We start from the raw sequence: 72,089 nt of genomic DNA on the forward strand, positions 1-72,089 counted from the left end.
CATTCGAGTTAGTCGATTGGCCTTCCTACATGCAGAAAACATCTCTCTTTAGGGTGAGTCTATTGACCCTCTTTCATGTGGAGAATATTCCCGTTAGAGTGAGTCGATTGGCCCTCCTACATTCAGAAAGTATTATCTTTACAGTGAGACGATTGGCCCTCCTACATGTGGAAAACATTCTCATTCGAGTGAGTCGATGGGCCCTCCTACATGCAGAAAACATCTCTCTTTAGAGTGAGTTTATTGGCCCTCCTACATGCGGAGAACATGCTCTTTAGGGTGAGTCTATTGGCCCTCTTTCATGTGGAGAATATTCCCGTTAGAGTGAGTCGATTGGCCCTCCTACATTCAGAAAATATTCTCTTTACAGTGAGTCGATTGGTCCTCCTACATGTGGAAAGCATTCTCTTTGGAGTGAGTCGATTGGCCCTCCTACCTGTGGGAAACATTCTCTTTAGAGTGAGTCAATTGGCCTTCCTACATGTAGAAAACATTTCTCTTTAGAGTGTGTCAATTGGCCCTCCTAAATCTGGAAATCTTTCTCTTTAGAGTGAGTCGATTCGCACGCCTACATGCGGAGAACATTCTCTTTAGCTTGGGTCGATTGGCCCTCCTACATGCGCAGAACATGCTCTTTAGGTTGAGTCGCTTGGCCGTCTTACATGCAGAGAACATGCCCTTTAGGGTGAGTCGAATGGCCCTCCTACATGTGGAGAACATGCTCCTTAGGGTGAGTCATTTGGCCTTCCTTCATGTAGAAAACATTTCTCTTTAGAGTGTATCAATTGGCCCTCCTACATGTGGAAAACATACTATCAGAGTGAGCCGATTGGCCCTCCTACATGTGGAAAACATTCTCATTCGAATGAGTCGATGGGCCCTCCTACATGCGGAAAAAATCTCTCTTTAGAGTGAGTTGATTGGCCCTCCTACATGCGGAGAACATGCTCTTTAGGGTGATTCGATTGGCTGTCTTACATGCATAGAACATGCTCTGTAGGGTGAGTCGATTGGCCCACATACATGTGGAAAACAATCTCTTTCAATTGAGTCGATTGGCCCTCCTACATGTAGAAAACTTTCTCTTTAGAGTGAGTCAATTGGCCTTCCTACATGTAGAAAACATTTCTCTTTAGAGTGTGTCAATTGGCCCTCCTAAATCTGGAAAACATTCTCTTTAGAGTGAGTCGATTGGCACTCCTACATGCGGAAAACATTCTCTTTAGGGTGAGTCAATTGGCCCTCCAACATGTGGAAAACATTCTATCAGAGTGAGTCGATTGGCCCTCCTACATGTGGAAAGCATTCTCTTTGGAGTGAGTCGTTTGGCCCTACTACTTGTGGAAAACATTCTCTTTAGAGTGAGTGAATTGGCCCTCCTACATGTGGAAAACTTTCTCTTTAGAGTGAGTCAATTGGCCCTCCTACATGAGGAAAGCATTCTTTAGGGTGTGTGGATTGGCCCCCTTAAATGTGGAAAACACTCTCATTAGAGTGATTCGATGGGCCCTCCTACACGCAGAAAATATCTCTCTTTAGAGTCAGTCGATTGGCCCTCCTAAATGCGGAGAACATGCTCTTTAGGGTGAGTCGATTGGCCGTCTTACATGCAGAGAACATGCTCTGTAGCGTGAGTCGATTAGCCCACCTACATGCGGAAAACAATCTCTTTGAATTGAGTCGATTGGCCATCCTACACGTGGAAAACATTTCTCTTCATAGTGAGTCAATTGTTCCTCCTACATGTGGAAAACATTCTCATTAGAGTGAGTCAATTTGCCTTCCTACATTTAGAAAAAATTTCTCTTCAAAGTGTGTCCATTGGGCCTCCTACATGTGGATAACCTTCTCTTTAGAGTGAGTCAATTGGCCCTGCTACATGTGGAAAACATTCTATCAGAGTGAGTCGATTGGCCCTCCTACATGTGGAAAACATTCTCATTCGAGTTAGTCGATTGGCCTTCCTACATGCAGAAAACATCTCTCTTTAGGGTGAGTCTATTGACCCTCTTTCATGTGGAGAATATTCCCGTTAGAGTGAGTCGATTGGCCCTCCTACATTCAGAAAGTATTATCTTTACAGTGAGACGATTGGCCCTCCTACATGTGGAAAACATTCTCATTCGAGTGAGTCGATGGGCCCTCCTACATGCAGAAAACATCTCTCTTTAGAGTGAGTTTATTGGCCCTCCTACATGCGGAGAACATGCTCTTTAGGGTGAGTCTATTGGCCCTCTTTCATGTGGAGAATATTCCCGTTAGAGTGAGTCGATTGGCCCTCCTACATTCAGAAAATATTCTCTTTACAGTGAGTCGATTGGTCCTCCTACATGTGGAAAGCATTCTCTTTGGAGTGAGTCGATTGGCCCTCCTACCTGTGGGAAACATTCTCTTTAGAGTGAGTCAATTGGCCTTCCTACATGTAGAAAACATTTCTCTTTAGAGTGTGTCAATTGGCCCTCCTAAATCTGGAAATCTTTCTCTTTAGAGTGAGTCGATTCGCACGCCTACATGCGGAGAACATTCTCTTTAGCTTGGGTTGATTGGCCCTCCTACATGCGCAGAACATGCTCTTTAGGTTGAGTCGCTTGGCCGTCTTACATGCAGAGAACATGCCCTTTAGGGTGAGTCGAATGGCCCTCCTACATGTGGAGAACATGCTCCTTAGGGTGAGTCATTTGGCCTTCCTTCATGTAGAAAACATTTCTCTTTAGAGTGTATCAATTGGCCCTCCTACATGTGGAAAACATACTATCAGAGTGAGCCGATTGGCCCTCCTACATGTGGAAAACATTCTCATTCGAATGAGTCGATGGGCCCTCCTACATGCGGAAAAAATCTCTCTTTAGAGTGAGTTGATTGGCCCTCCCACATGCGGAGAACATGCTCTTTAGGGTGATTCGATTGGCCGTCTTACATGCATAGAACATGCTCTTTAGGATGAGTCGATTGGCCCTCCTACATGTGGAAAACAATCTCTTTCAATTCAGTCGATTGGTCCTCCTACATGTGGAAAGCATTCTCTTTGGAGTGAGTCGTTTGGCCCTACTACTTGTGGAAAACATTCTCTTTAGAGTGAGTGAATTGGCCCTCCTACATGTGGAAAACTTTCTCTTTAGAGTGAGTCAATTGGCCCTCCTACATGAGGAAAGCATTCTTTAGGGTGAGTGGATTGGCCCCCTTAAATGTGGAAAACATTCTCATTAGAGTGATTCGATGGGCCCTCCTACACGCAGAAAATATCTCTCTTTAGAGTCAGTCGATTGGCCCTCCTAAATGCGGAGAACATGCTCTTTAGGGTGAGTCGATTGGCCGTCTTACATGCAGAGAACATGCTCTGTAGCGTGAGTCGATTGGCCCACGTACATGCGGAAAACAATCTCTTTGAATTGAGTCGATTGGCCATCCTACACGTGGAAAACATTTCTCTTCATAGTGAGTCAATTGTTCCTCCTACATGTGGAAAACATTCTCATTAGAGTGAGTCAATTTGCCTTCCTACATTTAGAAAAAATTTCTCTTCAAAGTGTGTCCATTGGACCTCCTACATGTGGATAACCTTCTCTTTAGAGTGAGTCAATTGGCCCTCCTACATGTGGAAAACATTCTCATTCGAGTTAGTCGATTGGCCTTCCTACATGCAGAAAACTTCTCTCTTTAGGGTGAGTCTATTGACCCTCTTTCATGTGGAGAATATTCCCGTTAGAATGAGTCGATTGGCACTCCTACATTCAGAAAGTATTCTCTTTACACTGAGACGATTGGCCCTCCTACATGTGGAAAACATTCTCATTCGAGTGAGTCGATGGGCCCTCCTACATGCAGAAAACATCTCTCTTTAGAGTGAGTTGTTTGGCCCTCCTACATGCGGAGAACATGCTCTTTAGGGTGAGTCTATTGGCCCTCTTTCATGTGGAGAATATTCCCGTTAGAGTGAGTCGATTGGCCCTCCTACATTCAGAAAATATTCTCTTTACAGTGAGTCGATTGGTCCTCCTACATGTGGAAAGCATTCTCTTTGGAGTGAGTCGATTGGCCTTCCTACATGTAGAAAACTTTCTCTTTAGAGTGAGTCAATTGGCCTTCCTACATGTAGAAAACATTTCTCTTTAGAGTGTGTCAATTGGCCCTCCTAAATCTGGAAAACATTCTCTTTAGAGTGAGTCGATTGGCACTCCTACATGCGGAAAACATTCTCTTTAGGGTGAGTCAATTGGCCCTCCAACATGTGGAAAACATTCTATCAGAGTGAGTCGATTGGCCCTCCTACATGTGGAAAGCATTCTCTTTGGAGTGAGTCGTTTGGCCCTACTACTTGTGGAAAACATTCTCTTTAGAGTGAGTGAATTGGCCCTCCTACATGTGGAAAACTTTCTCATTAGAGTGAGTCAATTTGCCTTCCTACATTTAGAAAAAATTTCTCTTCAAAGTGTGTCCATTGGGCCTCCTACATGTGGATAACCTTCTCTTTAGAGTGAGTCAATTGGCCCTCCTACATGTGGAAAACATTCTATCAGAGTGAGTCGATTGGCCCTCCTACATGTGGAAAACATTCACATTCGAGTTAGTCGATTGGCCTTCCTACATGCAGAAAACATCTCTCTTTAGGGTGAGTCTATTGACCCTCTTTCATGTGGAGAATATTCCCGTTAGAGTGAGTCGATTGGCCCTCCTACATTCAGAAAGTATTATCTTTACAGTGAGACGATTGGCCCTCCTACATGTGGAAAACATTCTCATTCGAGTGAGTCGATGGGCCCTCCTACATGCAGAAAACATCTCTCTTTAGAGTGAGTTTATTGGCCCTCCTACATGCGGAGAACATGCTCTTTAGGGTGAGTCTATTGGCCCTCTTTCATGTGGAGAATATTCCCGTTAGAGTGAGTCGATTGGCCCTCCTACATTCAGAAAATATTCTCTTTACAGTGAGTCGATTGGTCCTCCTACATGTGGAAAGCATTCTCTTTGGAGTGAGTCGATTGGCCCTCCTACCTGTGGGAAACATTCTCTTTAGAGTGAGTCAATTGGCCTTCCTACATGTAGAAAACATTTCTCTTTAGAGTGTGTCAATTGGCCCTCCTAAATCTGGAAATCTTTCTCTTTAGAGTGAGTCGATTCGCACGCCTACATGCGGAGAACATTCTCTTTAGCTTGGGTCGATTGGCCCTCCTACATGCGCAGAACATGCTCTTTAGGTTGAGTCGCTTGGCCGTCTTACATGCAGAGAACATGCCCTTTAGGGTGAGTCGAATGGCCCTCCTACATGTGGAGAACATGCTCCTTAGGGTGAGTCATTTGGCCTTCCTTCATGTAGAAAACATTTCTCTTTAGAGTGTATCAATTGGCCCTCCTACATGTGGAAAACATACTATCAGAGTGAGCCGATTGGCCCTCCTACATGTGGAAAACATTCTCATTCGAATGAGTCGATGGGCCCTCCTACATGCGGAAAAAATCTCTCTTTAGAGTGAGTTGATTGGCCCTCCTACATGCGGAGAACATGCTCTTTAGGGTGATTCGATTGGCTGTCTTACATGCATAGAACATGCTCTGTAGGGTGAGTCGATTGGCCCACATACATGTGGAAAACAATCTCTTTCAATTGAGTCGATTGGCCCTCCTACATGTAGAAAACTTTCTCTTTAGAGTGAGTCAATTGGCCTTCCTACATGTAGAAAACATTTCTCTTTAGAGTGTGTCAATTGGCCCTCCTAAATCTGGAAAACATTCTCTTTAGAGTGAGTCGATTGGCACTCCTACATGCGGAAAACATTCTCTTTAGGGTGAGTCAATTGGCCCTCCAACATGTGGAAAACATTCTATCAGAGTGAGTCGATTGGCCCTCCTACATGTGGAAAGCATTCTCTTTGGAGTGAGTCGTTTGGCCCTACTACTTGTGGAAAACATTCTCTTTAGAGTGAGTGAATTGGCCCTCCTACATGTGGAAAACTTTCTCTTTAGAGTGAGTCAATTGGCCCTCCTACATGAGGAAAGCATTCTTTAGGGTGTGTGGATTGGCCCCCTTAAATGTGGAAAACACTCTCATTAGAGTGATTCGATGGGCCCTCCTACACGCAGAAAATATCTCTCTTTAGAGTCAGTCGATTGGCCCTCCTAAATGCGGAGAACATGCTCTTTAGGGTGAGTCGATTGGCCGTCTTACATGCAGAGAACATGCTCTGTAGCGTGAGTCGATTAGCCCACCTACATGCGGAAAACAATCTCTTTGAATTGAGTCGATTGGCCATCCTACACGTGGAAAACATTTCTCTTCATAGTGAGTCAATTGTTCCTCCTACATGTGGAAAACATTCTCATTAGAGTGAGTCAATTTGCCTTCCTACATTTAGAAAAAATTTCTCTTCAAAGTGTGTCCATTGGGCCTCCTACATGTGGATAACCTTCTCTTTAGAGTGAGTCAATTGGCCCTGCTACATGTGGAAAACATTCTATCAGAGTGAGTCGATTGGCCCTCCTACATGTGGAAAACATTCTCATTCGAGTTAGTCGATTGGCCTTCCTACATGCAGAAAACATCTCTCTTTAGGGTGAGTCTATTGACCCTCTATCATGTGGAGAATATTCCCGTTAGAGTGAGTCGATTGGCCCTCCTACATTCAGAAAGTATTATCTTTACAGTGAGACGATTGGCCCTCCTACATGTGGAAAACATTCTCATTCGAGTGAGTCGATGGGCCCTCCTACATGCAGAAAACATCTCTCTTTAGAGTGAGTTTATTGGCCCTCCTACATGCGGAGAACATGCTCTTTAGGGTGAGTCTATTGGCCCTCTTTCATGTGGAGAATATTCCCGTTAGAGTGAGTCGATTGGCCCTCCTACATTCAGAAAATATTCTCTTTACAGTGAGTCGATTGGTCCTCCTACATGTGGAAAGCATTCTCTTTGGAGTGAGTCGATTGGCCCTCCTACCTGTGGGAAACATTCTCTTTAGAGTGAGTCAATTGGCCTTCCTACATGTAGAAAACATTTCTCTTTAGAGTGTGTCAATTGGCCCTCCTAAATCTGGAAATCTTTCTCTTTAGAGTGAGTCGATTCGCACGCCTACATGCGGAGAACATTCTCTTTAGCTTGGGTTGATTGGCCCTCCTACATGCGCAGAACATGCTCTTTAGGTTGAGTCGCTTGGCCGTCTTACATGCAGAGAACATGCCCTTTAGGGTGAGTCGAATGGCCCTCCTACATGTGGAGAACATGCTCCTTAGGGTGAGTCATTTGGCCTTCCTTCATGTAGAAAACATTTCTCTTTAGAGTGTATCAATTGGCCCTCCTACATGTGGAAAACATACTATCAGAGTGAGCCGATTGGCCCTCCTGCATGTGGAAAACATTCTCATTCGAATGAGTCGATGGGCCCTCCTACATGCGGAAAAAATCTCTCTTTAGAGTGAGTTGATTGGCCCTCCTACATGCGGAGAACATGCTCTTTAGGGTGATTCGATTGGCCGTCTTACATGCATAGAACATGCTCTTTAGGATGAGTCGATTGGCCCTCCTACATGTGGAAAACAATCTCTTTCAATTCAGTCGATTGGTCCATGTGGAAAGCATTCTCTTTGGAGTGAGTCGTTTGGCCCTACTACTTGTGGAAAACATTCTCTTTAGAGTGAGTGAATTGGCCCTCCTACATGTGGAAAACTTTCTCTTTAGAGTGAGTCAATTGGCCCTCCTACATGAGGAAAGCATTCTTTAGGGTGAGTGGATTGGCCCCCTTAAATGTGGAAAACATTCTCATTAGAGTGATTCGATGGGCCCTCCTACACGCAGAAAATATCTCTCTTTAGAGTCAGTCGATTGGCCCTCCTAAATGCGGAGAACATGCTCTGTAGCGTGAGTCGATTAGCCCACCTACATGCGGAAAACAATCTCTTTGAATTGAGTCGATTGGCCATCCTACACGTGGAAAACATTTCTCTTCATAGTGAGTCAATTGTTCCTCCTACATGTGGAAAACATTCTCATTAGAGTGAGTCAATTTGCCTTCCTACATTTAGAAAAAATTTCTCTTCAAAGTGTGTCCATTGGGCCTCCTACATGTGGATAACCTTCTCTTTAGAGTGAGTCAATTGGCCCTGCTACATGTGGAAAACATTCTATCAGAGTGAGTCGATTGGCCTTCCTACATGCAGAAAACATCTCTCTTTAGGGTGAGTCTATTGACCCTCTTTCATGTGGAGAATATTCCCGTTAGAGTGAGTCGATTGGCCCTCCTACATTCAGAAAGTATTATCTTTACAGTGAGACGATTGGCCCTCCTACATGTGGAAAACATTCTCATTCGAGTGAGTCGATGGGCCCTCCTACATGCAGAAAACATCTCTCTTTAGAGTGAGTTTATTGGCCCTCCTACATGCGGAGAACATGCTCTTTAGGGTGAGTCTATTGGCCCTCTTTCATGTGGAGAATATTCCCGTTAGAGTGAGTCGATTGGCCCTCCTACATTCAGAAAATATTCTCTTTACAGTGAGTCGATTGGTCCTCCTACATGTGGAAAGCATTCTCTTTGGAGTGAGTCGATTGGCCCTCCTACCTGTGGGAAACATTCTCTTTAGAGTGAGTCAATTGGCCTTCCTACATGTAGAAAACATTTCTCTTTAGAGTGTGTCAATTGGCCCTCCTAAATCTGGAAATCTTTCTCTTTAGAGTGAGTCGATTCGCACGCCTACATGCGGAGAACATTCTCTTTAGCTTGGGTTGATTGGCCCTCCTACATGCGCAGAACATGCTCTTTAGGTTGAGTCGCTTGGCCGTCTTACATGCAGAGAACATGCCCTTTAGGGTGAGTCGAATGGCCCTCCTACATGTGGAGAACATGCTCCTTAGGGTGAGTCATTTGGCCTTCCTTCATGTAGAAAACATTTCTCTTTAGAGTGTATCAATTGGCCCTCCTACATGTGGAAAACATACTATCAGAGTGAGCCGATTGGCCCTCCTGCATGTGGAAAACATTCTCATTCGAATGAGTCGATGGGCCCTCCTACATGCGGAAAAAATCTCTCTTTAGAGTGAGTTGATTGGCCCTCCTACATGCGGAGAACATGCTCTTTAGGGTGATTCGATTGGCCGTCTTACATGCATAGAACATGCTCTTTAGGATGAGTCGATTGGCCCTCCTACATGTGGAAAACAATCTCTTTCAATTCAGTCGATTGGTCCTCCTACATGTGGAAAGCATTCTCTTTGGAGTGAGTCGTTTGGCCCTACTACTTGTGGAAAACATTCTCTTTAGAGTGAGTGAATTGGCCCTCCTACATGTGGAAAACTTTCTCTTTAGAGTGAGTCAATTGGCCCTCCTACATGAGGAAAGCATTCTTTAGGGTGAGTGGATTGGCCCCCTTAAATGTGGAAAACATTCTCATTAGAGTGATTCGATGGGCCCTCCTACACGCAGAAAATATCTCTCTTTAGAGTCAGTCGATTGGCCCTCCTAAATGCGGAGAACATGCTCTTTAGGGTGAGTCGATTGGCCGTCTTACATGCAGAGAACATGCTCTGTAGCGTGAGTTGATTGGCCCACCTACATGCGGAAAACAATCTCTTTGAATTGAGTCGATTGGCCATCCTACACGTGGAAAACATTTCTCTTCATAGTGAGTCAATTGTTCCTCCTACATGTGGAAAACATTCTCATTAGAGTGAGTCAATTTGCCTTCCTACATTTAGAAAAAATTTCTCTTCAAAGTGTGTCCATTGGGCCTCCTACATGTGGATAACCTTCTCTTTAGAGTGAGTCAATTGGCCCTCCTACATGTGGAAAACATTCTCATTCGAGTTAGTCGATTGGCCTTCCTACATGCAGAAAACTTCTCTCTTTAGGGTGAGTCTATTGACCCTCTTTCATGTGGAGAATATTCCCGTTAGAGTGAGTCGATTGGCACTCCTACATTCAGAAAGTATTCTCTTTACACTGAGACGATTGGCCCTCCTACATGTGGAAAACATTCTCATTCGAGTGAGTCGATGGGCCCTCCTACATGCAGAAAACATCTCTCTTTAGAGTGAGTTGTTTGGCCCTCCTACATGCGGAGAACATGCTCTTTAGGGTGAGTCTATTGGCCCTCTTTCATGTGGAGAATATTCCCGTTAGAGTGAGTCGATTGGCCCTCCTACATTCAGAAAATATTCTCTTTACAGTGAGTCGATTGGTCCTCCTACATGTGGAAAGCATTCTCTTTGGAGTGAGTCGATTGGCCTTCCTACATGTGGAGAACATGCTCCTTAGGGTGAGTCAATTGGCCTTCCTTCATGTAGAAAACATTTCTCTTTAGAGTGTATCAATTGGCCCTCCTACATGTGGAAATCATACTATCAGAGTGAGTCGATTGGCCCTCCTACATGTGGAAAACATTCTCATTCGAATGAGTCGATGGGCCCTCCTACATGCAGAAAAAATCTCTCTTTAGAGTGAGTTGATTGGCCCTCCTACATGCGGAGAACATGCTCTCTAGGGTGATTCGATTTGCCGTCTTACATGTGGAAAACAATCTCTTTCAATTGAGTCGATTGGCCCTCCTACATGTAGAAAACATTCTCTTTAGAGTGAGTCAATTGGCCCTCCTACATGTAGAAAACATTCTCTTTAGAGTGAGTCAATTGGCCTTCCTACATGTAGAAAACATTTCTCTTTAGAGTGTGTCAATTGGCCCTCCTACATGCGCAGAACATGCTCTCTAGGGTGATTCGATTGGCCGTCTTACATGCATAGAACTTGCTCTTTAGGGTGAGTCGATTGGCCAACCTACATGTGGAAAACAATCTCTTTCAATTGAGTCGATTGGCCGTCCTACATGTGGAAAACATCTCTCTTTAGAGTGAGTCGATTGGCCCTCCTAAATGCGGAGACCATGCTCTTTAGGGTGAGTCGATTGGCCGTCTTACATGCATAGAACATGCTCTGTAGGGTGAGCCGATTGGCCCACATACATGTGGAAAACAATCTCTTTCAATTGAGTCGATTGGCCCTCCTACATGTAGAAAACTTTCTCTTTAGAGTGAGTCAATTGGCCCTCCTACATGTAGAAAACATTCTCTTTAGAGTGAGTTGATTTGCCCATCTACATTCAGAGAACATTCTCTTTAGAGTGAGTTGATTGGCCCTCCTACATGCGGAGAACATGCTCTCTACGGTGATTCGTTTGGCCGTCTTACATGCATAGAACATGCTCTTTAGGGTGAGTCGATTGGCCAACCTACATGTGGAAAACAATCTCTTTCAATTGAGTCGATTGGCCGTCCTACATGTGGAAAACATCTCTCTTTAGAGTGAGTCGATTGGCCCTCCTAAATGCGGAGACCATGCTCTTTAGGGTGAGTCGATTGGCCGTCTTACATGCATAGAACATGCTCTGTAGGGTGAGTCGATTGGCCCACATACATGTGGAAAACAATCTCTTTCAATTGAGTCGATTGGCCCTCCTACATGTAGAAAACTTTCTCTTTAGAGTGAGTCAATTGGCCTTCCTACATGTAGAAAACATTTCTCTTTAGAGTGTGTCAATTGGCCCTCCTAAATCTGGAAAACATTCTCTTTAGAGTGAGTCGATTGGCACTCCTACATGCGGAAAACATTCTCTTTAGGGTGAGTCAATTGGCCCTCCAACATGTGGAAAACATTCTCTTTCAATTGAGTCGATTGGCCGTCCTACATGTGGAAAACATCTCTCTTTAGAGTGAGTCGATTGGCCCTCCTAAATGCGGAGACCATGCTCTTTAGGGTGAGTCGATTGGCCGTCTTACATGCATAGAACATGCTCTGTAGGGTGAGTCGATTGGCCCACATACATGTGGAAAACAATCTCTTTCAATTGAGTCGATTGGCCCTCCTACATGTAGAAAACTTTCTCTTTAGAGTGAGTCAATTGGCCCTCCAACATGTAGAAAACATTCTCTTTAGAGTGAGTTGATTTGCCCATCAACATTCAGAGAACATTCTCTTTAGAGTGAGTTGATTGGCCCTCCTACATGCGGAGAACATGCTCTCTAGGGTGATTCGATTGGCCGTCTTACATGCATAGAACATACTCTTTAGGGTGAGTCGATTGGCCAACCTACATGTGGAAAACAATCTCTTTCAATTGAGTCGATTGGCCCTCCTACATGTAGAAAACTTTCTCTTTAGAGTGAGTCAATTGGCCTTCCTACATGTAGAAAACATTTCTCTTTAGAGTGTGTCAATTGGCCCTCCTAAATCTGGAAAACATTCTCTTTAGAGTGAGTCGATTTGCACTCCTACATGCGGAAAACATTCTCTTTAGGGTGAGTCAATTGGCCCTCCAACATGTGGAAAACATTCTATCAGAGTGAGTCGATTGGCCCTCCTACATGTGGAAAGCATTCTCTTTGGAGTGAGTCGTTTGGCCCTACTACTTGTGGAAAACATTCTCTTTAGAGTGAGTGAATTGGCCCTCCTACATGTGGAAAACTTTCTCTTTAGAGTGAGTCAATTGGCCCTCCTACATGAGGAAAGCATTCTTTAGGGTGAGTGGATTGGCCCCCTTAAATGTGGAAAACACTCTCATTAGAGTGATTCGATGGGCCCTCCTACACGCAGAAAATATCTCTCTTTAGAGTCAGTCGATTGGCCCTCCTAAATGCGGAGAACATGCTCTTTAGGGTGAGTCGATTGGCCGTCTTACATGCAGAGAACATGCTCTGTAGCGTGAGTCGATTAGCCCACCTACATGCGGAAAACAATCTCTTTGAATTGAGTCGATTGGCCATCCTACACGTGGAAAACATTTCTCTTCATAGTGAGTCAATTGTTCCTCCTACATGTGGAAAACATTCTCATTAGAGTGAGTCAATTTGCCTTCCTACATTTAGAAAAAATTTCTCTTCAAAGTGTGTCCATTGGGCCTCCTACATGTGGATAACCTTCTCTTTAGAGTGAGTCAATTGGCCTTCCTACATGTGGAAAACATTCTATCAGAGTGAGTCGATTGGCCCTCCTACATGTGGAAAACATTCTCATTCGAGTTAGTCGATTGACCTTCCTACATGCAGAAAACATCTCTCTTTAGGGTGAGTCTATTGACTCTCTTTCATGTGGAGAATATTCCCGTTAGAGTGAGTCGATTGGCCCACCTACATTCAGAAAGTATTATCTTTACAGTGAGACGCTTGGCCCTCCTACATGTGGAAAACATTCTCATTCGAGTGAGTCGATGGGCCCTCCTACATGCAGAAAACATCTCTCTTTAGAGTGAGTTTATTGGCCCTCCTACATGCGGAGAACATGCTCTTTAGGGTGAGTCTATTGGCCCTCTTTCATGTGGAGAATATTCCCGTTAGAGTGAGTCGATTGGCCCTCCTACATTCAGAAAATATTCTCTTTACAGTGAGTCGATTGGTCCTCCTACATGTGGAAAGCATTCTCTTTGGAGTGAGTCGATTGGCCCTCCTACCTGTGGGAAACATTCTCTTTAGAGTGAGTCAATTGGCCTTCCTACATGTAGAAAACATTTCTCTTTAGAGTGTGTCAATTGGCCCTCCTAAATCTGGAAATCTTTCTCTTTAGAGTGAGTCGATTCGCACGCCTACATGCGGAGAACATTCTCTTTAGCTTGGGTCGATTGGCCCTCCTACATGTGCAGAACATGCTCTTTAGGTTGAGTCGCTTGGCCGTCTTACATGCAGAGAACATGCCCTTTAGGGTGAGTCGAATGGCCCTCCTACATGTGGAGAACATACTCCTTAGGGTGAGTCATTTGGCCTTCCTTCATGTAGAAAACATTTCTCTTTAGAGTGTATCAATTGGCCCTCCTACATGTGGAAAACATACTATCAGAGTGAGCCGATTGGCCCTCCTACATGTGGAAAACATTCTCATTCGAATGAGTCGATGGGCCCTCCTACATGCGGAAAAAATCTCTCTTTAGAGTGAGTTGATTGGCCCTCCTACATGTGGAAAACATTCTCATTCGAATGAGTCGATGGGCCCTCCTACATGCGGAAAAAATCTCTCTTTAGAGTGAGTTGATTGGCCCTCCTACATGCGGAGAACATGCTCTTTAGAGTGAGTCAATTGGCCTTCCTACATGTAGAAAACATTTCTCTTTAGAGTGTGTCAATTTGCCCTCCTACATGCGCAGAACATACTCTCTAGGGTGATTCGATTGGCCGTCTTACATGCATAGAACTTGCTCTTTAGGGTGAGTCGATTGGCCAACCTACATGTGGAAAACAATCTCTTTCAATTGAGTCGATTGGCCGTCCTACATGTGGAAAACATCTCTCTTTAGAGTGAGTCGATTGGCCCTCCTAAATGCGGAGACCATGCTCTTTAGGGTGAGTCGATTGGCCGTCTTACATGCATAGAACATGCTCTGTAGGGTGAGTCGATTGGCCCACATACATGTGGAAAACAATCTCTTTCAATTGAGTCGATTGGCCCTCCTACATGTAGAAAACTTTCTCTTTAGAGTGAGTCAATTGGCCCTCCTACATGTAGAAAACATTCTCTTTAGAGTGAGTTGATTTGCCCATCTACATTCAGAGAACATTCTCTTTAGAGTGAGTTGATTGGCCCTCCTACATGCGGAGAACATGCTCTCTAGGGTGATTCGTTTGGCCGTCTTACATGCATAGAACATGCTCTTTAGGGTGAGTCGATTGGCCAACCTACATGTGGAAAACAATCTCTTTCAATTGAGTCGATTGGCCGTCCTACATGTGGAAAACATCTCTCTTTAGAGTGAGTCGATTGGCCCTCCTAAATGCGGAGACCATGCTCTTTAGGGTGAGTCGATTGGCCGTCTTACATGCATAGAACATGCTCTGTAGGGTGAGTCGATTGGCCCACATACATGTGGAAAACAATCTCTTTCAATTGAGTCGATTGGCCCTCCTACATGTAGAAAACTTTCTCTTTAGAGTGAGTCAATTGGCCTTCCTACATGTAGAAAACATTTCTCTTTAGAGTGTGTCAATTGGCCCTCCTAAATCTGGAAAACATTCTCTTTAGAGTGAGTCGATTGGCACTCCTACATGCGGAAAACATTCTCTTTAGGGTGAGTCAATTGGCCCTCCAACATGTGGAAAACATTCTCTTTCAATTGAGTCGATTGGCCGTCCTACATGTGGAAAACATCTCTCTTTAGAGTGAGTCGATTGGCCCTCCTAAATGCGGAGACCATGCTCTTTAGGGTGAGTCGATTGGCCGTCTTACATGCATAGAACATGCTCTGTAGGGTGAGTCGATTGGCCCACATACATGTGGAAAACAATCTCTTTCAATTGAGTCGATTGGCCCTCCTACATGTAGAAAACTTTCTCTTTAGAGTGAGTCAATTGGCCCTCCTACATGTAGAAAACATTCTCTTTAGAGTGAGTTGATTTGCCCATCAACATTCAGAGAACATTCTCTTTAGAGTGAGTTGATTGGCCCTCCTACATTCGGAGAACATGCTCTCTAGGGTGATTCGATTGGCCGTCTTACATGCATAGAACATGCTCTTTAGGGTGAGTCGATTGGCCAACCTACATGTGGAAAACAATCTCTTTCAATTGAGTCGATTGGCCGTCCTACATGTGGAAAACATCTCTCTTTAGAGTGAGTCGATTGGCCCTCCTAAATGCGGAGACTATGCTCTTTAGGGTGAGTCGATTGGCCGTCTTACATGCATAGAACATGCTCTGTAGGGTGAGTCGATTGGCCCACATACATGTGGAAAACAATCTCAATTGAGTCGATTGGCCCTCCTACATGTAGAAAACTTTCTCTTTAGAGTGAGTCAATTGGCCTTCCTACATGTAGAAAACATTTCTCTTTAGAGTGTGTCAATTGGCCCTCCTAAATCTGGAAAACATTCTCTTTAGAGTGAGTCGATTTGCATTCCTACATGCGGAAAACATTCTCTTTAGGGTGAGTCAATTGGCCCTCCTACATGAGGAAAGCATTCTTTAGGGTGAGTGGATTGGCCCCCTTAAATGTGGAAAACACTCTCATTAGAGTGATTCGATGGGCCCTCCTACACGCAGAAAATATCTCTCTTTAGAGTCAGTCGATTGGCCCTCCTAAATGCGGAGAACATGCTCTTTAGGGTGAGTCTATTGACCCTCTTTCATGTGGAGAATATTCCCGTTAGAGTGAGTCGATTGGCCCTCCTACATTCAGAAAGTATTATCTTTACAGTGAGACGATTGGCCCTCCTACATGTGGAAAACATTCTCATTCGAGTGAGTCGATGGGCCCTCCTACATGCAGAAAACATCTCTCTTTAGAGTGAGGTTATTGGCCCTCCTACATGCGGAGAACATGCTCTTTAGGGTGAGTCTATTGGCCCTCTTTCATGTGGAGAATATTCCCGTTAGAGTGAGTCGATTGGCCCTCCTACATTCAGAAAATATTCTCTTTACAGTGAGTCGATTGGTCCTCCTACATGTGGAAAGCATTCTCTTTGGAGTGAGTCGATTGGCCCTCCTACCTGTGGGAAACATTCTCTTTAGAGTGAGTCAATTGGCCTTCCTACATGTAGAAAACATTTCTCTTTAGAGTGTGTCAATTGGCCCTCCTAAATCTGGAAATCTTTCTCTTTAGAGTGAGTCGATTCGCACGCCTACATGCGGAGAACATTCTCTTTAGCTTGGGTCGATTGGCCCTCCTACATGCGCAGAACATGCTCTTTCGGTTGAGTCGCTTGGCCTTCTTACATGCAGAGAACATGCCCTTTAGGGTGAGTCGAATGGCCCTCCTACATGTGGAGAACATACTATCAGAGTGAGCCGATTGGCCCTCCTACATGTGGAAAACATTCTCATACGAATGAGTCGATGGGCCCTCCTACATGCGGAAAAAATCTCTCTTTAGAGTGAGTTGATTGGCCCTCCTACATGCGGAGAACATGCTCTTTAGGGTGATTCGATTGGCCGTCTTACATGCATAGAACATGCTCTTTAGGATGAGTCGATTGGCCCTCCTACATGTGGAAAACAATCTCTTTCAATTCAGTCGATTGGTCCTCCTACATGTGGAAAGCATTCTCTTTGGAGTGAGTCGTTTGGCCCTACTACTTGTGGAAAACATTCTCTTTAGAGTGAGTCAATTGGCCCTCCTACATGTAGAAAACATTCTCTTTAGAGTGAGTTGATTTGCCCATCTACATTCAGAGAACATTCTCTTTAGAGTGAGTTGATTGGCCCTCCTACATGCGGAGAACATGCTCTCTAGGGTGATTCGATTGGCCGTCTTACATGCATAGAACATGCTCTTTAGGGTGAGTCGATTGGCCAACCTACATGTGGAAAACAATCTCTTTCAATTGAGTCGATTGGCCGTCCTACATGTGGAAAACATCTCTCTTTAGAGTGAGTCGATTGGCCCTCCTAAATGCGGAGACTATGCTCTTTAGGGTGAGTCGATTGGCCGTCTTACATGCATAGAACATGCTCTGTAGGGTGAGTCGATTGGCCCACATACATGTGGAAAACAATCTCTTTCAATTGAGTCGATTGGCCCTCCTACATGTAGAAAACTTTCTCTTTAGAGTGAGTCAATTGGCCCTCCTACATGTAGAAAACATTCTCTTTAGAGTGAGTTGATTTGCCCATCTACATTCAGAGAACATTCTCTTTAGAGTGAGTTGATTGGCCCTCCTACATGCGGAGAACATGCTCTCTAGGGTGATTCGTTTGGCCGTCTTACATGCATAGAACATGCTCTTTAGGGTGAGTCGATTGGCCAACCTACATGTGGAAAACAATCTCTTTCAATTGAGTCGATTGGCCGTCCTACATGTGGAAAACATCTCTCTTTAGAGTGAGTCGATTGGCCCTCCTAAATGCGGAGACCATGCTCTTTAGGGTGAGTGGATTGGCCGTCTTACATGCATAGAACATGCTCTGTAGGGTGAGTCGATTGGCCCACATACATGTGGAAAACAATCTCTTTCAATTGAGTCGATTGGCCCTCCTACATGTAGAAAACTTTCTCTTTAGAGTGAGTCAATTGGCCTTCCTACATGTAGAAAACATTTCTCTTTAGAGTGTGTCAATTGGCCCTCCTAAATCTGGAAAACATTCTCTTTAGAGTGAGTCGATTGGCACTCCTACATGCGGAAAACATTCTCTTTAGGGTGAGTCAATTGGCCCTCCAACATGTGGAAAACAGTCTCTTTCAATTGAGTCGATTGGCCGTCCTACATGTGGAAAACATCTCTCTTTAGAGTGAGTCGATTGGCCCTCCTAAATGCGGAGACCATGCTCTTTAGGGTGAGTCGATTGGCCGTCTTACATGCATAGAACATGCTCTGTAGGGTGAGTCGATTGGCCCACATACATGTGGAAAACAATCTCTTTCAATTGAGTCGATTGGCCCTCCTACATGTAGAAAACTTTCTCTTTAGAGTGAGTCAATTGGCCCTCCAACATGTAGAAAACATTCTCTTTAGAGTGAGTTGATTTGCCCATCAACATTCAGAGAACATTCTCTTTAGAGTGAGTTGATTGGCCCTCCTACATGCGGAGAACATGCTCTCTAGGGTGATTCGATTGGCCGTCTTACATGCATAGAACATGCTCTTTAGGGTGAGTCGATTGGCCAACCTACATGTGGAAAACAATCTCTTTCAATTGAGTCGATTGGCCCTCCTACATGTAGAAAACTTTCTCTTTAGAGTGAGTCAATTGGCCTTCCTACATGTAGAAAACATTTCTCTTTAGAGTGTGTCAATTGGCCCTCCTAAATCTGGAAAACATTCTCTTTAGAGTGAGTCGATTTGCACTCCTACATGCGGAAAACATTCTCTTTAGGGTGAGTCAATTGGCCCTCCAACATGTGGAAAACATTCTATCAGAGTGAGTCGATTGGCCCTCCTACATGTGGAAAGCATTCTCTTTGGAGTGAGTCGTTTGGCCCTACTACTTGTGGAAAACATTCTCTTTAGAGTGAGTGAATTGGCCCTCCTACATGTGGAAAACTTTCTCTTTAGAGTGAGTCAATTGGCCTTCCTACATGAGGAAAGCATTCTTTAGGGTGAGTGGATTGGCCCCCTTAAATGTGGAAAACACTCTCATTAGAGTGATTCGATGGGCCCTCCTACACGCAGAAAATATCTCTCTTTAGAGTCAGTCGATTGGCCCTCCTAAATGCGGAGAACATGCTCTTTAGGGTGAGTCGATTGGCCGTCTTACATGCAGAGAACATGCTCTGTAGCGTGAGTCGATTAGCCCACCTACATGCGGAAAACAATCTCTTTGAATTGAGTCGATTGGCCATCCTACACGTGGAAAACATTTCTCTTCATAGTGAGTCAATTGTTCCTCCTACATGTGGAAAACATTCTCATTAGAGTGAGTCAATTTGCCTTCCTACATTTAGAAAAAATTTCTCTTCAAAGTGTGTCCATTGGGCCTCCTACATGTGGATAACCTTCTCTTTAGAGTGAGTCAATTGGCCTTCCTACATGTGGAAAACATTCTATCAGAGTGAGTCGATTGGCCCTCCTACATGTGGAAAACATTCTCATTCGAGTTAGTCGATTGACCTTCCTACATGCAGAAAACATCTCTCTTTAGGGTGAGTCTATTGACCCTCTTTCATGTGGAGAATATTCCCGTTAGAGTGAGTCGATTGGCCCACCTACATTCAGAAAGTATTATCTTTACAGTGAGACGCTTGGCCCTCCTACATGTGGAAAACATTCTCATTCGAGTGAGTCGATGGGCCCTCCTACATGCAGAAAACATCTCTCTTTAGAGTGAGTTTATTGGCCCTCCTACATGCGGAGAACATGCTCTTTAGGGTGAGTCTATTGGCCCTCTTTCATGCGGAGAATATTCCCGTTAGAGTGAGTCGATTGGCCCTCCTACATTCAGAAAATATTCTCTTTACAGTGAGTCGATTGGTCCTCCTACATGTGGAAAGCATTCTCTTTGGAGTGAGTCAATTGGCCCTCCTACCTGTGGGAAACATTCTCTTTAGAGTGAGTCAATTGGCCTTCCTACATGTAGAAAACATTTCTCTTTAGAGTGTGTCAATTGGCCCTCCTAAATCTGGAAATCTTTCTCTTTAGAGTGAGTCGATTCGCACGCCTACATGCGGAGAACATTCTCTTTAGCTTGGGTCGATTGGCCCTCCTACATGTGCAGAACATGCTCTTTAGGTTGAGTCGCTTGGCCGTCTTACATGCAGAGAACATGCCCTTTAGGGTGAGTCGAATGGCCCTCCTACATGTGGAGAACATACTCCTTAGGGTGAGTCATTTGGCCTTCCTTCATGTAGAAAACATTTCTCTTTAGAGTGTATCAATTGGCCCTCCTACATGTGGAAAACATACTATCAGAGTGAGCCGATTGGCCCTCCTACATGTGGAAAACATTCTCATTCGAATGAGTCGATGGGCCCTCCTACATGCGGAAAAAATCTCTCTTTAGAGTGAGTTGATTGGCCCTCCTACATGTGGAAAACATTCTCATTCGAATGAGTCGATGGGCCCTCCTACATGCGGAAAAAATCTCTCTTTAGAGTGAGTTGATTGGCCCTCCTACATGCGGAGAACATGCTCTTTAGAGTGAGTCAATTGGCCTTCCTACATGTAGAAAACATTTCTCTTTAGAGTGTGTCAATTGGCCCTCCTACATGCGCAGAACATACTCTCTAGGGTGATTCGATTGGCCGTCTTACATGCATAGAACTTGCTCTTTAGGGTGAGTCGATTGGCCAACCTACATGTGGAAAACAATCTCTTTCAATTGAGTCGATTGGCCGTCCTACATGTGGAAAACATCTCTCTTTAGAGTGAGTCGATTGGCCCTCCTAAATGCGGAGACCATGCTCTTTAGGGTGAGTCGATTGGCCGTCTTACATGCATAGAACATGCTCTGTAGGGTGAGTCGATTGGCCCACATACATGTGGAAAACAATCTCTTTCAATTGAGTCGATTGGCCCTCCTACATGTAGAAAACTTTCTCTTTAGAGTGAGTCAATTGGCCCTCCTACATGTAGAAAACATTCTCTTTAGAGTGAGTTGATTTGCCCATCTACATTCAGAGAACATTCTCTTTAGAGTGAGTTGATTGGCCCTCCTACATGCGGAGAACATGCTTTCTAGGGTGATTCGATTGGCCGTCTTACATGCATAGAACATGCTCTTTAGGGTGAGTCGATTGGCCAACCTACATGTGGAAAACAATCTCTTTCAATTGAGTCGATTGGCCGTCCTACATGTGGAAAACATCTCTCTTTAGAGTGAGTCGATTGGCCCTCCTAAATGCGGAGACCATGCTCTTTAGGGTGAGTCGATTGGCCGTCTTACATGCATAGAACATGCTCTGTAGGGTGAGTCGAATGGCCCTCCTACATGTGGAGAACATACTCCTTAGGGTGAGTCATTTGGCCTTCCTTCATGTAGAAAACATTTCTCTTTAGAGTGTATCAATTGGCCCTCCTACATGTGGAAAACATACTATCAGAGTGAGCCGATTGGCCCTCCTACATGTGGAAAACATTCTCATTCGAATGAGTCGATGGGCCCTCCTACATGCGGAAAGAATCTCTCTTTAGAGTGAGTTGATTGGCCCTCCTACATGTGGAAAACATTCTCATTCGAATGAGTCGATGGGCCCTCCTACATGCGGAAAAAATCTCTCTTTAGAGTGAGTTGATTGGCCCTCCTACATGCGGAGAACATGCTCTTTAGAGTGAGTCAATTGGCCTTCCTACATGTAGAAAACATTTCTCTTTAGAGTGTGTCAATTTGCCCTCCTACATGCGCAGAACATACTCTCTAGGGTGATTCGATTGGCCGTCTTACATGCATAGAACTTGCTCTTTAGGGTGAGTCGATTGGCCAACCTACATGTGGAAAACAATCTCTTTCAATTGAGTCGATTGGCCGTCCTACATGTGGAAAACATCTCTCTTTAGAGTGAGTCGATTGGCCCTCCTAAATGCGGAGACCATGCTCTTTAGGGTGAGTCGATTGGCCGTCTTACATGCATAGAACATGCTCTGTAGGGTGAGTCGATTGGCCCACATACATGTGGAAAACAATCTCTTTCAATTGAGTCGATTGGCCCTCCTACATGTAGAAAACTTTCTCTTTAGAGTGAGTCAATTGGCCCTCCTACATGTAGAAAACATTCTCTTTAGAGTGAGTTGATTTGCCCATCTACATTCAGAGAACATTCTCTTTAGAGTGAGTTGATTGGCCCTCCTACATGCGGAGAACATGCTCTCTAGGGTGATTCGATTGGCCGTCTTACATGCATAGAACATGCTCTTTAGGGTGAGTCGATTGGCCAACCTACATGTGGAAAACAATCTCTTTCAATTGAGTCGATTGGCCGTCCTACATGTGGAAAACATCTCTCTTTAGAGTGAGTCGATTGGCCCTCCTAAATGCGGAGACCATGCTCTTTAGGGTGAGTCGATTGGCCGTCTTACATGCATAGAACATGCTCTGTAGGGTGAGTCGATTGGCCCACATACATGTGGAAAACAATCTCTTTCAATTGAGTCGATTGGCCCTCCTACATGTAGAAAACTTTCTCTTTAGAGTGAGTCAATTGGCCTTCCTACATGTAGAAAACATTTCTCTTTAGAGTGTGTCAATTGGCCCTCCTAAATCTGGAAAACATTCTCTTTAGAGTGAGTCGATTGGCACACCTACATGCGGAAAACATTCTCTTTAGGGTGAGTCAATTGGCCCTCCAACATGTGGAAAACATTCTCTTTCAATTGAGTCGATTGGCCGTCCTACATGTGGAAAACATCTCTCTTTAGAGTGAGTCGATTGGCCCTCCTAAATGCGGAGACCATGCTCTTTAGGGTGAGTCGATTGGCCGTCTTACATGCATAGAACATGCTCTGTAGGGTGAGTCGATTGGCCCACATACATGTGGAAAACAATCTCTTTCAATTGAGTCGATTGGCCCTCCTACATGTAGAAAACTTTCTCTTTAGAGTGAGTCAATTGGCCCTCCTACATGTAGAAAACATTCTCTTTAGAGTGAGTTGATTTGCCCATCAACATTCAGAGAACATTCTCTTTAGAGTGAGTTGATTGGCCCTCCTACATGCGGAGAACATGCTCTCTAGGGTGATTCGATTGGCCGTCTTACATGCATAGAACATGCTCTTTAGGGTGAGTCGATTGGCCAACCTACATGTGGAAAACAATCTCTTTCAATTGAGTCGATTGGCCGTCCTACATGTGGAAAACATCTCTCTTTAGAGTGAGTCGATTGGCCCTCCTAAATGCGGAGACTATGCTCTTTAGGGTGAGTCGATTGGCCGTCTTACATGCATAGAACATGCTCTGTAGGGTGAGTCGATTGGCCCACATACATGTGGAAAACAATCTCAATTGAGTCGATTGGCCCTCCTACATGTAGAAAACTTTCTCTTTAGAGTGAGTCAATTGGCCTTCCTACATGCGGAAAACATTCTCTTTAGGGTGAGTCAATTGGCCCTCCTACATGAGGAAAGCATTCTTTAGGGTGAGTGGATTGGCCCCCTTAAATGTGGAAAACACTCTCATTAGAGTGATTCGATGGGCCCTCCTACACGCAGAAAATATCTCTCTTTAGAGTCAGTCGATTGGCCCTCCTAAATGCGGAGAACATGCTCTTTAGGGTGAGTCTATTGACCCTCTTTCATGTGGAGAATATTCCCGTTAGAGTGAGTCGATTGGCCCTCCTACATTCAGAAAGTATTATCTTTACAGTGAGACGATTGGCCCTCCTACATGTGGAAAACATTCTCATTCGAGTGAGTCGATGGGCCCTCCTACATGCAGAAAACATCTCTCTTTAGAGTGAGGTTATTGGCCCTCCTACATTCGGAGAACATGCTCTTTAGGGTGAGTCTATTGGCCCTCTTTCATGTGGAGAATATTCCCGTTAGAGTGAGTCGATTGGCCCTCCTACATTCAGAAAATATTCTCTTTACAGTGAGTCGATTGGTCCTCCTACATGTGGAAAGCATTCTCTTTGGAGTGAGTCGATTGGCCCTCCTACCTGTGGGAAACATTCTCTTTAGAGTGAGTCAATTGGCCTTCCTACATGTAGAAAACATTTCTCTTTAGAGTGTGTCAATTGGCCCTCCTAAATCTGGAAATCTTTCTCTTTAGAGTGAGTCGATTCGCACGCCTACATGCGGAGAACATTCTCTTTAGCTTGGGTCGATTGGCCCTCCTACATGCGCAGAACATGCTCTTTCGGTTGAGTCGCTTGGCCGTCTTACATGCAGAGAACATGCCCTTTAGGGTGAGTCGAATGGCCCTCCTACATGTGGAGAACATACTCCTTAGGGTGAGTCATTTGGCCTTCCTTCATGTAGAAAACATTTCTCTTTAGAGTGTATCAATTGGCCCTCCTACATGTGGAAAACATACTATCAGAGTGAGCCGATTGGCCCTCCTACATGTGGAAAACATTCTCATACGAATGAGTCGATGGGCCCTCCTACATGCGGAAAAAATCTCTCTTTAGAGTGAGTTGATTGGCCCTCCTACATGCGGAGAACATGCTCTTTAGGGTGATTCGATTGGCCGTCTTACATGCATAGAACATGCTCTTTAGGATGAGTCGATTGGCCCTCCTACATGTGGAAAACAATCTCTTTCAATTCAGTCGATTGGTCCTCCTACATGTGGAAAGCATTCTCTTTGGAGTGAGTCGTTTGGCCCTACTACTTGTGGAAAACATTCTCTTTAGAGTGAGTCAATTGGCCCTCCTACATGTAGAAAACATTCTCTTTAGAGTGAGTTGATTTGCCCATCTACATTCAGAGAACATTCTCTTTAGAGTGAGTTGATTGGCCCTCCTACATGCGGAGAACATGCTCTCTAGGGTGATTCGATTGGCCGTCTTACATGCATAGAACATGCTCTTTAGGGTGAGTCGATTGGCCAACCTACATGTGGAAAACAATCTCTTTCAATTGAGTCGATTGGCCGTCCTACATGTGGAAAACATCTCTCTTTAGAGTGAGTCGATTGGCCCTCCTAAATGCGGAGACTATGCTCTTTAGGGTGAGTCGATTGGCCGTCTTACATGCATAGAACATGCTCTGTAGGGTGAGTCGATTGGCCCACATACATGTGGAAAACAATCTCTTTCAATTGAGTCGATTGGCCCTCCTACATGTAGAAAACTTTCTCTTTAGAGTGAGTCAATTGGCCCTCCTACATGTAGAAAACATTCTCTTTAGAGTGAGTTGATTTGCCCATCTACATTCAGAGAACATTCTCTTTAGAGTGAGTTGATTGGCCCTCCTACATGCGGAGAACATGCTCTCTAGGGTGATTCGTTTGGCCGTCTTACATGCATAGAACATGCTCTTTAGGGTGAGTCGATTGGCCAACCTACATGTGGAAAACAATCTCTTTCAATTGAGTCGATTGGCCGTCCTACATGTGGAAAACATCTCTCTTTAGAGTGAGTCGATTGGCCCTCCTAAATGCGGAGACCATGCTCTTTAGGGTGAGTCGATTGGCCGTCTTACATGCATAGAACATGCTCTGTAGGGTGAGTCGATTGGCCCACATACATGTGGAAAACAATCTCTTTCAATTGAGTCGATTGGCCCTCCTACATGTAGAAAACTTTCTCTTTAGAGTGAGTCAATTGGCCTTCCTACATGTAGAAAACATTTCTCTTTAGAGTGTGTCAATTGGCCCTCCTAAATCTGGAAAACATTCTCTTTAGAGTGAGTCGATTGGCACTCCTACATGCGGAAAACATTCTCTTTAGGGTGAGTCAATTGGCCCTCCAACATGTGGAAAACATTCTCTTTCAATTGAGTCGATTGGCCGTCCTACATGTGGAAAACATCTCTCTTTAGAGTGAGTCGATTGGCCCTCCTAAATGCGGAGACCATGCTCTTTAGGGTGAGTCGATTGGCCGTCTTACATGCATAGAACATGCTCTGTAGGGTGAGTCGATTGGCCCACATACATGTGGAAAACAATCTCTTTCAATTGAGTCGATTGGCCCTCCTACATGTAGAAAACTTTCTCTTTAGAGTGAGTCAATTGGCCCTCCAACATGTAGAAAACATTCTCTTTAGAGTGAGTTGATTTGCCCATCAACATTCAGAGAACATTCTCTTTAGAGTGAGTTGATTGGCCCTCCTACATGCGGAGAACATGCTCTCTAGGGTGATTCGATTGGCCGTCTTACATGCATAGAACATGCTCTTTAGGGTGAGTCGATTGGCCAACCTACATGTGGAAAACAATCTCTTTCAATTGAGTCGATTGGCCCTCCTACATGTAGAAAACTTTCTCTTTAGAGTGAGTCAATTGGCCTTCCCTGATGTAGAAAACATTTCTCTTTAGAGTGTGTCAATTGGCCCTCCTAAATCTGGAAAACATTCTCTTTAGAGTGAGTCGATTTGCACTCCTACATGCGGAAAACATTCTCTTTAGGGTGAGTCAATTGGCCCTCCAACATGTGGAAAACATTCTATCAGAGTGAGTCGATTGGCCCTCCTACATGTGGAAAGCATTCTCTTTGGAGTGAGTCGTTTGGCCCTACTACTTGTGGAAAACATTCTCTTTAGAGTGAGTGAATTGGCCCTCCTACATGTGGAAAACTTTCTCTTTAGAGTGAGTCAATTGGCCCTCCTACATGAGGAAAGCATTCTTTAGGGTGAGTGGATTGGCCCCCTTAAATGTGGAAAACACTCTCATTAGAGTGATTCGATGGGCCCTCCTACACGCAGAAAATATCTCTCTTTAGAGTCAGTCGATTGGCCCTCCTAAATGCGGAGAACATGCTCTTTAGGGTGAGTCGATTGGCCGTCTTACATGCAGAGAACATGCTCTGTAGCGTGAGTCGATTAGCCCACCTACATGCGGAAAACAATCTCTTTGAATTGAGTCGATTGGCCATCCTACACGTGGAAAACATTTCTCTTCATAGTGAGTCAATTGTTCCTCCTACATGTGGAAAACATTCTCATTAGAGTGAGTCAATTTGCCTTCCTACATTTAGAAAAAATTTCTCTTCAAAGTGTGTCCATTGGGCCTCCTACATGTGGATAACCTTCTCTTTAGAGTGAGTCAATTGGCCTTCCTACATGTGGAAAACATTCTATCAGAGTGAGTCGATTGGCCCTCCTACATGTGGAAAACATTCTCATTCGAGTTAGTCGATTGACCTTCCTACATGCAGAAAACATCTCTCTTTAGGGTGAGTCTATTGACCCTCTTTCATGTGGAGAATATTCCCGTTAGAGTGAGTCGATTGGCCCACCTACATTCAGAAAGTATTATCTTTACAGTGAGACGCTTGGCCCTCCTACATGTGGAAAACATTCTCATTCGAGTGAGTCGATGGGCCCTCCTACATGCAGAAAACATCTCTCTTTAGAGTGAGTTTATTGGCCCTCCTACATGCGGAGAACATGCTCTTTAGGGTGAGTCTATTGGCCCTCTTTCATGTGGAGAATATTCCCGTTAGAGTGAGTCGATTGGCCCTCCTACATTCAGAAAATATTCTCTTTACAGTGAGTCGATTGGTCCTCCTACATGTGGAAAGCATTCTCTTTGGAGTGAGTCAATTGGCCCTCCTACCTGTGGGAAACATTCTCTTTAGAGTGAGTCAATTGGCCTTCCTACATGTAGAAAACATTTCTCTTTAGAGTGTGTCAATTGGCCCTCCTAAATCTGGAAATCTTTCTCTTTAGAGTGAGTCGATTCGCACGCCTACATGCGGAGAACATTCTCTTTAGCTTGGGTCGATTGGCCCTCCTACATGTGCAGAACATGCTCTTTAGGTTGAGTCGCTTGGCCGTCTTACATGCAGAGAACATGCCCTTTAGGGTGAGTCGAATGGCCCTCCTACATGTGGAGAACATACTCCTTAGGGTGAGTCATTTGGCCTTCCTTCATGTAGAAAACATTTCTCTTTAGAGTGTATCAATTGGCCCTCCTACATGTGGAAAACATACTATCAGAGTGAGCCGATTGGCCCTCCTACATGTGGAAAACATTCTCATTCGAATGAGTCGATGGGCCCTCCTACATGCGGAAAAAATCTCTCTTTAGAGTGAGTTGATTGGCCCTCCTACATGTGGAAAACATTCTCATTCGAATGAGTCGATGGGCCCTCCTACATGCGGAAAAAATCTCTCTTTAGAGTGAGTTGATTGGCCCTCCTACATGCGGAGAACATGCTCTTTAGAGTGAGTCAATTGGCCTTCCTACATGTAGAAAACATTTCTCTTTAGAGTGTGTCAATTGGCCCTCCTACATGCGCAGAACATACTCTCTAGGGTGATTCGATTGGCCGTCTTACATGCATAGAACTTGCTCTTTAGGGTGAGTCGATTGGCCAACCTACATGTGGAAAACAATCTCTTTCAATTGAGTCGATTGGCCGTCCTACATGTGGAAAACATCTCTCTTTAGAGTGAGTCGATTGGCCCTCCTAAATGCGGAGACCATGCTCTTTAGGGTGAGTCGATTGGCCGTCTTACATGCATAGAACATGCTCTGTAGGGTGAGTCGATTGGCCCACATACATGTGGAAAACAATCTCTTTCAATTGAGTCGATTGGCCCTCCTACATGTAGAAAACTTTCTCTTTAGAGTGAGTCAATTGGCCCTCCTACATGTAGAAAACATTCTCTTTAGAGTGAGTTGATTTGCCCATCTACATTCAGAGAACATTCTCTTTAGAGTGAGTTGATTGGCCCTCCTACATGCGGAGAACATGCTCTCTAGGGTGATTCGATTGGCCGTCTTACATGCATAGAACATGCTCTTTAGGGTGAGTCGATTGGCCAACCTACATGTGGAAAACAATCTCTTTCAATTGAGTCGATTGGCCGTCCTACATGTGGAAAACATCTCTCTTTAGAGTGAGTCGATTGGCCCTCCTAAATGCGGAGACCATGCTCTTTAGGGTGAGTCGATTGGCCGTCTTACATGCATAGAACATGCTCTGTAGGGTGAGTCGATTGGCCCACATACATGTGGAAAACAATCTCTTTCAATTGAGTCGATTGGCCCTCCTACATGTAGAAAACTTTCTCTTTAGAGTGAGTCAATTGGCCTTCCTACATGTAGAAAACATTTCTCTTTAGAGTGTGTCAATTGGCCCTCCTAAATCTGGAAAACTTTCTCTTTAGAGTGAGTCGATTGGCACTCCTACATGCGGAAAACATTCTCTTTAGGGTGAGTCAATTGGCCCTCCAACATGTGGAAAACATTCTCTTTCAATTGAGTCGATTGGCCGTCCTACATGTGGAAAACATCTCTCTTTAGAGTGAGTCGATTGGCCCTCCTAAATGCGGAGACCATGCTCTTTAGGGTGAGTCGATTGGCCGTCTTACATGCATAGAACATGCTCTGTAGGGTGAGTCGATTGGCCCACATACATGTGGAAAACAATCTCTTTCAATTGAGTCGATTGGCCCTCCTACATGTAGAAAACTTTCTCTTTAGAGTGAGTCAATTGGCCCTCCTACATGTAGAAAACATTCTCTTTAGAGTGAGTTGATTTGCCCATCAACATTCAGAGAACATTCTCTTTAGAGTGAGTTGATTGGCCCTCCTACATGCGGAGAACATGCTCTCTAGGGTGATTCGATTGGCCGTCTTACATGCATAGAACATGCTCTTTAGGGTGAGTCGATTGGCCAACCTACATGTGGAAAACAATCTCTTTCAATTGAGTCGATTGGCCGTCCTACATGTGGAAAACATCTCTCTTTAGAGTGAGTCGATTGGCCCTCCTAAATGCGGAGACCATGCTCTTTAGGGTGAGTCGATTGGCCGTCTTACATGCATAGAACATGCTCTGTAGGGTGAGTCGATTGGCCCACATACATGTGGAAAACAATCTCTTTCAATTGAGTCGATTGGCCCTCCTACAGGTAGAAAACTTTCTCTTTAGAGTGAGTCAATTGGCCTTCCTACATGTAGAAAACATTTCTCTTTAGAGTGTGTCAATTGGCCCTCCTAAATCTGGAAAACATTCTCTTTAGAGTGAGTCGATTGGCACTCCTACATGCGGAAAACATTCTCTTTAGGGTGAGTCAATTGGCCCTCCAACATGTAGAAAACATTCTCTTTAGAGTGAGTTGATTTGCCCATCAACATTCAGAGAACATTCTCTTTAGAGTGAGTTGATTGGCCCTCCTACATGCGGAGAACATGCTCTCTAGGGTGATTCGATTGGCCGTCTTACATGCATAGAACATGCTCTTTAGGGTGAGTCGATTGGCCAACCTACATGTGGAAAACAATCTCTTTCAATTGAGTCGATTGGCCCTCCTACATGTAGAAAACTTTCTCTTTAGAGTGAGTCAATTGGCCTTCCTACATGTAGAAAACATTTCTCTTTAGAGTGTGTCAATTGGCCCTCCTAAATCTGGAAAACATTCTCTTTAGAGTGAGTCGATTTGCACTCCTACATGCGGAAAACATTCTCTTTAGGTTGAGTCAATTGGCCCTCCAACATGTGGAAAACATTCTATCAGAGTGAGTCGATTGGCCCTCCTACATGTGGAAAGCATTCTCTTTGGAGTGAGTCGTTTGGCCCTACTACTTGTGGAAAACATTCTCTTTAGAGTGAGTGAATTGGCCCTCCTACATGTGGAAAACTTTCTCTTTAGAGTGAGTCAATTGGCCCTCCTACATGAGGAAAGCATTCTTTAGGGTGAGTGGATTGGCCCCCTTAAATGTGGAAAACACTCTCATTAGAGTGATTCGATGGGCCCTCCTACACGCAGAAAATATCTCTCTTTAGAGTCAGTCGATTGGCCCTCCTAAATGCGGAGAACATGCTCTTTAGGGTGAGTCGATTGGCCGTCTTACATGCAGAGAACATGCTCTGTAGCGTGAGTCGATTAGCCCACCTACATGCGGAAAACAATCTCTTTGAATTGAGTCGATTGGCCATCCTACACGTGGAAAACATTTCTCTTCATAGTGAGTCAATTGTTCCTCCTACATGTGGAAAACATTCTCATTAGAGTGAGTCAATTTGCCTTCCTACATTTAGAAAAAATTTCTCTTCAAAGTGTGTCCATTGGGCCTCCTACATGTGGATAACCTTCTCTTTAGAGTGAGTCAATTGGCCTTCCTACATGTGGAAAACATTCTATCAGAGTGAGTCGATTGGCCCTCCTACATGTGGAAAACATTCTCATTCGAGTTAGTCGATTGACCTTCCTACATGCAGAAAACATCTCTCTTTAGGGTGAGTCTATTGACCCTCTTTCATGTGGAGAATATTCCCGTTAGAGTGAGTCGATTGGCCCACCTACATTCAGAAAGTATTATCTTTACAGTGAGACGCTTGGCCCTCCTACATGTGGAAAACATTCTCATTCGAGTGAGTCGATGGGCCCTCCTACATGCAGAAAACATCTCTCTTTAGAGTGAGTTTATTGGCCCTCCTACATGCGGAGAACATGCTCTTTAGGGTGAGTCTATTGGCCCTCTTTCATGTGGAGAATATTCCCGTTAGAGTGAGTCGATTGGCCCTCCTACATTCAGAAAATATTCTCTTTACAGTGAGTCGATTGGTCCTCCTACATGTGGAAAGCATTCTCTTTGGAGTGAGTCAATTGGCCCTCCTACCTGTGGGAAACATTCTCTTTAGAGTGAGTCAATTGGCCTTCCTACATGTAGAAAACATTTCTCTTTAGAGTGTGTCAATTGGCCCTCCTAAATCTGGAAATCTTTCTCTTTAGAGTGAGTCGATTCGCACGCCTACATGCGGAGAACATTCTCTTTAGCTTGGGTCGATTGGCCCTCCTACATGTGCAGAACATGCTCTTTAGGTTGAGTCGCTTGGCCGTCTTACATGCAGAGAACATGCCCTTTAGGGTGAGTCGAATGGCCCTCCTACATGTGGAGAACATACTCCTTAGGGTGAGTCATTTGGCCTTCCTTCATGTAGAAAACATTTCTCTTTAGAGTGTATCAATTGGCCCTCCTACATGTGGAAAACATACTATCAGAGTGAGCCGATTGGCCCTCCTACATGTGGAAAACATTCTCATTCGAATGAGTCGATGGGCCCTCCTACATGCGGAAAAAATCTCTCTTTAGAGTGAGTTGATTGGCCCTCCTACATGTGGAAAACATTCTCATTCGAATGAGTCGATGGGCCCTCCTACATGCGGAAAAAATCTCTCTTTAGAGTGAGTTGATTGGCCCTCCTACATGCGGAGAACATGCTCTTTAGAGTGAGTCAATTGGCCTTCCTACATGTAGAAAACATTTCTCTTTAGAGTGTGTCAATTGGCCCTCCTACATGCGCAGAACATACTCTCTAGGGTGATTCGATTGGCCGTCTTACATGCATAGAACTTGCTCTTTAGGGTGAGTCGATTGGCCAACCTACATGTGGAAAACAATCTCTTTCAATTGAGTCGATTGGCCGTCCTACATGTGGAAAACATCTCTCTTTAGAGTGAGTCGATTGGCCCTCCTAAATGCGGAGACCATGCTCTTTAGGGTGAGTCGATTGGCCGTCTTACATGCATAGAACATGCTCTGTAGGGTGAGTCGATTGGCCCACATACATGTGGAAAACAATCTCTTTCAATTGAGTCGATTGGCCCTCCTACATGTAGAAAACTTTCTCTTTAGAGTGAGTCAATTGGCCCTCCTACATGTAGAAAACATTCTCTTTAGAGTGAGTTGATTTGCCCATCTACATTCAGAGAACATTCTCTTTAGAGTGAGTTGATTGGCCCTCCTACATGCGGAGAACATGCTCTCTAGGGTGATTCGATTGGCCGTCTTACATGCATAGAACATGCTCTTTAGGGTGAGTCGATTGGCCAACCTACATGTGGAAAACAATCTCTTTCAATTGAGTCGATTGGCCGTCCTACATGTGGAAAACATCTCTCTTTAGAGTGAGTCGATTGGCCCTCCTAAATGCGGAGACCATGCTCTTTAGGGTGAGTCGATTGGCCGTCTTACATGCATAGAACATGCTCTGTAGGGTGAGTCGATTGGCCCACATACATGTGGAAAACAATCTCTTTCAATTGAGTCGATTGGCCCTCCTACATGTAGAAAACTTTCTCTGTAGAGTGAGTCAATTGGCCTTCCTACATGTAGAAAACATTTCTCTTTAGAGTGTGTCAATTGGCCCTCCTAAATCTGGAAAACATTCTCTTTAGAGTGAGTCGATTGGCACTCCTACATGCGGAAAACATTCTCTTTAGGGTGAGTCAATTGGCCCTCCAACATGTGGAAAACATTCTCTTTCAATTGAGTCGATTGGCCGTCCTACATGTGGAAAACATCTCTCTTTAGAGTGAGTCGATTGGCCCTCCTAAATGCGGAGACCATGCTCTTTAGGGTGAGTCGATTGGCCGTCTTACATGCATAGAACATGCTCTGTAGGGTGAGTCGATTGGCCCACATACATGTGGAAAACAATCTCTTTCAATTGAGTCGATTGGCCCTCCTACATGTAGAAAACTTTCTCTTTAGAGTGAGTCAATTGTCCCTCCTACATGTAGAAAACATTCTCTTTAGAGTGAGTTGATTTGCCCATCAACATTCAGAGAACATTCTCTTTAGAGTGAGTTGATTGGCCCTCCTACATGCGGAGAACATGCTCTCTAGGGTGATTCGATTGGCCGTCTTACATGCATAGAACATGCTCTTTAGGGTGAGTCGATTGGCCAACCTACATGTGGAAAACAATCTCTTTCAATTGAGTCGATTGGCCGTCCTACATGTGGAAAACATCTCTCTTTAGAGTGAGTCGATTGGCCCTCCTAAATGCGGAGACTATGCTCTTTAGGGTGAGTCTATTGACCCTCTTTCATGTGGAGAATATTCCCGTTAGAGTGAGTCGATTGGCCCTCCTACATTCAGAAAGTATTATCTTTACAGTGAGACGATTGGCCCTCCTACATGTGGAAAACATTCTCATTCGAGTGAGTCGATGGGCCCTCCTACATGCAGAAAACATCTCTCTTTAGAGTGAGGTTATTGGCCCTCCTACATGCGGAGAACATGCTCTTTAGGGTGAGTCTATTGGCCCTCTTTCATGTGGAGAATATTCCCGTTAGAGTGAGTCGATTGGCCCTCCTACATTCAGAAAATATTCTCTTTACAGTGAGTCGATTGGTCCTCCTACATGTGGAAAGCATTCTCTTTGGAGTGAGTCGATTGGCCCTCCTACCTGTGGGAAACATTCTCTTTAGAGTGAGTCAATTGGCCTTCCTACATGTAGAAAACATTTCTCTTTAGAGTGTGTCAATTGGCCCTCCTAAATCTGGAAATCTTTCTCTTTAGAGTGAGTCGATTCGCACGCCTACATACGGAGAACATTCTCTTTAGCTTGGGTCGATTGGCCCTCCTACATGCGCAGAACATGCTCTTTAGGTTGAGTCGCTTGGCCGTCTTACATGCAGAGAACATGCCCTTTAGGGTGAGTCGAATGGCCCTCCTACATGTGGAGAACATACTCCTTAGGGTGAGTCATTTGGCCTTCCTTCATGTAGAAAACATTTCTCTTTAGAGTGTATCAATTGGCCCTCCTACATGTGGAAAACATACTATCAGAGTGAGCCGATTGGCCCTCCTACATGTGGAAAACATTCTCATTCGAATGAGTCAATGGGCCCTCCTACATGCGGAAAAAATCTCTCTTTAGAGTGAGTTGATTGGCCCTCCTACATGCGGAGAACATGCTCTTTAGGGTGATTCGATTGGCCGTCTTACATGCATAGAACATGCTCTTTAGGATGAGTCGATTGGCCCTCCTACATGTGGAAAACAATCTCTTTCAATTCAGTCGATTGGTCCTCCTACATGTGGAAAGCATTCTCTTTGGAGTGAGTCGTTTGGCCCTACTACTTGTGGAAAACATTCTCTTTAGAGTGAGTCAATTGGCCCTCCTACATGTAGAAAACATTCTCTTTAGAGTGAGTTGATTTGCCCATCTACATTCAGAGAACATTCTCTTTAGAGTGAGTTGATTGGCCCTCCTACATGCGGAGAACATGCTCTCTAGGGTGATTCGATTGGCCGTCTTACATGGATAGAACATGCTCTTTAGGGTGAGTCGATTGGCCAACCTACATGTGGAAAACAATCTCTTTCAATTGAGTCGATTGGCCGTCCTACATGTGGAAAACATCTCTCTTTAGAGTGAGTCGATTGGCCCTCCTAAATGCGGAGACTATGCTCTTTAGGGTGAGTCGATTGGCCGTCTTACATGCATAGAACATGCTCTGTAGGGTGAGTCGATTGGCCCACATACATGTGGAAAACAATCTCAATTGAGTCGATTGGCCCTCCTACATGTAGAAAACTTTCTCTTTAGAGTGAGTCAATTGGCCTTCCTACATGTAGAAAACATTTCTCTTTAGAGTGTGTCAATTGGCCCTCCTAAATCTGGAAAACATTCTCTTTAGAGTGAGTCGATTTGCATTCCTACATGCGGAAAACATTCTCTTTAGGGTGAGTCAATTGGCCCTCCTACATGAGGAAAGCATTCTTTAGGGTGAGTGGATTGGCCCCCTTAAATGTGGAAAACACTCTCATTAGAGTGATTCGATGGGCCCTCCTACACGCAGAAAATATCTCTCTTTAGAGTCAGTCGATTGGCCCTCCTAAATGCGGAGAACATGCTCTTTAGGGTGAGTCTATTGACCCTCTTTCATGTGGAGAATATTCCCGTTAGAGTGAGTCGATTGGCCCTCCTACATTCAGAAAGTATTATCTTTACAGTGAGACGATTGGCCCTCCTACATGTGGAAAACATTCTCATTCGAGTGAGTCGATGGGCCCTCCTACATGCAGAAAACATCTCTCTTTAGAGTGAGGTTATTGGCCCTCCTACATGCGGAGAACATGCTCTTTAGGGTGAGTCTATTGGCCCTCTTTCATGTGGAGAATATTCCCGTTAGAGTGAGTCGATTGGCCCTCCTACATTCAGAAAATATTCTCTTTACAGTGAGTCGATTGGTCCTCCTACATGTGGAAAGCATTCTCTTTGGAGTGAGTCGATTGGCCCTCCTACCTGTGGGAAACATTCTCTTTAGAGTGAGTCAATTGGCCTTCCTACATGTAGAAAACATTTCTCTTTAGAGTGTGTCAATTGGCCCTCCTAAATCTGGAAATCTTTCTCTTTAGAGTGAGTCGATTCGCACGCCTACATGCGGAGAACATTCTCTTTAGCTTGGGTCGATTGGCCCTCCTACATGCGCAGAACATGCTCTTTAGGTTGAGTCGCTTGGCCGTCTTACATGCAGAGAACATGCCCTTTAGGGTGAGTCGAATGGCCCTCCTACATGTGGAGAACATACTCCTTAGGGTGAGTCATTTGGCCTTCCTTCATGTAGAAAACATTTCTCTTTAGAGTGTATCAATTGGCCCTCCTACATGTGGAAAACATACTATCAGAGTGAGCCGATTGGCCCTCCTACATGTGGAAAACATTCTCATTCGAATGAGTCGATGGGCCCTCCTACATGCGGAAAAAATCTCTCTTTAGAGTGAGTTGATTGGCCCTCCTACATGCGGAGAACATGCTCTTTAGGGTGATTCGATTGGCCGTCTTACATGCATAGAACATGCTCTTTAGGATGAGTCGATTGGCCCTCCTACATGTGGAAAACAATCTCTTTCAATTCAGTCGATTGGTCCTCCTACATGTGGAAAGCATTCTCTTTGGAGTGAGTCGTTTGGCCCTACTACTTGTGGAAAACATTCTCTTTAGAGTGAGTCAATTGGCCCTCCTACATGTAGAAAACATTCTCTTTAGAGTGAGTTGATTTGCCCATCTACATTCAGAGAACATTCTCTTTAGAGTGAGTTGATTGGCCCTCCTACATGCGGAGAACATGCTCTCTAGGGTGATTCGATTGGCCGTCTTACATGCATAGAACATGCTCTTTAGGGTGAGTCGATTGGCCAACCTACATGTGGAAAACAATCTCTTTCAATTGAGTCGATTAGCCGTCCTACATGTGGAAAACATCTCTCTTTAGAGTGAGTCGATTGGCCCTCCTAAATGCGGAGACCATGCTCTTTAGGGTGAGTCGATTGGCCGTCTTACATGCATAGAACATGCTCTGTAGGGTGAGTCGATTGGCCCACATACATGTGGAAAACAATCTCTTTCAATTGAGTCGATTGGCCCTCCTACATGTAGAAAACTTTCTCTTTAGAGTGAGTCAATTGGCCTTCCTACATGTAGAAAACATTTCTCTTTAGAGTGTGTCAATTGGCCCTCCTAAATCTGGAAAACATTCTCTTTAGAGTGAGTCGATTGGCACTCCTACATGCGGAAAACATTCTCTTTAGGGTGAGTCAATTGGCACTCCAACATGTGGAAAACATTCTCTTTCAATTGAGTCGATTGGCCGTCCTACATGTGGAAAACATCTCTCTTTAGAGTGAGTCGATTGGCCCTCCTAAATGCGGAGACCATGCTCTTTAGGGTGAGTCGATTGGCCGTCTTACATGCATAGAACATGCTCTGTAGGGTGAGTCGATTGGCCCACATACATGTGGAAAACAATCTCTTTCAATTGAGTCGATTGGCCCTACTACATGTAGAAAACTTTCTCTTTAGAGTGAGTCAATTGGCCCTCCTACATGTAGAAAACATTCTCTTTAGAGTGAGTTGATTTGCCCATTAACATTCAGAGAACATTCTCTTTAGAGTGAGTTGATTGGCCCTCCTACATGCGGAGAACATGCTCTCTAGGGTGATTCGATTGGCCGTCTTACATGCATAGAACATGCTCTTTAGGGTGAGTCGATTGGCCAACCTACATGTGGAAAACAATCTCTTTCAATTGAGTCGATTGGCCGTCCTACATGTGGAAAACATCTCTCTTTAGCGTGAGTCGATTGGCCCTCCTAAATGCGGAGACTATGCTCTTTAGGGTGAGTCGATTGGCCGTCTTACATGCATAGAACATGCTCTGTAGGGTGAGTCGATTGGCCCACATACATGTGGAAAACAATCTCTTTCAATTGAGTCGATTGGCCCTCCTACATGTAGAAAACGTTCTCTTTAGAGTGAGTCAATTGGCCTTCCTACATGTAGAAAACATTTCTCTTTAGAGTGTGTCAATTGGCCCTCCTAAATCTGGAAAACATTCTCTTTAGAGTGAGTCGATTTGCACTCCTACATGCGGAAAACATTCTCTTTAGGGTGAGTCAATTGGCCCTCCTACATGAGGAAAGCATTCTTTAGGGTGAGTGGATTGGCCCCCTTAAATGTGGAAAACACTCTCATTAGAGTGATTCGATGGGCCCTCCTACACGCAGAAAATATCTCTCTTTAGAGTCAGTCGATTGGCCCTCCTAAATGCGGAGAACATGCTCTTTAGGGTGAGTCTATTGACCCTCTTTCATGTGGAGAATATTCCCGTTAGAGTGAGTCGATTGGCCCTCCTACATTCAGAAAGTATTATCTTTACAGTGAGACGATTGGCCCTCCTACATGTGGAAAACATTCTCATTCGAGTGAGTCGATGGGCCCTCCTACATGCAGAAAACATCTCTCTTTAGAGTGAGGTTATTGGCCCTCCTACATGCGGAGAACATGCTCTTTAGGGTGAGTCTATTGGCCCTCTTTCATGTGGAGAATATTCCCGTTAGAGTGAGTCGATTGGCCCTCCTACATTCAGAAAATATTCTCTTTACAGTGAGTCGATTGGTCCTCCTACATGTGGAAAGCATTCTCTTTGGAGTGAGTCGATTGGCCCTCCTACCTGTGGGAAACATTCTCTTTAGAGTGAGTCAATTGGCCTTCCTACATGTAGAAAACATTTCTCTTTAGAGTGTGTCAATTGGCCCTCCTAAATCTGGAAATCTTTCTCTTTAGAGTGAGTCGATTCGCACGCCTACATGCGGAGAACATTCTCTTTAGCTTGGGTCGATTGGCCCTCCTACATGCGCAGAACATGCTCTTTAGGTTGAGTCGCTTGGCCGTCTTACATGCAGAGAACATGCCCTTTAGGGTGAGTCGAATGGCCCTCCTACATGTGGAGAACATACTCCTTAGGGTGAGTCATTTGGCCTTCCTTCATGTAGAAAACATTTCTCTTTAGAGTGTATCAATTGGCCCTCCTACATGTGGAAAACATACTATCAGAGTGAGCCGATTGGCCCTCCTACATGTGGAAAACATTCTCATTCGAATGAGTCGATGGGCCCTCCTACATGCGGAAAAAATCTCTCTTTAGAGTGAGTTGATTGGCCCTCCTACATGCGGAGAACATGCTCTTTAGGGTGATTCGATTGGCCGTCTTACATGCATAGAACATGCTCTTTAGGATGAGTCGATTGGCCCTCCTACATGTGGAAAACAATCTCTTTCAATTCAGTCGATTGGTCCTCCTACATGTGGAAAGCATTCTCTTTGGAGTGAGTCGTTTGGCCCTACTACTTGTGGAAAACATTCTCTTTAGAGTGAGTGAATTGGCCCTCCTACATGTGGAAAACTTTCTCTTTAGAGTGAGTCAATTGGCCCTCCTACATGAGGAAAGCATTCTTTAAGGTGAGTGGATTGGCCCCCTTAAATGTGGAAAACATTCTCATTAGAGTGATTCGATGGGCCCTCCTACACGCAGAAAATATCTCTCTTTAGAGTCAGGCTATTGGCCCTCCTAAATGCGGAGAACATGCTCTTTAGGGTGAGTCGATTGGCCGTCTTACATGCAGAGAACATGCTCTGTAGCGTGAGTCGATTGGCCCACGTACATGCGGAAAACAATCTCTTTGAATTGAGTCGATTGGCCATCCTACACGTGGAAAACATTTCTCTTCATAGTGAGTCAATTGTTCCTCCTACATGTGGAAAACATTCTCATTAGAGTGAGTCAATTTGCCTTCCTACATTTAGAAAAAATTTCTCTTCAAAGTGTGTCCATTGGGCCTCCTACATGTGGATAACCTTCTCTTTAGAGTGAGTCAATTGGCCCTCCTACATGTGGAAAACATTCTCATTCGAGTTAGTCGATTGGCCTTCCTACATGCAGAAAACATCTCTCTTTAGGGTGAGTCTATTGACCCTCTTTCATGTGGAGAATAATCCCGTTAGAGTGAGTCGATTGGCCCTCCTACATTCAGAAAGTATTCTCTTTACAGTGAGACGATTGGCCCTCCTACATGTGGAAAACATTCTCATTCGAGTGATTCGATGGGCCCTCCTACATGCAGAAAACATCTCTCTTTAGAGTGAGTTGTTTGGCCCTCCTACATGCGGAGAACATGCTCTTTAGGGTGAGTCTATTGGCCCTCTTTCATGTGGAGAATATTCCCGTTAGAGTGAGTCGATTGGCCCTCCTACATTCAGAAAGTATTCTCTTTACAGTGAGTCGATTGGTCCTCCTACATGTGGAAAGCATTCTCTTTGGAGTGAGTCGATTTGCCTTCCTACATGTGGAGAACATGCTCCTTAGGGTGAGTCAATTGGCCTTCCTTCATGTAGAAAACATTTCTCTTTAGAGTGTATCAATTGGCCCTCCTACATGTGGAAATCATACTATCAGAGTGAGTCGATTGGCCCTCCTACATGTGGAAAACATTCTCATTCGAATGAGTCGATGGGCCCTCCTACATGCGGAAAAAATCTCTCTTTAGAGTGAGTCGATTGGCCCTCCTACATGTAGAAAACATTCTCTTTAGAGTGAGTCAATTGGCCCTCCTACATGTAGAAAACATTCTCTTTAGAGTGAGTCAATTGGCCTTCCTACATGTAGAAAACATTTCTCTTTAGAGTGTGTCAATTGGCCCTCCTACATGCGCAGAACATGCTCTCTAGGGTGATTCGATTGGCCGTCTTACATGCATAGAACTTGCTCTTTAGGGTGAGTCGATTGGCCAACCTACATGTGGAAAACAATCTCTTTCAATTGAGTCGATTGGCCGTCCTACATGTGGAAAACATCTCTCTTTAGAGTGAGTCGATTGGCCCTCCTAAATGCGGAGACCATGCTCTTTAGGGTGAGTCGATTGGCCGTCTTACATGCATAGAACATGCTCTGTAGGGTGAGTCGATTGGCCCACATACATGTGGAAAACAATCTCTTTCAATTGAGTCGATTGGCCCTCCTACATGTAGAAAACTTTCTCTTTAGAGTGAGTCAATTGGCCCTCCTACATGTAGAAAACATTCTCTTTAGAGTGAGTTGATTGGCCCATCTACATTCAGAGAACATTCTCTTTAGAGTGAGTCAATTGGCCTTCCTACATGTAGAAAACATTTCTCTTTAGAGTGTGTCAATTGGCCCTCCTAAATCTGGAAAACATTCTCTTTAGAGTGAGTCGATTGGCACTCCTACATGCGGAAAACATTCTCTTTAGGGTGAGTCAATTGGCCCTCCAACATGTGGAAAACATTCTATCAGAGTGAGTCGATTGGCCCTCCTACATGTGGAAAACATTCTCATTCGAGTTAGTCGATTGGCCTTCCTACATGCAGAGAACATCTCTCTTTAGGGTGAGTCTATTGACCCTCTTTCATGTGGAGAATATTCCCGTTAGAGTGAGTCGATTGGCCCTCCTACATTCAGAAAGTATTATCTTTACAGTGAGACGATTGGCCCTCCTACATGTGGAAAACATTCTCATTCGAGTGAGTCGATGGGCCCTCCTACATGCAGAAAACATCTCTCTTTAGAGTGAGTTTGTTGGCCCTCCTACATGCGGAGAACATGCTCTTTAGGGTGAGTCTATTGGCCCTCTTTCATGTGGAGAATATTCCCGTTAGAGTGAGTCGATTGGCCCTCCTACATTCAGAAAATATTCTCTTTACAGTGAGTCGATTGGTCCTCCTACATGTGGAAAGCATTCTCTTTGGAGTGAGTCGATTGGCCCTCCTACCTGTGGGAAACATTCTCTTTAGAGTGAGTCAATTGGCCTTCCTACATGAAGAAAACATTTCTCTTTAGAGTGTGTCAATTGGCCCTCCTAAATCTGGAAATCTTTCTCTTTAGAGTGAGTCGATTCGCACGCCTACATGCGGAGAACATTCTCTTTAGCTTGGGTCGATTGGCCCTCCTACATGCGCAGAACATGCTCTTTAGGTTGAGTCGCTTGGCCGTCTTACCTGCAGAGAACATGCCCTTTAGGGTGAGTCGAATGGCCCTCCTACATGTGGAGAACATACTCCTTAGGGTGAGTCATTTGTCCTTCCTTCATGTAGAAAACATTTCTCTTTAGAGTGTATCAATTGGCCCTCCTACATGTGGAAAACATACTATCAGAGTGAGCCGATTGGCCCTCCTACATGTGGAAAACATTCTCATTCGAATGAGTCGATGGGCCCTCCTACATGCGGAAAAAATCTCTCTGTAGAGTGAGTTGATTGGCCCTCCTACATGCGGAGAACATGCTCTTTAGGGTGATTCGATTGGCCGTCTTACATGCATAGAACATGCTCTTTAGGATGAGTCAATTGGCCCTCCTACATGTGGAAAACCATCTCTTTCAATTCAGTCGATTGGTCCTCCTACATGTGGAAAGCATTCTCTTTGGAGTGAGTCGTTAGGCCCTACTACTTGTGGAAAACATTCTCTTTAGAGTGAGTGAATTGGCCCTCCTACATGTGGAAAACTTTCTCTTTAGAGTGAGTCAATTGGCCCTCCTACATGAGGAAAGCATTCTTGAGGGTGAGTGGATTGGCCCCCTTAAATGTGGAAAACATTCTCATTAGAGTGATTCGATGGGCCCTCCTACACGCAGAAAATATCTCTCTTTAGAGTCAGTCGATTGGCCCTCCTAAATGCGGAGAACATGCTCTTTAGGGTGAGTCGATTGGCCGTCTTACATGCAGAGAACATGCTCTGTAGCGTGAGTCGATTGGCCCACGTACATGCGGAAAACAATCTCTTTGAATTGAGTCGATTGGCCATCCTACACGTGGAAAACATTTCTCTTCATAGTGAGTCAATTGTTCCTCCTACATGTGGAAAACATTCTCATTAGAGTGAGTCAATTTGCTTTCCTACATTTAGAAAAAATTTCTCTTCAAAGTGTGTCCATTGGGCCTCCTACATGTGGATAACCTTCTCTTTAGAGTGAGTCAATTGGCCCTCCTACATGTGGAAAACATTCTCATTCGAGTTAGTCGATTGGCCTTCCTACATGCAGAAAACATCTCTCTTTAGGGTGAGTCTATTGACCCTCTTTCATGTGGAGAATATTCCCGTTAGAGTGAGTCGATTGGCCCTCCTACATTCAGAAAGTATTCTCTTTACAGTGAGACGATTGGCCCTCCTACATGTGGAAAACATTCTCATTCGAGTGAGTCGATGGGCCCTCCTACATGCAGAAACCATCTCTCTTTAGAGTGAGTTGTTTGGCCCTCCTACATGCGGAGAACATGCTCTTTAGGGTGAGTCTATTGGCCCTCTTTCATGTGGAGAATATTCCCGTTAGAGTGAGTCGATTGGCCCTCCTACATTCAGAAAATATTCTCTTTACAGTGAGTCGATTGGTACTCCTACATGTGGAAAGCATTCTCTTTGGAGTGAGTCGATTGGCCTTCCTACATGTGGAGAACATGCTCCTTAGGGTGAGTCAATTGGCCTTCCTTCATGTAGAAAACATTTCTCTTTAGAGTGTATCAATTGGCCCTCCTACATGTGGAAATCATACTATCAGAGTGAGTCGATTGGCCCTCCTACATGTGGAAAACATTCTCATTCGAATGAGTCGATGGGCCCTCCTACATGCGGAAAAAATCTCTCTTTAGAGTGAGTCGATTGGCCCTCCTACATGTAGAAAACATTCTCTTTAGAGTGAGTCAATTGGCCCTCCTACATGTAGAAAACATTCTCTTTAGAGTGAGTCAATTGGCCTTCCTACATGTAGAAAACATTTCTCTTTAGAGTGTGTCAATTGGCCCTCCTACATGCGCAGAACATGCTCTCTAGGGTGATTCGATTGGCCGTCTTACATGCATAGAACTTGCTCTTTAGGTTGAGTCGATTGGCCAACCTACATGTGGAAAACAATCTCTTTCAATTGAGTCGATTGGCCGTCCTACATGTGGAAAACATCTCTCTTTAGAGTGAGTCGATTGGCCCTCCTAAATGCGGAGACCATGCTCTTTAGGGTGAGTCGATTGGCCGTCTTACATGCATAGAACATGCTCTGTAGGGTGAGTCGATTGGCCCACATACATGTGGAAAACAATCTCTTTCAATTGAGTCGATTGGCCCTCCTACATGAGGAAAGCATTCTTTAGAGTGAGTGAATTGGCACTCCTAAATGTGGAAAACATTCTATCAGAGTGAGTCGATTGGCCCTCCTACATGTGGAAAACATTCTCATTCGAATGAGTCGATGGGCCCTCCTACATGCAGAAAAAATCTCTCTTTAGAGTGAGTTGATTGGCCCTCCTACATGCGGAGAACATGCTCTTTAGGGTGATTCGATTGGCCGTCTTACATGCAGAGATCATGCTCCTTAGGGTGAGTCGATTGGCCCACCTACATGCGGAAAACAATCTCTTTGAATTGAGTCGATTGGCCATCCTACACGTGGAAAACATTTCTCTTCATAGTGAGTCAATTGTTCCTCCTACATGTGGAAAACATTCTCATTAGAGTGAGTCAATTTGCCTTCCTACATTTAGAAAAAATTTCTCTTCAAAGTGTGTCCATTGGGCCTCCTACATGTGGATAACCTTCTCTTTAGAGTGAGTCAATTGGCCCTCCTACATGTGGAAAACATTCTCATTCGAGTTAGTCGATTGGCCTTCCTACATGCAGAAAACATCTCTCTTTAGGGTGAGTCTATTGACCCTCTTTCATGTGGAGAATATTCCCGTTAGAGTGAGTCGATCGGCCCTCCTACATTCAGAAAGTATTCTCTTTACAGTGAGACGATTGGCCCTCCTACATGTGGAAAACATTCTCATTCGAGTGAGTCGATGGGCCCTCCTACATGCAGAAAACATCTCTCTTTAGAGTGAGTTGTTTGGCCCTCCTACATGCGGAGAACATGCTCTTTAGGGTGAGTCTATTGGCCCTCTTTCATGTGGAGAATATTCCCGTTAGAGTGAGTCGATTGGCCCTCCTACATTCAGAAAATATTCTCTTTACAGTGAGTCGATTGGTCCTCCTACATCTGGAAAGCATTCTCTTTGGAGTGAGTCGATTGGCCCTCCTACCTGTGGGAAACATTCTCTTTAGAGTGAGTCAATTGGCCTTCCTACATGTAGAAAACATTTCTCTTTAGAGTGTGTCAATTGGCCCTCCTAAATCTGGAAAACTTTATCTTTAGAGTGAGTCGATTCGCACGCCTACATGCGGAGAACATTCTCTTTAGCTTGGGTCGATTGGCCCTCCTACATGCGCAGAACATGCTCTTTAGGTTGAGTCGCTTGGCCGTCTTACATGCAGAGAACATGCCCTTTAGGGTGAGTCGAATGGCCCTCCTACATGTGGAGAACATGCTCCTTAGGGTGAGTCAATTGGCCTTCCTTCATGTAGAAAACATTTCTCTTTAGAGTGTATCAATTGGCCCTCCTACATGTGGAAACCATACTATCAGAGTGAGTCGATTGGCCCTCCTACATGTGGAAAACATTCTCATTCGAATGAGTCGATGGGCCCTCCTACATGCAGAAAAAATCTCTCTTTAGAGTGAGTTGATTGGCACTCCTACATGCGGAGAACATGCTCTCTAGGGTGATTCGATTGGCCGTCTTATATGCATAAAACATGCTCTTTAGGGTGAGTCGATTGGCCCTCTGACATGTGGAAAACAATCTCTTTCAATTGAGTCGATTGGCCCTCCTACATGTAGAAAACATTCTCTTTAGAGTGAGTCAATTGGCCCTCCTACATGTAGAAAACATTCTCTTTAGAGTGAGTCAATTGGCCTTCCTACATGTGGAAAACATTTCTCTTTAGAGTGTGTCAATTGGCCCTCCTACATGTGCAGAACATGCTCTCTAGGGTGATTCGATTGGCCGTCTTACATGCATAGAACATGCTCTTTAGGGTGAGTCGATTGGCCAACCTACATGTAGAAAACATTTCTCTTTAGAGTGTGTCAATTGGCCCTGCTAAGTTTGGAAAACTTTCTCTTTAGAGTGAGTCGATTCGCACGCCTACATGCGGAGAACATTCTCTTTAGGGTGGGTCGATTGGCCCCCCTACATGCGCAGAACATGCTCTTTAGGGTGAGTCGATTGGCCGTCTTACATGCAGAGAACATGCCCTTTAGGGTGAGTCGAATGGCCCTCCTACATGTGGAGAACATGCTCCGTAGGGTGAGTCAATTGGCCTTCCTTCATGTAGAAAACATTTCTCTTTAGAGTGTATCAATTGGCCCTCCTACATGTGGAAAACATTCTATCAGAGTGAGTCGATTGGCCTTCCTACATGCAGAAAACATCTCTCTTTAGAGTGAGTTGACTGGCCCTCCTACATGCGGAGAACATGCTCTCTAGGGTGATTCGATTGGCCGTCTTACATGCATAGAACATGCTCTTTAGAGTGAGTCGATTGGCACTCCTACATGCGGAAAACATTCTCTTTAGGGTGAGTCAATTGGCCCTCCAACATGTGGAAAACATTCTATCAGAGTGAGTCGATTGGCCCTCCTACATGTGGAAAGCATTCTCTTTGGAGTGAGTCGTTTGGCCCTACTACTTGTGGAAAACATTCTCTTTAGAGTGAGTGAATTGGCCCTCCTACATGTGGAAAACTTTCTCTTTAGAGTGAGTCAATTGGCCCTCCTACATGAGGAAAGCATTCTTTAGGGTGAGTGGATTGGCCCCCTTAAATGTGGAAAACACTCTCATTAGAGTGATTCGATGGGCCCTCCTTCACGCAGAAAATATCTCTCTTTAGAGTCAGTCGATTGGCCCTCCTAAATGCGGAGAACATGCTCTTTAGGGTGAGTCGATTGGCCGTCTTACATGCAGAGAACATGCTCTGTAGCGTGAGTCGATTAGCCCACCTACATGTGGAAAACAATCTCTTTGAATTGAGTCGATTGGCCATCCTACACGTGGAAAACATTTCTCTTCATAGTGAGTCAATTGTTCCTCCTACATGTGGAAAACATTCTCATTAGAGTGAGTCAATTTGCCTTCCTACATTTAGAAAAAATTTCTCTTCAAAGTGTGTCCATTGGGCCTCCTACATGTGGATAACCTTCTCTTTAGAGTGAGTCAATTGGCCCTCCTACATGTGGAAAACATTCTCATCCGAGTTAGTCGATTGGCCTTCCTACATGCAGAAAACATCTCTCTTTAGGGTGAGTCTATTGACCCTCTTTCATGTGGAGAATATTCCCGTTAAAGTGAGTCGATTCGCCCTCCTACATTCAGAAAGTATTCTCTTTACAGTGAGACGATTGGCCCTCCTACATGTGGAAAACATTCTCATTCGAGTGAGTCGATGGGCCCTCCTACATGCAGAAAACATCTCTCTTTAGAGTGAGTTGTTTGGCCTCCTACATGCGGAGAACATGCTCTTTAGGGTGAGTCTATTGGCCCTCTTTCATGTGGAGAATATTCCCGTTAGAGTGAGTCGATTGGCCCTCCTACATTCAGAAAATATTCTCTTTACAGTGAGTCAATTGGCCCTCCTAAATCTGGAAAACTTTATCTTTAGAGTGAGTCGATTTGCACGCCTACATGCGGAGAACATTCTCTTTAGCTTGGGTCGATTGGCCCTCCTACATGCGCAGAACATGCTCTTTAGGTTGAGTCGCTTGGCCGTCTTACATGCAGAGAACATGCCCTTTAGGGTGAGTCGAATGGCCCTCCTACATGTGGAGAACATGCTCCTTAGGGTGAGTCATTTGGCCTTCCTTCATGTAGAAAACATTTCTCTTTAGAGTGTATCAATTGGCCCTCCTACATGTGGAAAACATACTATCAGAGTGAGCCGATTGGCCCTCCTACATGTGGAAAACATTCTCATTCGAATGAGTCGATGGGCCCTCCTACATGCGGAAAAAATCTCTCTTTAGAGTGAGTTGATTGGCCCTCCTACATGCGGAGAACAAGCTCTTTAGGGTGATTCGATTGGCCGTCTTACATGCATAGAACATGCTCTTTAGGATGAGTCGATTGGCCCTCCTACATGTGGAAAACAATCTCTTTCAATTCAGTCGATTGGTCCTCCTACATGTGGAAAGCATTCTCTTTGGAGTGAGTCGTTTGGCCCTACTACTTGTGGAAAACATTCTCTTTAGAGTGAGTGAATTGGCCCTCCTACATGTGGAAAACTTTCTCTTTAGAGTGAGTCAATTGGCCCTCCTACATGAGGAAAGCATTCTTTAGGGTGAGTGGATTGGCCCCCTTAAATGTGGAAAACATTCTCATTAGAGTGATTCGATGGGCCCTCCTACACGCAGAAAATATCTCTCTTTAGAGTCAGTCGATTGGCCCTCCTAAATGCGGAGAACATGCTCTTTAGGGTGAGTCGATTGGCCGTCTTACATGCAGAGAACATGCTCTGTAGCGTGAGTCGATTGGCCCACGTACATGCGGAAAACAATCTCTTTGAATTGAGTCGATTGGCCATCCTACACGTGGAAAACATTTCTCTTCATAGTGAGTCAATTGTTCCTCCTACATGTGGAAAACATTCTCATTAGAGTGAGTCAATTTGCCTTCCTACATTTAGAAAAAATTTCTCTTCAAAGTGTGTCCATTGGGCCTCCTACATGTGGATAACCTTCTCTTTAGAGTGAGTCAATTGGCCCTCCTACATGTGGAAAACATTCTCATTCGAGTTAGTCGATTGGCCTTCCTACATGCAGAAAACATCTCTCTTTAGGGTGAGTCTATTGACCCTCTTTCATGTTGAGAATATTCTCGTTAGAGTGAGTCGATTGGCCCTCCTACATTCAGAAAGTATTCTCTTTACAGTGAGACGATTGGCCCTCCTACATGTGGAAAACATTCTCATTCGAGTGAGTCGATGGGCCCTCCTACATGCAGAAAACATCTCTCTTTAGAGTGAGTTGTTTGGCCCTCCTACATGCGGAGAACATGCTCTTTAGGGTGAGTCTATTGGCCCTCTTTCATGTGGAGAATATTCCCGTTAGAGTGAGTCGATTGGCCCTCCTAAATTCAGAAAATATTCTCTTTACAGTGAGTCGATTGGTCCTCTTACATGTGGAAAGCATTCTCTTTGGAGTGAGTCGATTGGCCTTCCTACATGTGGAGAACATGCTCCTTAGGGTGAGTCAATTGGCCTTCCTTCATGTAGAAAACATTTCTCTTTAGAGTGTATCAATTGGCCCTCCTACATGTGGAAATCATACTATCAGAGTGAGTCGATTGGCCCTCTTACATGTGGAAAACATTCTCATTCGAATGAGTCGATGGGCCCTCCTACATGTGGAAAACAATCTCTTTCAATTGAGTCGATTGGCCCTCCTACATGTAGAAAACATTCTCTTTAGAGTGAGTCAATTGGCCTTCCTACATGTAGAAAACATTTCTCTTTAGAGTGTGTCAATTGGCCCTCCTACATGCGCAGAACATGCTCTCTAGGGTGATTCGATTGGCCGTCTTACATGCATAGAACTTGCTCTTTAGGGTGAGTCGATTGGCCAACCTACATGTGGAAAACAATCTCTTTCAATTGAGTCGATTGGCCGTCCTACATGTGGAAAACATCTCTCTTTAGAGTGAGTCGATTGGCCCTCCTAAATGCGGAGACCATGCTCTTTAGGGTGAGTCGATTGGCCGTCTTACATGCATAGAACATGCTCTGTAGGGTTAGTCGATTGGCCCACATACATGTGGAAAACAATCTCTTTCAATTGAGTCGATTGGCCCTCCTACATGTAGAAAACTTTCTCTTTAGAGTGAGTGAATTGGCCCTCCTACATGTAGAAATCATTCTCTTTAGAGTGAGTTGATTGGCCCATCTACATTCAGAGAACATTCTCTTTAGAGTGAGTCAATTGGCCTTCCTACATGTAGAAAACATTTCTCTTTAGAGTGTGTCAATTGGCCCTACTAAATCTGGAAAACATTCTCTTTAGAGTGAGTCGATTGGCACTCCTACATGCGGAAAACATTCTCTTTAGGGTGAGTCAATTGGCCCTCCAACATGTGGAAAACATTCTATCAGAGTGAGTCGATTGGCCCTCCTACATGTGGAAAACATTCTCATTCGATTTAGTCGATTGGCCTTCCTACATGCAGAAAACATCTCTCTTTAGGGTGAGTCTATTGACCCTCTTTCATGTGGAGAATATTCCCGTTAGAGTGAGTCGATTGGCCCTCCTACATTCAGAAAGTATTCTCTTTACAGTGAGACGATTGGCCCTCCTACATGTGGAAAACATTCTCTTCAGATTGAGTCAATTGCCACTCCTACATTCAGAAAACATTCTCTTTAGAGTGAGTCGATTCGAGGTCTTACATGCAGATAATATGTTCTTTAGGATGAGTCGATTGGCCCTACTACATGTGGAGAAAATCTTCTTTAGATTGAGTCAATTGGTCCTCCTACATGTGGAAAACATTCTCATTAGAGTGAGTAGATGGGCGCTCCTACATGCGGAGAACATGCTCTTTTGGGTGAGTCGATTAGGGGTCTTACATGCAGGAACATACTCTTTAAGGTGAGTCGATTGGCCGTCTTACATGCAGAGAACATGCACTTTGGAGTGTGTCAATTGGCCCTCCAACATTCAGAAAACATTCTCTTTAGAGTGAGTCGATTGGCCCTTAAACATGAGGAAAACATTCTCTTTAGAGTGAGTCAATTGGCCCTCTTACATGTGGAGAACATGCTCTTCAGTGCGAGTCGCTTGGCCGTCTTACATGCAGAGAACATGCTGTTTAGTGTGAATCGATTGGCCCTCCTATATGTGGAAAACAGTCTCTTTGGAGAGAGTCATTTGGCTCTCCTACATGTGAAAAACATTCTCTTTAGAGTGAGTCAATTGGCCCTCTTACATGTGGAAAACATGCTCTTTAGTGCGAGTTGATTGACCATCTTACATGCAGAGAACATGTTCTTTAGTGTGAGTCGATTGGCCCTCCTATATGTGGAAAACATTCTCATTAGAGTGAGTAGATGGGCGCTCCTACATGCGGAGAACATGCTCTTTAGGGTGAGTCGATTAGAGGTCTTACATGCAGAAACATACACTTTAGGGTGAGTCGATTGGCCGTCTTACATGCAGAGAACATGCTCTTTGGAGTGTGTCAATTGGCCCTCCAACATTCAGAAAACATTCTCTTTAGAGTGAGTCGATTGGCCCTCCTATATGTGGAGAATATTTTCTTTAGAGTGAGTCAATTGGCCCTCCTACATTCAGAAAACATTCTCTTTAGAGTGAGTCAATTGGCCCTCCTACATTCAGAAAACATTCTCTTTAGAGTGAGTCAATCGGCCCTCCTACATGCAGAAAACATTCTCTTTAGGGTGAGTCGATTGGCCCTCCTTAAACTGGAAAAGATTCTCTTTAGAGTGAGTCGATTGGCCCTCCTACATTCAGAAAACATTATCTTTAGAGTGAGTCAATTGGCCTTCCTACATGTAGAAAACATTTCTCTTTAGAGTGCGTCAATTGGCACTCCTAAATGTGGAAAACATTCTCTTTAGAGTGAGTCGATTGGCCCTCCTACATGTGGAAAACATTCTCATTCGAGTGAGTGGATGGGCCCCACTACATGCAGAAAACATCTCTCTTTAGAGTGAGTTGATTGGCCCTCCTACATGCGGAGAACATGCTCTTTAGGGTGAGTCTATTGGCCCTCTTACATGTGGAGAATATTACGGTTAGAGTGAGTCGATTGGCCCCCCTACATTCAGAAAATATTCTCTTTACACTGAGTCAATTGTCACTCCTACATGTGGAAAACTTTCTCTTTAGAGTGAGTCAATTGGCCCTCCTACATGAGGAAAGCATTCTTTAGAGGGAGTGAATTGGCACTCCTAAATGTGGAAAACATTCTATCAGAGTGAGTCGATGGGCCCTCCTACATGCAGAAAAAATCTCTCTTTAGAGTGAGTTGATTGGCCCTCCTACATGCGGAGAACATGCTCTTTAGGGTGATTCGATTGGCCGTCTTACATGCAGATTTCATGCTCCTTAGGGTGAGTCGATTGGCCCACCTACATGCGGAAAACAATCTCTTTGAATTGAGTCGATTGGCCATCCTACACGTGGAAAACATTTCTCTTCATAGTGAGTCAATTGTTCCTCCTACATGTGGAAAACATTCTCATTAGAGTGAGTCAATTTGCCTTCCTACATTTAGAAAAAATTTCTCTTCAAAGTGTGTCCATTGGGCCTCCTACATGTGGATAACCTTCTCTTTAGAGTGAGTCAATTGGCCCTCCTACATGTGGAAAACATTCTCATTCGAGTTAGTCGATTGGCCTTCCTACATGCAGAAAACATCTCTCTTTAGGGTGAGTCTATTGACCCTCTTTCATGTGGAGAATATTCCCGTTAGAGTGAGTCGATTGGCCCTCATACATTCAGAAAGTATTCTCTTTACAGTGAGACGATTGGCCCTCCTACATGTGGAAAACATTCTCATTCGAGTGAGTCGATGGGCCCTCCTACATGCAGAAAACATCTCTCTTTAGAGTGAGTTGTTTGGCCCTCCTACATGCGGAGAACATGCTCTTTAGGGTGAGTCTATTGGCCCTCTTTCATGTGGAGAATATTCCCGTTAGAGTGAGTCGATTGGCCCTCCTACATTCAGAAAGTATTCTCTTTACAGTGAGACGATTGGCCCTCCTACATGTGGAAAACATTCTCTTCAGATTGAGTCAATTGCCACTCCTACATTCAGAAAACATTCTCTTTAGAGTGAGTCGATTCGCGGTCTTACATGCAGAGAACATGTTCTTTAGGATGAGTCGATTGGCCCTACTAAATGTGGAGAAAATCTTCTTTAGATTGAGTCAATTGGTCCTCCTATATGTGGAAAACATTCTCATTAGAGTGAGTAGATGGGCGCTCCTACATGCGGAGAACATGCTCTTTTGGGTGAGTCGATTAGGGGTCTTACATGCAGGAACATACTCTTTAAGGTGAGTCGATTGGCCGTCTTACATGCAGAGAACATGCACTTTGGAGTGTGTCAATTGGCCCTCCAACATTCAGAAAACATTCTCTTTAGAGTGAGTCGATTGGCCCTTAAACATGAGGAAAACATTCTCTTTAGAGTGAGTCAATTGGTCCTCTTACATGTGGAGAACATGCTCTTCAGTGCGTGTCGCTTGGCCGTCTTACATGCAGAGAACATGCTGTTTAGTGTGAATCGATTGGCCCTCCTATATGTGGAAAACAGTCTCTTTGGAGAGAGTCATTTGGCTCTCCTACATGTGAAAAACATTCTCTTTAGAGTGAGTCAATTGGCCCTCTTACATGTGGAAAACATGCTCTTTAGTGCGAGTTGATTGACCATCTTACATGCAGAGAACATGTTCTTTAGTGTGAGTCAATTGGCCCTCCTATATGTGGAAAACATTCTCATTAGAGTGAGTAGATGGGCGCTCCTACATGCGGAGAACATGCTCTTTAGGGTGAGTCGATTAGAGGTCTTACATGCAGAAACATACACTTTAGGGTGAGTCGATTGGCCGTCTTACATGCAGAGAACATGCTCTTTGGAGTGTGTCAATTGGCCTTCCTACATGTGGAAAACAATCTCTTTCAATTCAGTCGATTGGTCCTCCAACATGTGGAAAGCATTCTCTTTGGAGTGAGTCGTTTTGCCCTACTACTTGTGGAAAACATTCTCTTTAGAGTGAGTGAATTGGCCCTCCTACATGTGGAAAACTTTCTCTTTAGAGTGTGTCAATTGGCCCTCCAACATTCAGAAAACATTCTCTTTAGAGTGAGTCGATTGGCCCTTAAACATGAGGAAAACATTCTCTTTAGAGTGAGTCGATTGGCCCTCCTATATGTGGAGAATATTTTCTTTAGAGTGAGTCAATTGGCCTTCCTACATGTAGAAAACATTTCTCTTTAGAGTGTGTCAATTGGCCCTCCTAAATCTGGAAAACATTCTCTTTGGAGTGAGTCGATTGGCACTCCTACATGCGGAAAACATTCTCTTTAGGGTGAGTCAATTGGCCCTCCAACATGTGGAAAACATTCTATCAGAGTGAGTCGATTGGCCCTCCTACATGTGGAAAGCATTCTCTTTGGAGTGAGTCGTTTGGCCCTACTACTTGTGGAAAACATTCTCTTTCGAGTGAGTGAATTGGCCCTCCTACATGTGGAAAACTTTCTCTTTAGAGTGAGTCAATTGGCCCTCCTACATGAGGAAAGCATTCTTTAGGGTGAGTGGATTGGCCCCCTTAAATGTGGAAAACACTCTCATTAGAGTGATTCGATGGGCCCTCCTACACGCAGAAAATATCTCTCTTTAGAGTCAGTCGATTGGCCCTCCGAAATGCGGAGAACATGCTCTTTAGGGTGAGTCTATTGGCCCTCTTTCATGTGGAGAATATTCCCGTTAGAGTGAGTCGATTGGCCCTCCTACATTCAGAAAATATTCTCTTTACAGTGAGTCGATTGGTCCTCCTACATGTGGAAAGCATTCTCTTTGGAGTGAGTCGATTGGCCCTCCTACCTGTGGGAAACATTTCTCTTTAGAGTGTATCAATTGGCCCTCCTACATGTGGAAAACATACTATCAGAGTGAGCCGATTGGCCCTCCTACATGTGGAAAACATTCTCATTCGAATGAGTCGATGGGCCCACCTACATGCGGAAAAAATCTCTCTTTAGAGTGAGTTGATTGGCCCTCCTACATGCGGAGAACATGCTCTTTAGGGTGATTCGATTGGCCGTCTTACATGCATAGAACATGCTCTTTAGGATGATTCGATTGGCCCTCCTACATGTGGAAAACAATCTCTTTCAATTCAGTCGATTGGTCCTCCTACATGTGGAAAGCATTCTCTTTGGAGTGAGTCGTTTGGCCCTACTACTTGTTGAAAACATTCTCTTTAGAGTGAGTGAATTGGCCCTCCTACATGTGGAAAACGTTCTCTTTAGAGTGAGTCAATTGGCCCTCCTACATGAGGAAAGCATTCTTTAGGGTGAGTGGATTGGCCCCCTTAAATGTGGAAAACATTCTCATTAGAGTGATTCGATGGGCCCTCCTACACGCAGAAAATATCTCTCTTTAGAGTCAGTCGATTGGCCCTCCTAAATGCGGAGAACATGCTCTTTAGGGTGAGTCGATTGGCCCTCTTTCATGTGGAGAATATTCCCGTTAGAGTGAGTCGATTGGCCCTCCTACATTCAGAAAGTATTCTCTTTACAGTGAGACGATTGGCCCTCCTACATGTGGAAAACATTCTCATTCGAGTGAGTCGATGGGCCCTCCTACATGCAGAAAACATCTCTCTTTAGAGTGAGTTGTTTGGCCCTCCTACATGCGGAGAACATGCTCTTTAGGGTGAGTCTATTGGCCCTCTTTCATGTGGAGAATATTCCCGTTAGAGTGAGTCGATTGGCCCTCCTACATTCAGAAAATATTCTCTTTACAGTGAGTCGATTGGTCCTCCTACATGTGGAAAGCATTCACTTTGGAGTGAATCGATTGGCCTTCCTACATGTGGAGAACATGCTCCTTAGGATGAGTCAATTGGCCTTCCTTCATGTAGAAAACATTTCTCTTTAGAGTGTATCAATTGGCCCTCCTACATGTGGAAATCATACTATCAGAGTGAGTCGATTGGCCCTCCTACATGTGGAAAACATTCTCATTCGAATGAGTCGATGGGCCCTCCTACATGCAGAAAAAATCTCTCTTTAGAGTGAGTTGATTGGCCCTCCTACATGCGGAGAACATGCTCTCTAGGGTGATTCGATTGGCCGTCTTATATGCATAGAACATGCTCTTTAGGGTGAGTCGATTGGCCCTCTTACATGTGGAAAACAATCTCGTTCAATTGAGTCGATTGGCCCTCCTACATGTAGAAAACATTCTCTTTAGAGTGAGTCAATTGGCCCTCCTACATGTAGAAAACATTCTCTTTAGAGTGAGTCAATTGGCCTTCCTACATGTAGAAAACATTTCTCTTTAGAGTGCGTCAATTGGCACTATTAAATGTGGAAAACATTCTCTTCAAAGTGTGTCCATTGCGCCTCCTACATGTGGATAACCTTCTCTTTAGAGTGAGTCAATTGGCCCTCCTACATGTGGAAAACATTCTCATTCGAGTTAGTCGATTGGCCTTCCTACATGCAGAAAACATCTCTCTTTAGGGTGATTCTATTGACCCTCTTTCATGTGGAGAATATTCCCGTTAGAGTGAGTCGATTGGCCCTCCTACATTCAGAAAGTATTCTCTTTACAGTGAGACGATTGGCCCTCCTACATGTGGAAAACATTCTCTTCAGATTGAGTCAATTGCCACTCCTACATTCAGAAAACATTCTCTTTAGAGTGAGTCGATTCGAGGTCTTACATGCAGAGAACATGTTCTTTAGGATGAGTCGATGGGCCCTCCTACACGCAGAAAATATCTCTCTTTAGAGTCAGTTGATTGGCCCTCCTAAATGCGGAGAACATGCTCTTTAGGGTGAGTCTATTGGCCCTCTTTCATGTGGAGAATATTCCCGTTAGAGTGAGTCGATTGGCCCTCCTACATTCAGAAAATATTCTCTTTACAGTGAGTCGATTGGTCCTCCTACATGTGGAAAGCATTCTCTTTGGAGTGAGTCGATTGGCCCTCCTACCTGTGGGAAACATTTCTCTTTAGAGTGTATCAATTGGCCCTCCTACATGTGGAAAACATACTATCAGAGTGAGCCGATTGGCCCTCCTACATGTGGAAAACATTCTCATTCGAATGAGTCGATGGGCCCACCTACATGCGGAAAAAATCTCTCTTTAGAGTGAGTTGATTGGCCCTCCTACATGCGGAGAACATGCTCTTTAGGGTGATTCGATTGGCCGTCTTACATGCATAGAACATGCTCTTTAGGATGAGTCGATTGGCCCTCCTACATGTGGAAAACAATCTCTTTCAATTCAGTCGATTGGTCCTCCTACATGTGGAAAGCATTCTCTTTGGAGTGAGTCGTTTGGCCCTACTACTTGTGGAAAACATTCTCTTTAGAGTGAGTGAATTGGCCCTCCTACATGTGGAAAACTTTCTCTTTAGAGTGAGTCAATTGGCCCTCCTACATGAGGAAAGCATTCTTTATGGTGAGTGGATTGGCCCCCTTAAATGTGGAAAACATTCTCATTAGAGTGATTCGATGGGCCCTCCTACACGCAGAAAATATCTCTCTTTACAGTGAGTCGATTGGCCCTCCTACATGTGGAAAACATTCTCATTCGAGTTAGTCGATTGGCCTTCCTACATGCAGAAACCATCTCTCTTTAGGGTGAGTCTATTGACCCTCTTTCATGTGGAGAATATTCCCGTTAGAGTGAGTCGATTGGCCCTCCTACATTCAGAAAGTATTCTCTTTACAGTGAGACGATTGGCCCTCCTACATGTGGAAAACATTCTCATTCGAGTGAGTCGATGGGCCCTCCTACATGCAGAAAACATCTCTCTTTAGAGTGAGTTGTTTGGCCCTCCTACATGCGGAGAACATGCTCTTTCGGGGTGAGTCTATTGGCCCTCTTTCATGTGGAGAATATTCCCGTTAGAGTGAGTCGATTGGCCCTCCTACATTCAGAAAATATTCTCTTTACAGTGAGTCGATTGGTCCTCCTACACGTGGAAAGCATTCTCTTTGGAGTGAGTCGATTGGCCTTCCTACATGTGGAGAACATGCTCCTTAGGGTGAGTCAATTGGCCTTCCTTCATGTAGAAAACATTTCTCTTTAGAGTGTATCAATTGGCCCTCCTACATGTGGAAATCATACTATCAGAGTGAGTCGATTGGCCCTCCTACATATGGAAAACATTCTCATTCGAATGAGTCGATGGGCCCTCCTACATGCAGAAAAAATCTCTCTTTAGAGTGAGTTGATTGGCCCTCCTACATGCGGAGAACATGCTCTCTAGGGTGATTCGATTGGCCGTCTTATATACATAGAACATGCTCTTTAGGGTGAGTCGATTGGCCCTCTTACATGTGGAAAACAATCTCTTTCAATTGAGTCGATTGGCCCTCCTACATGTAGAAAACATTCTCTTTAGAGTGAGTCAATTGGCCCTCCTACATGTAGAAAACATTCTCTTTAGAGTGAGTCATTTGGCCTTCCTACATGTAGAAAACATTTCTCTTTAGAGTGAGTCAATTGGCCCTCCTACATGAGGAAAGCATTCTTTAGGGTGAGTGGATTGGCCCCCTTAAATGTGGAAAACATTCTCATTAGAGTGATTCGATGGGCCCTCCTACACGCAGAAAATATCTCTCTTTAGAGTCAGTCGATTGGCCCTCCTAAATGCGGAGAACATGCTCTTTAGGGTGAGTCGATTGGCCGTCTTACATGCAGAGAACATGCTCTGTAGCGTGAGTCGATTGGCCCACGTACATGCGGAAAACAATCTCTTTGAATTGAGTCGATTGGCCCTCCTACATTCAGAAAATATTCTCTTTACAGTGAGTCGATTGGTCCTCCTACATGTGGAAAGCATTCTCTTTGGAGTGAGTCGATTGGCCCTCCTACCTGTGGGAAACATTTCTCTTTAGAGTGTATCAATTGGCCCTCCTACATGTGGAAAACATACTATCAGAGTGAGCCGATTGGCCCTCCTACATGTGGAAAACATTCTCATTCGAATGAGTCGATGGGCCCTCCTACATGCAGAAAAAATCTCTCTTTAGAGTGAGTTGATTGGCCCTCCTACATGCGGAGAACATGCTCTCTAGGGTGATTCGATTGGCCGTCTTATATGCATAGAACATGCTCTTTAGGGTGAGTCGATTGGCCCTCTTACATGTGGAAAACAATCTCGTTCAATTGAGTCGATTGGCCCTCCTACATGTAGAAAACATTCTCTTTAGAGTGAGTCAATTGGCCCTCCTACATGTAGAAAACATTCTCTTTAGAGTGAGTCAATTGGCCTTCCTACATGTAGAAAACATTTCTCTTTAGAGTGCGTCAATTGGCACTCCTAAATGTGGAAAACATTCTCTTCAAAGTGTGTCCATTGCGCCTCCTACATGTGGATAACCTTCTCTTTAGAGTGAGTCAATTGGCCCTCCTACATGTGGAAAACATTCTCATTCGAGTTAGTCGATTGGCCTTCCTACATGCAGAAAACATCTCTCTTTAGGGTGATTCTATTGACCCTCTTTCATGTGGAGAATATTCCCGTTAGAGTGAGTCGATTGGCCCTCCTACATTCAGAAAGTATTCTCTTTACAGTGAGACGATTGGCCCTCCTACATGTGGAAAACATTCTCTTCAGATTGAGTCAATTGCCACTCCTACATTCAGAAAACATTCTCTTTAGAGTGAGTCGATTCGAGGTCTTACATGCAGAGAACATGTTCTTTAGGATGAGTCGATGGGCCCTCCTACACGCAGAAAATATCTCTCTTTAGAGTCAGTCGATTGGCCCTCCTAAATGCGGAGAACATGCTCTTTAGGGTGAGTCTATTGGCCCTCTTTCATGTGGAGAATATTCCCGTTAGAGTGAGTCGATTGGCCCTCCTACATTCAGAAAATATTCTCTTTACAGTGAGTCGATTGGTCCTCCTACATGTGGAAAGCATTCTCTTTGGAGTGAGTCGATTGGCCCTCCTACCTGTGGGAAACATTTCTCTTTAGAGTGTATCAATTGGCCCTCCTACATGTGGAAAACATACTATCAGAGTGAGCTGATTGGCCCTCCTACATGTGGAAAACATTCTCATTCGAATGAGTCGATGGGCCCACCTACATGCGGAAAAAATCTCTCTTTAGAGTGAGTTGATTGGCCCTCCTACATGCGGAGAACATGCTCTTTAGGGTGATTCGATTGGCCGTCTTACATGCATAGAACATGCTCTTTAGGATGAGTCGATTGGCCCTCCTACATGTGGAAAACAATCTCTTTCAATTCAGTCGATTGGTCCTCCTACATGTGGAAAGCATTCTCTTTGGAGTGAGTCGTTTGGCCCTACTACTTGTGGAAAACATTCTCTTTAGAGTGAGTGAATTGGCCCTCCTACATGTGGAAAACTTTCTCTTTAGAGTGAGTCAATTGGCCCTCCTACATGAGGAAAGCATTCTTTATGGTGAGTGGATAAGCCCCCTTAAATGTGGAAAACATTCTCATTAGAGTGATTCGATGGGCCCTCCTACACGCAGAAAATATCTCTCTTTACAGTGAGTCGATTGGCCCTCCTACATGTGGAAAACATTCTCATTCGAGTTAGTCGATTGGCCTTCCTACATGCAGAAAACATCTCTCTTTAGGGTGAGTCTATTGACACTCTTTCATGTGGAGAATATTCCCGTTAGAGTGAGTCGATTGGCCCTCCTACATTCAGAAAGTATTCTCTTTACAGTGAGACGATTGGCCCTCCTACATGTGGAAAACATTCTCATTCGAGTGAGTCGATGGGCCCTCCTACATGCAGAAAACATCTCTCTTTAGAGTGAGTTGTTTGGCCCTCCTACATGCGGAGAACATGCTCTTTCGGGGTGAGTCTATTGGCCCTCTTTCATGTGGAGAATATTCCCGTTAGAGTGAGTCGATTGGCCCTCCTACATTCAGAAAATATTCTCTTTACAGTGAGTCGATTGGTCCTCCTACACGTGGAAAGCATTCTCTTTGGAGTGAGTCGATTGGCCTTCCTACATGTGGAGAACATGCTCCTTAGGGTGAGTCAATTGGCCTTCCTTCATGTAGAAAACATTTCTCTTTAGAGTGTATCAATTGGCCCTCCTACATGTGGAAATCATACTATCAGAGTGAGTCGATTGGCCCTCCTACATATGGAAAACATTCTCATTCGAATGAGTCGATGGGCCCTCCTACATGCAGAAAAAATCTCTCTTTAGAGTGAGTTGATTGGCCCTCCTACATGCGGAGAACGTGCTCTCTAGGGTGATTCGATTGGCCGTCTTATATACATAGAACATGCTCTTTAGGGTGAGTCGATTGGCCCTCTTACATGTGGAAAACAATCTCTTTCAATTGAGTCGATTGGCCCTCCTACATGTAGAAAACATTCTCTTTAGAGTGAGTCAATTGGCCCTCCTACATGTAGAAAACATTCTCTTTAGAGTGAGTCAGTTGGCCTTCCTACATGTAGAAAACATTTCTCTTTAGAGTGCGTCAATTGGCACTCCTAAATGTGGAAAACATTCTCTTCAAAGTGTGTCCATTGGGCCTCCTACATGTGGATAACCTTCTCATTAGAGTGAGTCAATTGGCCCTCCTACATGTGGAAAAAATTCTCATTCGAGTTAGTCGATTGGCCTTCCTACATGCAGAAAACATCTCTCTTTAGGGTGAGTCTATTGACCCTCTTTCATGTGGAGAATATTCCCGTTAGAGTGAGTCGATTGGCCCTCCTACATTCAGAAAGTATTCTCTTTACAGTGAGACGATTGGCCCTCCTACATGTGGAAAACATTCTCTTCAGATTGAGTCAATTGCCACTCCTACATTCAGAAAACATTCTCTTTAGAGTGAGTCGATTCGAGGTCTTACATGCAGAGAACATGTTCTTTAGGATGAGTCGATTGGCCCTACTACATGTGGAGAAAATCTTCTTTAGATTGAGTCAATTGGTCCTCCTACATGTGGAAAACATTCTCATTAGAGTGAGTAGATGGGCGCTCCTACATGCGGAGAACATGCTCTTTTGGGTGAGTCGATTAGGGGTCTTACATGCAGGAACATACTCTTTAAGGTGAGTCGATTGGCCGTCTTACATGCAGAGAACATGCACTTTGGAGTGTGTCAATTGGCCCTCCAACATTCAGAAAACATTCTCTTTAGAGTGAGTCGATTGGCCCTTAAACATGAGGAAAACATTCTCTTTAGAGTGAGTCAATTGGCCCTCTTACATGTGGAGAACATGCTCTTCAGTGCGAGTCGCTTGGCCATCTTACATGCAGAGAACATGCTGTTTAGTGTGAATCGATTGGCCCTCCTATATGTGGAAAACAGTCTCTTTGGAGAGAGTCATTTGGCTCTCCTACATGTGAAAAACATTCTCTTTAGAGTGAGTCAATTGGCCCTCTTACATGTGGAAAACATGCTCTTTAGTGCGAGTTGATTGACCATCTTACATGCAGAGAACATGTTCTTTAGTGTGAGTCGATTGGCCCTCCTATATGTGGAAAACATTCTCATAAGAGTGAGTAGATGGGCGCTCCTACATGCGGAGAACATGCTCTTTAGGGTGAGTCGATTAGAGGTCTTACATGCAGAAACATACACTTTAGGGTGAGTCGATTGGCCGTCTTACATGCAGAGAACATGCTCTTTGGAGTGTGTCAATTGGCCCTCCAACATTCAGAAAACATTCTCTTTAGAGTGAGTCGATTGGCCCTCCTATATGTGGAGAATATTTTCTTTAGAGTGAGTCAATTGGCCCTCCTACATTCAGAAAACATTCTCTTTAGAGTGAGTCAATTGGCCCTCCAACATGTGGAAAACATTCTATCAGAGTGAGTCGATTGGCCCTCCTACATGCGGAGAACATGCTCTTTAGAGTGAGTCTATTGGCCCTCTTTCATGTGGAGAATATTCCCGTTAGAGTGAGTCGATTGGCCCTCCTACATTCAGAAAATATTCTCTTTACAGTGAGTCGATTGGTCCTCCTACATGTGGAAAGCATTCTCTTTGGAGTGAGTCGATTGGCCCTCCTACCTGTGGGAAACATTCTCTTTAGAGTGAGTCAATTAGCCTTCCTACATGTAGAAAACATTTCTCTTCAGAGTGTGTCAATTGGCCCTCCTAAATCTGGAAAACTTTATCTTTAGAGTGAGTCGATTCGCACGCCTACATGCGGAGAACATTCTCTTTAGCTTGGGTCGATTGGCCCTCCTACATGCGCAGAACATGCTCTTTAGGTTGAGTCGCTTGGCCGTCTTACATGCAGAGAACATGCCCTTTAGGGTGAGTCGAATGGCCCTCCTACATGTGGAGAACATGCTCCTTAGGGTGAGTCAATTGGCCTTCCTTCATGTAGAAAACATTTCTCTTTAGAGTGTATCAATTGGCCCTCCTACATGTGGAAACCATACTATCAGAGTGAGTCGATTGGCCCTCCTACATGTGGAAAACATTCTCATTCGAATGAGTCGATGGGCCCTCCTACATGCAGAAAAAATCTCTCTTTAGAGTGAGTTGATTGGCCCTCCTACATGCGGAGAACATGCTCTCTAGGGTGATTCGATTGGCCGTCTTATATGCATAGAACATGCTCTTTAGGGTGAGTCGATTGGCCCTCTTACATGTGGAAAACAATCTCTTTCAATTGAGTCGATTGGCCCTCCTACATGTAGAAAACATTCTCTTTAGAGTGAGTCAATTGGCCCTCCTACATGTAGAAAACATTCTCTTTAGAGTGAGTCAATTGGCCTTCCTACATGTAGAAAACATTTCTCTTTAGAGTGTGTCAATTGGCCCTCCTACATGCGCAGAACATGCTCTCTAGGGTGATTCGATTGGCCGTCTTACATGCATAGAACATGCTCTTTAGGGTGAGTCGATTGGACAACCTACATGTAGAAAACATTTCTCTTTAGAGTGTGTCAATTGGCCCTGCTAAGTTTGGAAAACTTTCTCTTTAGAGTGAGTCGATTCGCACGCCTACATGCGGAGAACATTCTCTTTAGGGTGGGTCGATTGGCCCCCCTTCATGCGCAGATCATGCTCTTTAGGGTGAGTCGATTGGCCGTGTTACATGCAGAGAACATGCCCTTTAGGGTGAGTCGAATGGCCCTCCTACATGTGGAGAACAAGCTCCTTAGAGTGTATCAATTGGCACTCCTACATGTGGAAAACATTCTATCAGAGTGAGTCGATTGGCCCTCCTACATGCAGAAAACATCTCTCTTTAGAGTGAGTTGACTGGCCCTCCTACATGCGGAGAACATACTCTCTAGGGTGATTTGATTGGCCGTCTTGCATGCATAGAACATGCTCTTTAGGGTGAGTCGATTGGCCAACCTACATGTGGAAAACAATCTCTTTCAATTGAGTCGATTGGCCGTCCTACATGTGGAAAACATCTCTCTTTAGAGTGAGTCGATTGGCCCTCCTAAATGCGGAGACCATGCTCTTTAGGGTGAGTCGATTGGCCGTCTTACATGCATAGAACATGCTCTGTAGGGTGAGTCGATTGGCCCACATACATGTGGAAAACAATCTCTTTCAATTGAGTCGATTGGCCCTCCTACATGTAGAAAACTTTCTCTTTAGAGTGAGTCAATTGGCCCTCCTACATGTAGAAAACATTCTCTTTAGAGTGAGTTGATTTGCCCATCTACATTCAGAGAACATTCTCTTTAGAGTGAGTCAATTGGCCTTCCTACATGTAGAAAACATTTCTCTTTAGAGTGTGTCAATTGGACCTCCTAAATCTGGAAAACATTCTCTTTAGAGTGAGTCGATTGGCACTCCTACATGCGGAAAACATTCTCTTTAGGGTGAGTCAATTGGCCCTCCAACATGTGGAAAACATTCTATCAGAGTGAGTCGATTGGCCCTCCTACATGTGGAAAACATTCTCATTCGAGTTAGTCGATTGGCCTTCCTACATGCAGAAAACATCTCTCTTTAGGGTGAGTCTATTGACCCTCTTTCATGTGGAGAATATTCCCGTTAGAGTGAGTCGATTGGCCCTCCTACATTCAGAAAGTATTCTCTTTACAGTGAGACGATTGGCCCTCCTACATGTGGAAAACATTCTCTTCAGATTGAGTCAATTGCCACTCCTACATTCAGAAAACATTCTCTTTAGAGTGAGTCGATTCGAGGTCTTACATGCAGAGAACATGTGCTTTAGGATGAGTCGATTGGCCCTACTACATGTGGAGAAAATCTTCTTTAGATTGAGTCAATTGGTCCTCCTACATGTGGAAAACATTCTCATTAGAGTGAGTAGATGGGCGCTCCTACATGCGGAGAACATGCTCTTTTGGGTGAGTCGATTAGGGGTCTTACATGCAGGAACATACTCTTTAAGGTGAGTCGATTGGCCGTCTTACATGCAGAGAACATGCACTTTGGAGTGTGTCAATTGGCCCTCCAACATTCAGAAAACATTCTCTTTAGAGTGAGTCGATTGGCCCTTAAACATGAGGAAAACATTCTCTTTAGAGTGAGTCAATTGGCCCTCTTTCATGTGCAAAACATGCTCTTTAGTGCGAGTTGATTGACCATCTTACATGCAGAGAACATGTTCTTTAGTGTGAGTCGATTGGCCCTCCTATATGTGGAAAACATTCTCATTAGAGTGAGTAGATGGGCGCTCCTACATGCGGAGAACATGCTCTTTAGGGTGAGTCGATTAGAGGTCTTACATGCAGAAACATACACTTTAGGGTGAGTCGATTGGCCGTCTTACATGCAGAGAACATGCTCTTTGGAGTTTGTCAATTGGCCCTCCAACATTCAGAAAACATTCTCTTTAGAGTGAGTCGATTGGCCCTCCTATATGTGGAGAATATTTTCTTTAGAGTGAGTCGATTGGCCCTCCTACATGTGGAAAACAATCTCTTTCAATTCAGTCGATTGGTCCTCCTACATGTGGAAAGCATTCTCTTTGGAGTGAGTCGTTTTGCCCTACTACTTGTGGAAAACATTCTCTTTAGAGTGAGTGAATTGGCCCTCCTACATGTGGAAAACTTTCTCTTTAGAGTGTGTCAATTGGCCCTCCAACATTCAGAAAACATTCTCTTTAGAGTGAGTCGATTGGCCCTTAAACATGAGGAAAACATTCTCTTTAGAGTGAGTCGATTGGCCCTCCTATATGTGGAGAATATTTTCTTTAGAGTGAGTCAATTGGCCTTCCTACATGTAGAAAACATTTCTCTTTAGAGTGTGTCAATTGGCCCTCCTAAATCTGGAAAACATTCTCTTTGGAGTGAGTCGATTGGCACTCCTACATGCGGAAAACATTCTCTTTAGGGTGAGTCAATTGGCCCTCCAACATGTGGAAAACATTCTATCAGAGTGAGTCGATTGGCCCTCCTACATGTGGAAAGCATTCTCTTTGGAGTGAGTCGTTTGGCCCTACTACTTGTGGAAAACATTCTCTTTAGAGTGAGTGAATTGGCCCTCCTACATGTGGAAAACTTTCTCTTTAGAGTGAGTCAATTGGCCCTCCTACATGAGGAAAGCATTCTTTAGGGTGAGTGGATTGGCCCCCTTAAATGTGGAAAACACTCTCATTAGAGTGATTCGATGGGCCCTCCTACACGCAGAAAATATCTCTCTTTAGAGTCAGTCGATTGGCCCTCCTAAATGTGGAGAACATGCTCTTTAGGGTGAGTCTATTGGCCCTCTTTCATGTGGAGAATATTCCCGTTAGAGTGAGTCGATTGGCCCTCCTACATTCAGAAAATATTCTCTTTTCAGTGAGTCGATTGGTCCTCCTACATGTGGAAAGCATTCTCTTTGGAGTGAGTCGATTGGCCCTCCTACCTGTGGGAAACATTTCTCTTTAGAGTGTATCAATTGGCCCTCCTACATGTGGAAAACATACTATCAGAGTGAGCCGATTGGCCCTCCTACATGTGGAAAACATTCTCATTCGAATGAGTCGATGGGCCCTCCTACATGCGGAAAAAATCTCTCTTTAGAGTGAGTTGATTGGCCCTCCTACATGCGGAGAACATGCTCTTTAGGGTGATTCGATTGGCCGTCTTACATGCATAGAACATGCTCTTTAGGATGAGTCGATTGGCCCTCCTACATGTGGAAAACAATCTCTTTCAATTCAGTCGATTGGTCCTCCTACATGTGGAAAGCATTCTCTTTGGAGTGAGTCGTTTGGCCCTACTACTTGTGGAAAACATTCTCTTTAGAGTGAGTGAATTGGCCCTCCTACATGTGGAAAACTTTCTCTTTAGAGTGAGTCAATTGGCCCTCCTACATGAGGAAAGCATTCTTTAGGGTGAGTGGATTGGCCCCCTTAAATGTGGAAAACATTCTCATTAGAGTGATTCGATGGGCCCTCCTACACGCAGAAAATATCTCTCTTTAGAGTCAGTCGATTGGCCCTCCTAAATGCGGAGAACATGCTCTTTAGGGTGAGTCGATTGGCCGTCTTACATGCAGAGAACATGCTCTGTAGCGTGAGTCGATTGGCCCACGTACATGCGGAAATCAATCTTTTTGAATTGAGTCGATTGGCCATCCTACACGTGGAAAACATTTCTCTTCATAGTGAGTCAATTGTTCCTCCTACATGTGGAAAACATTCTCATTAGAGTGAGTCAATTTGCCTTCCTACATTTAGAAAAAATTTCTCTTCAAAGTGTGTCCATTGGGCCTCCTACATGTGGATAACCTTCTCTTTAGAGTGAGTCAATTGGCCCTCCTACATGTGGAAAACATTCTCATTCGAGTTAGTCGATTGGCCTTCCTACATGCAGAAAACATCTCTCTTTAGGGTGAGTCTATTGACCCTCTTTCATGTGGAGAATATTCCCGTTAGAGTGAGTCGATTGGCCCTCCTACATTCAGAAAGTATTATCTTTACAGTGAGACGATTGGCCCTCCTACATGTGGAAAACATTCTCATTCGAGTGAGTCGATGGGCCCTCCTACATGCAGAAAACATCTCTCTTTAGAGTGAGTTGTTTGGCCCTCCTACATGCGGAGAACATGCTCTTTAGGGTGAGTCTATTGGCCCTCTTTCATGTGGAGAATATTCCCGTTAGAGTGAGTCGATTGGCCCTCCTACATTCAGAAAATATTCTCTTTACAGTGAGTCGATTGGTCCTCCTACATGTGGAAAGCATTCTCTTTGGAGTGAGTCGATTGGCCTTCCTACATGTGGAGAACATGCTCCTTAGGGTGAGTCAATTGGCTTCCCTTCAAGTAGAAAACATTTCTCTTTAGAGTGTATCAATTGGCCCTCCTACATGTGGAAATCATACTATCAGAGTGAGTCGATTGGCCCTCCTACATGTGGAAAACATTCTCATTCGAATGAGTCGATGGGTCCTCCTACATGCAGAAAAAATCTCTCTTTAGAGTGAGTTGATTGGCCCTCCTACATGTGGAGAACATGCTCTCTAGGGTGATTCGATTGGCCGTCTTATATGCATAGAACATGCTCTTTAGGGTGAGTCGATTGGCCCTCTTACATGTGGAAAACAATCTCTTTCAATTGAGTCGATTGGCCCTCCTACATGTAGAAAACATTCTCTTTAGAGTGAGTCAATTGGCCCTCCTACATGTAGAAAACATTCTCTTTAGAGTGAGTCAATTGGCCTTCCTACATGTAGAAAACATTTCTCTTTAGAGCGTGTCAATTGGCCCTCCTACATGCGCAGAACATGCTCTCTAGGGTGATTCGATTGGCCATCTTACATGCATAGAACTTGCTCTTTAGGGTGAGTCGATTGGCCAACCTACATGTGGAAAACAATCTCTTTCAGTTGAGTCGATTGGCCGTCCTACATGTGGAAAACATCTCTCTTTAGAGTGAGTCGATTGGCCCTCCTAAATGCGGAGACCATGCTCTTTAGGGTGAGTCGATTGGCCGTCTTACATGCATAGAACATGCTCTGTAGGGTGAGTCGATTGGCCCACATACATGTGGAAAACAATCTCTTTCAATTGAGTCGATTGGCCCTCCTACATGTAGAAAACTTTCTCTTTAGAGTGAGTCAATTGGCCCTCCTACATGTAGAAAACATTCTCTTTAGAGTGAGTTGATTTGCCCATCTACATTCAGAGAACATTCTCTTTAGAGTGAGTCAATTGGCCTTCCTACATGTAGAAAACATTTCTCTTTAGAGTGTGTCAATTGGCCCTCCTAAATCTGGAAAACATTCTCTTTAGAGTGAGTCGATTGGCACTCCTACATGCGGAAAACATTCTCTTTAGGGTGAGTCAATTGGCCCTCCAACATGTGGAAAACATTCTATCAGAGTGAGTCGATTGGCCCTCCTACATGTGGAAAACATTCTCATTCGAGTTAGTTGATTGGCCTTCCTACATGCAGAAAACATCTCTCTTTACGGTGTGTCTATTGACCCTCTTTCATGTGGAGAATATTCCCGTTAGAGTGAGTCGATTGGCCCTCCTACATTCAGAAAGTATTCTCTTTACAGTGAGACGATTGGCCCTCCTAGATGTGGAAAACATTCTCTTCAGATTGAGTCAATTGCCACTCCTACATTCAGAAAACATTCTCTTTAGAGTGAGTCGATTCGAGGTCTTACATGCAGAGAACATGTTCTTTAGGATGAGTCGATTGGCCCTACTACATGTGGAGAAAATCTTCTTTAGATTGAGTCAATTTGTCCTCCTACATGTGGAAAACATTCTCATTAGAGTGAGTAGATGGGCGCTCCTACATGCGGAGAACATGCTCTTTTGGGTGAGTCGATTAGGGGTCTTACATGCAGGAACATACTCTTTAAGGTGAGTCGATTGGCCGTCTTACAAGCAGAGAACATGCACTTTGGAGTGTGTCAATTGGCCCTCCAACATTCAGAAAACATTCTCTTTAGAGTGAGTCGATTGGCACTTAAACATGAGGAAAACATTCTCTTTAGAGTGAGTCAATTGTCCCTCTTACATGTGGAGAACATGCTCTTCAGTGCGAGTCGCTTGGCCGTCTTACATGCAGAGAACATGCTGTTTAGTGTGAATCGATTGGCCCTCCTATATGTGGAAAACAGTCTCTTTGGAGAGAGTCATTTGGCTCTCCTACATGTGAAAAACATTCTCTTTAGAGTGAGTCAATTGGCCCTCTTACATGTGGAAAACATGCTCTTTAGTGCGAGTTGATTGACCATCTTACATGCAGAGAACATGTTCTTTAGTGTGAGTCGATTGGCCCTCCTATATGTGGAAAACATTCTCATTAGAGTGAGTAGATGGGCGCTCCTACATGCGGAGAACATGCTCTTTAGGGTGAGTCGATTAGAGGTCTTACATGCAGAAACATACACTTTAGGGTGAGTCGATTGGCCGTCTTACATGCAGAGAACATGCTCTTTGGAGTGTGTCAATTGGCCCTCCAACATTCAGAAAACATTCTCTTTAGAGTGAGTCGATTGGCCCTCCTATATGTGGAGAATATTTTCTTTAGAGTGAGTCGATTGGCCCTCCTACATGTGGAAAACAATCTCTTTCAATTCAGTCGATTGGTCCTCCTACATGTGGAAAGCATTCTCTTTGGAGTGAGTCGTTTTGCCCTACTACTTGTGGAAAACATTCTCTTTAGAGTGAGTGAATTGGCCCTCCTACATGTGGAAAACTTTCTCTTTAGAGTGTGTCAATTGGCCCTCCAACATTCAGAAAACATTCTCTTTAGAGTGAGTCGATTGGCCCTTAAACATGAGGAAAACATTCTCTTTAGAGTGAGTCGATTGGCCCTCCTATATGTGGAGAATATTTTCTTTAGAGTGAGTCAATTGGCCTTCCTACATGTAGAAAACATTTCTCTTTAGAGTGTGTCAATTGGCCCTCCTAAATCTGGAAAACATTCTCTTTGGAGTGAGTCGATTGGCACTCCTACATGCGGAAAACATTCTCTTTAGGGTGAGTCAATTGGCCCTCCAACATGTGGAAAACATTCTATCAGAGTGAGTCGATTGGCCCTCCTACATGTGGAAAGCATTCTCTTTGGAGTGAGTCGTTTAGCCCTACTACTTGTGGAAAACATTCTCTTTAGAGTGAGTGAATTGGCCCTCCTACATGTGGAAAACTTTCTCTTTAGAGTGAGTCAATTGGCCCTCCTACATGAGGAAAGCATTCTTTAGGGTGAGTGGATTGGCCCCCTTAAATGTGGAAAACACTCTCATTAGAGTGATTCGATGGGCCCTCCTACACGCAGAAAATATCTCTCTTTAGAGTCAGTCGATTGGCCCTCCTTAATGCGGAGAACATGCTCTTTAGGGTGAGTCTATTGGCCCTCTTTCATGTGGAGAATATTCCCGTTAGAGTGAGTCGATTGGCCCTCCTACATTCAGAAAATATTCTCTTTACAGTGAGTCGATTGGTCCTCCTACATGTGGAAAGCATTCTCTTTGGAGTGAGTCGATTGGCCTTCCTACCTGTGGGAAACATTTCTCTTTAGAGTGTATCAATTGGCCCTCCTACATGTGGAAAACATACTATCAGAGTGAGCCGATTGGCCCTCCTACATGTGGAAAACATTCTCATTCGAATGAGTCGATGGGCCCTCCTACATGCGGAAAAAATCTCTCTTTAGAGTGAGTTGATTGGCCCTCCTACATGCGGAGAACATGCTCTTTAGGGTGATTCGATTGGCCGTCTTACATGCATAGAACATGCTCTTTAGGATGAGTCGATTGGCCCTCCTACATGTGGAAAACAATCTCTTTCAATTCAGTCGATTGGTCCTCCTACATGTGGAAAGCATTCTCTTTGGAGTTAGTCGTTTGGCCCTACTACTTGTGGAAAACATTCTCTTTAGAGTGAGTGAATTGGCCCTCCTACATGTGGAAAACTTTCTCTTTAGAGTGAGTCAATTGGCCCTCCTACATGTGGAAAACATCTCTCTTTAGAGTGAGTCGATTGGCCCTCCTAAATGCGGAGACCATGCTCTTTAGGGTGAGTCGATTGGCCGTCTTACATGCATAGAACATGCTCTGTAGGGTGAGTCGATTGGCCCACATACATGTGGAAAACAATCTCTTTCAATTGAGTCGATTGGCCCTCCTACATGTAGAAAACTTTCTCTTTAGAGTGAGTCAATTGGCCCTCCTACATGTAGAAAACATTCTCTTTAGAGTGAGTTGATTTGCCCATCTACATTCAGAGAACATTCTCTTTAGAGTGAGTCAATTGGCCTTCCTACATGTAGAAAACATTTCTCTTTAGAGTGTGTCAATTGGCCCTCCTAAATCTGGAAAACATTCTCTTTAGAGTGAGTCGATTGGCACTCCTACATGCGGAAAACATTCTCTTTAGGGTGAGTCAATTGGCCCTCCAACATGTGGAAAACATTCTATCAGAGTGAGTCGATTGGCCCTCCTACATGTGGAAAACATTCTCATTCGAGTTAGTTGATTGGCCTTCCTACATGCAGAAAACATCTCTCTTTACGGTGTGTCTATTGACCCTCTTTCATG

The sequence above is a fragment of the Hemitrygon akajei genome, chromosome 5, assembly GCF_048418815.1.
Source record: "Hemitrygon akajei chromosome 5, sHemAka1.3, whole genome shotgun sequence".
Taxonomy (NCBI): domain Eukaryota; kingdom Metazoa; phylum Chordata; class Chondrichthyes; order Myliobatiformes; family Dasyatidae; genus Hemitrygon; species Hemitrygon akajei.